At 37.6% G+C, this 72,089-nt stretch overlaps 2 protein-coding genes across 2 annotated transcripts; one reads left to right on the top strand and one right to left on the bottom strand.

Annotated features, from left to right (window-relative positions):
• Positions 1-24,677: 24,677 nt before the first annotated feature.
• LOC139712548 (phosphatidylinositol-3,5-bisphosphate 3-phosphatase MTMR8-like) lies at positions 24,678-53,359 on the bottom strand. The gene is given in 16 exon segments (XM_071624362.1): positions 24,678-24,938; positions 25,387-25,602; positions 27,526-27,681; positions 28,173-28,177; positions 29,710-29,819; positions 30,485-30,619; positions 31,427-31,677; positions 34,154-34,279; positions 34,852-34,961; positions 35,867-35,999; positions 37,453-37,587; positions 38,033-38,161; positions 40,980-41,137; positions 41,898-42,060; positions 43,022-43,138; positions 52,894-53,359. Coding segments are annotated over 16 exon segments (2,265 nt in total). The 5' UTR covers positions 52,954-53,359.
• Positions 53,360-59,719: 6,360 nt separating this feature from the next.
• LOC139712531 (cyclin-dependent kinase-like 5) lies at positions 59,720-71,665 on the top strand (the record flags this gene model as incomplete). The annotated part of the gene is made up of 10 exons (XM_071624345.1): positions 59,720-59,991; positions 61,435-61,469; positions 62,578-62,623; positions 63,619-63,700; positions 65,739-65,793; positions 66,589-66,644; positions 68,513-68,577; positions 69,050-69,109; positions 70,612-70,702; positions 71,476-71,665. Coding segments are annotated over exons 1-10 (717 nt in total), but the record flags the coding sequence as incomplete, so codon positions are not given.
• Positions 71,666-72,089: the final 424 nt, after the last annotated feature.

The following is a 72,089-nucleotide window of genomic DNA, read 5'->3' as shown; positions in this document are numbered from 1 at the left end:
AGGCATGGGAAACAATGTTGGAAGAAGACAGCCTAAAGTAACAAACAGGGCTCAAACAACCAATGTAAATTCGCCGACTGCAAATGAGACAGATGTGAATACTGCGAACATTGAATATACCACACCCGTACAATTTCGCTATCGCAGTACCCTTCATGAGGTTGCACCACTCTCAACTGACGAGGCAGACGGTAATGCTGCAAAATATGATGTTACACATTTACAAAGAGCATGTACACATGGAAATGGAGAAGATGTACTTTATCTTATTAAACAAGGAGCTGACGTAAATGCAGTTGATGAAAAGGGGTACAGCCCCCTCACAGTTGCATGTATGAAAGGACATCAATCCGTTGTTTCTAGCCTGATAGACCATGGAGCTGATGTGAATGCTGTAACTACTGATGGTTTTAGTTCTTTGCATATGGCATGTGAAAACGGACATCTCTCAATTGCCAAAATCCTCGTCGACAAGGGAGTAGACGTGAATGCTACCAACAAAGATGGTGTAACACCTTTACAAAGAGCAAGTGAGAATGGACAAAAAGACGTTGCGCGTTATCTTGTTGAACATGGAGCTGACGTTAATGTACCTAACAAAAAGGGTTTCAGTCCCCTGATCCTTGCATCTATGAAAGGACACCAAGGTGTTCTTTCTGCACTAATTGACCACGGAGCTGATGTGAATGCAGAAACTATCGACGGTTTTAGTTTGTTGCACATTGCATGTGAAAACGGACATCTCAAAACTGCTAAAGTCCTTGTTGACAAGGGAGCAGACGTAAATTTTGCTACGAAAGAGGGGGTAACACCTTTACAAAGAGCATTCGTTAATGGAAAGCTTGAAGTTGCGAATTATCTTGTTGAAAAGGGAGCTGACGTTAATGCAGCTATTGAAAACAGTTTCGACCCTCTTATCTTTGCATCTATGAAAGGACACCAAAGTATTGTTTCTAACTTAATAGACCATGGAGCTGATGTAAATGCTGTATCAACTGGTGGTTTCACTTCTTTGCATATTGCATGTGAAAATGGACATCTCTCAATTGTCAAAATCCTTGTGGGCAAGAGAGTAGACGTGAATGCATCCAATAAAGATGGTGTTACACCTTTACAAAGAGCAAGTGAGAATGGACATGGACAAGTTGCGCGCTATCTTGTTGAACATGGAGCTGACGTTAATGTACCTAATAAAAAAGGATTCGGACCCCTGATCCTTGCCTCTATGAAAGGACACCAAAGTATTGTTTCTGACCTTGTAGGCCACGGAGCTGATGTGAATGCTGAAACTACTGATGGTTTCAGTTCTTTGCATATGGCATGTGAAAACGGACATCTCTCAGTTGTCAAAATCCTTGCCGACAAGGGAGTAGACGTGAATACATCCAATGAAGATGGTGTTACACCTTTACAAAGAGCAAGTGAAAATGGACGTGTAGAAGTTACAGATTATCTAACTGAACATGGAGCTGGCGTTAATGTACCTAATAAAAAGGGTTTCAGTCCCCTGATCCTTGCATCTTTGAAAGGACACTTAAGTGTTGCTTCTTGCCTTTTAAACAATGGAGCCGATATGAATGCAGTAAATATTGATGGGTTCAGTCCTGTGCATTTTGCGTGTTTAAACGGACATCTTTCAGTTGTCAAACTCCTTGTTGAGAAGGGAGCAGACGTGAATACTTCCAATAAAAGTGCTGGTACACCTTTAAAAGGAGCTTGCGAGAATGGAGATGAAGAAGTCGCTCGGTATCTTCTCGAACATGGAGCTGACGTTAATGCAACTTGTGTACACGGTCACAATTCTCTGATCTCTGCATCTATGAAAGGACACGAGCTTGTTGTTTCTTACCTTTTAGACCACGGAGCTGATGTGAATACTGTAACTATTGAAGGTTTCAGTTCGTTGCATATTGCGTGTTTAAACGGACATCTCTCAGTTGCAAAACTCCTTGTCGACAAGGGAGCAGACGTAAATAATGCCGGAAAAGGGGGATTTACACCTTTACAAAGAGCAAGTGAGAATGGACATCTACAAGTTGCACGTTATCTTGTCGAACATGGAGCAAACGTTAATCTTGCTAATGAACAAGGTTTAAATCCCCTTATCATTGCATCTATAAAAGGGCATGAAAGTGTTGTTTCCTACCTTTTAGACCACGGAGCTGCTGTAAACGCAGTCGGCATTAACGGTTACAGTTCATTGCTTTATGCATGTGGAGACGGACACCTCTCAGTTGTCAAAATCCTTGTTGACAAGGGAGCAGACGTAGATACTACCAATAAAAATGATGTTACACCTTTAGAAGCAGCAAGCGAGAGCGGACATATAGAGGTTGTACGATTCCTTCTCGAACATGGAGCCGACGTTAATGCAGCTTGTGTTCATGGTCACACTTCCGTGATTTCTGCTTCTATGAAAGGATATCAAAATATTGTTTCACTCCTAGTAGAATATGGAGCCGACTTGAACGCAGTAACTAATGACGGTATAAGTTCTTTGCATATTGCATGTTTAAATGGACATCTCTCAGTTGTCAAAATCCTTGTTGACAAGGGAGCAGACGTGAACATCACCAATGAAAAGGGTGTTACACCTTTACAAAGAGCAAGTGAGAATGGACATGTACAAGCTGCCCACTACCTGGTTGAACACGGAGCTGGCGTTAATGTAGCTGATGAAGAAGGTTTCACTCCACTCATCCTTGCATCTGGCAAAGGACACCAAAGAATTGTTACTTACCTTTTAGACCATGGAGCTGATGTGAATGCAGTAACTATTGACGGTTTCAGTTCTTTGCAAATTGCATATATAACTGGGCATCCTTTACTCTTCCAAATCCTTATCGCCAAGGGGGCAGACGTGAACACTAAAAATAAAGATGGTATCACTCCTTTACAAATAGCAGCTAGACTTGGACATCTTGAAATTGCACGCTATTTTCTTGGCCATGGAGCCGAAGTAAATACAGTTGACAGAAATGGTTACAGCCCCCTCATCTTTGCGTCCATGAAAGGTCATGAAAGTGTGGTTTCTCAGCTGATAGAACATGGAGCTAATGTGAATGCAGTAACTACTGATGGTTTCAGTTCTTTACATATTGCATGCAAAAACGGGCATCTCTCAGTTGTCAAAATCCTTGTTGACAAGAGGGTAGACGTGAATGCTATCAACACAGATGGTGTTACACCTTTACAAAAAGCAAGTGAGAATGGGCATGTAGAAGTTGCACGTTATCTCGTTGATCATGGAGCTGACGTTAATAGAGCAAATGTAAAAGGTTTCAATCCCATCATCCTTGCATCTGTGGAAGGACACCGAAAAGTTGTTTCCCTACTACTAGACTATGGAGCCAAAATACATGCTGATGAAAAAGGTCGCACAGCTCTTTTCTGGGCCTTCTCAAACAACCATCATGAAGTTGTTTCTTATCTTGTTGATGAAATAGCGGAAGTGAAAGTCAAAGGTAATCGTGGCCTGACACCTGTACATATTGCAGTCCAGACAGGAGATTTCGAGTTCCTTAAATCGATCACTGACAATGGCGCTGATGTCAATGCTGCTTCAAACGATGGCAGTACACCTTTACACATTGCCGCGGCAACAGGAAGCCGGGACATTTTCTCCTTTCTAGTGAGTAAAGTTTCGGATGTAAACGTAACCAATGAAAAAGGTCAAAGCCCTTTACATGTCGCAATCCAAGGAGGAAACCTTTCAGTCGTTGAATATCTTATGGAGGAAGGTGTTAACGTTGGCATTTTGAATGACACAGCACTTTGCATCGCAGCTGCAGAAGGTCAACTAAGCATTGTGAAATATCTCATCAACCAAGGTGAAGATATAAATGGCTCAACAGGAGATGGTCTTACAGCTTTGCATTGGGCAGCTAAACATGGGCATCTAGATATTGTAAAATATCTGGTTTCTACTGCTGCCAGGAGAAAGACCACAGAAAGTGAGGATTTCACAGCTCAGCATGTTGCGGCGAAAGAAAGACACGTCGACATCGTTGAACCGACCCGCAACTCGGAACTTAACGCTGCTGATGAAATGGCAGAGGTAACAGTAACTGTTGGTTTCCATTTCCGAAACGCATTAGCGTCAGTTGTACTTTCAGTTATCAGCTCACCTATATAAGCACATATAAGGCTCAAGTGAGCTTTTGCAATCACTCAACATCGTTCGGCGTCTGTCGTCCGTCGTGCATAAACTTTTTCCATTTTCATTTTCTTCTTGGAAACCCCACGACGGATTTTCACAAAATTTGGCAGGTAGCATCCCTATTATGGAGATAGGATCTGAATTTGTTCAAATGGGAACTATGCCCCCATGGGCTCCAAGGGGCCTACCCAGAGGGCCAAACCCCTCCCTTCTGCTCTAGAACCAGAAGTGATAGCGCTCAGTTAATACAATGAGTTAGTACATTGATAAGTGTTTCAATTTTATTCATGGCGGATCCGGGGGGTGCCCCCCTTGGAGCATGTGGACGGGGGGGGGGGGGGGTTGGAGGTAGGTGGAGGCTGTCCAGATGGAGGCCTAAATTGTACATTTTAATCTTATCAGTGAAAAACCCATGATCGATTTTCACCAACCTTGGCTGGTACAATCCCTAGAGAAATATAACCTCATTTTGTTCTAATGGACACCATACTACCCCTCTCCCATTAAGGAATCTCCAAAATCTTTTTCTGTAGATCAAAAGTGATAGAGTTAATTAACTATTAAATGAGTAAGTACATTGATGACTGTAGTTCAAGGTTTGTTCTTGGCGGATCCAGAGGTGCCCCCTTGGAGCCGGGGTCCAAATTTGGTCCTAAATTGCACATTTTCTTCTTTTCAGAACACATGATCAAATTTTCACCAAACTCGGCATGTATTACTGATTGCATGGAAGAATTATCTTAAGAATTTGAGGTTTCTAATTGTCTCGCAGCCCTACGAAATCTACAAAAATCTTTCGTGGTTCTTACGTTGTTCTTACGACGTTTGTACGGTCGCCTTTACGAAAAGGGGGTTTCATACAACGTTGAAAACAAAGATTTTGGATAAGACCATCGACCAGGCTGCGAACTTACGGACTTCTTGAGAAGATCTTACGAAATGGTCTATAAATGGTTCTTACAGCGTTCGTATAGCAGTTCGTAAAGGCATTTGTGACCGAACCTTAAGTTAGAGCTATGAGTGAGTAGATTTGTGACTGTTGTTTTTACTTTGTTTATGGCAGATCCAGGGGTGGGATGGGGTTGGGAATATCTTTAAAGTAGGGGCGGGGGCAACACATTTTCTTCTTCTTCTTGATAACAAATGGTCAATTTTCCACCAAATCAAGTGCATCATAACAAGGGTGACAATTATATTTTTATACTTAATACAAGGACCCCCAAACCCCCCATTTCAAAAAAGAAAAAAAAAGAGAAATATTGTTTAAAACTGGATATACTCTCAGTAAATATATTAGTGAGTGTATACTACCAAGGTTATATATGTGCAGTAGATCCAGGGGTTGGACTGGGATCGACTGGGGGCAATTTTTACATTTAAGTTGTTTGTTTGTTTGTTTGTTTGTTTTTTCAAACTACATAGTCATATTTACTATATACAGTGACTTGCCAGGTATTTCTAATATTTCTAACAGTGTGATGGAATATGCATATGGACACCATGGCAAGATAGAAGCTCTCAAAGCTGTCCTCTGCCCCTCAAGTTTACACTATTCTTAGGTAGTAGTCTACAAGAATGCGTGGAAGGTGAACTTCCGATTCTCAGGTCGGGTGGCCGCGAGACCCCGGGTCTCTTGTTACTTCCATGCTTCAACTCTCCAGCTGCATTTTGGAATTAAGTCCCAATTAGGCTATTCGAAGATTTTGCAGACCGTGATGGAATACAAGAGTACTGTTGCTATTATGATTATAGTAACGTTGTATATATATACATATATATATGTACGAACAGATAAGATACTTACTGATATCCTTTAACACCAATATCATTGTTGTAGCTGGAATAATCTTCTGATTTTTTTTTTCATTAATTCATATGTTTTTAGCTAAAGGATGCTGGATTGATAAACAGCATTGATCGTACAGACTTCACTCCGTTGCACCATGCTGTATGGCATGGTCATTCATCTGTGATAGAAGCCCTTGTGGAATACGATGCCGACATGAACATTCAATCTCGCAATGGTCAAACGTGTCTTCACACGGCCGTCAGACTCTGCGACGATACCAAGAGATGTCTTGATTGTTCATTCGCCCTCAGGAAAGTATGTTGTTGATATTGTTGTTTCCATTTCGTTTCATTTCATTTCAATTCAATTTTTGTCGATAGAATGGAAAATATTCATGAATCAAGTGGGACACATATAGCTACACAAACAAAGAACGCACTTTTCAAATTGAGACACCCGAGGTAATTAAAACAACAAACATTAAATAATTTCATTATATTTCGTTATAAAAGCATTATATATGTATATATATATATATATATATATATGATATATATATATTGATATGTATGTATATATATATAATATATATATTACATATATATATACATAATATAGCAATAGCTTAGAAATCATCACACCCAATAACAAAAAAAAAATACATCCACGACATTAAACATTTCACCTGTTTCTTCTAAAACACACATATAACATAAATGTGTGTCCAATTATTGTATGTTTGCATGATATGCCTGTATGCTTGTATAAATATGTGTGTGTTTGTGTTTGTGAAGGTCTGTAAAAAATACATTATATGAATATATACGCGTATAAAATACCAATATCTTATGCCACCATGGGGCAATAAGTTCCAAAACAAAGTTAGATTAACAAATTATACATATAATATTTATTTTTTTTCTTTTTTTTCTTTTTTTTTGGGTGGGGGGGGGGAGGGAGCAAGTCTATAAGTTAACCCCTTCCTGCAATTCTCCGAGAACATTCAATGCCCCCAAGATTCTCTATGCCCATCTACAAGGAATGGACAGGGTAATCCGCCTATGCAAAAGCAGCCAAATAGTCGAGTACACGTTTCCCTTTCTGCGGGTAAACTGCTTGTGCCATCGAACAACGCAAATTATCGATCAGACGTAAAGGCTCGGACGGGTCAGAAATGCCTTTACGAACTGCTACGAACGCCATAAGAACGATTTTAGACCACCTCCTAGAATTCCGTGCGAAACGATCCCTCGTAGACCAATTTGTTAAACCGTTCGTGAGTTCGCCACCTGGTCGATGATCTTGTCCAAGATTTCTTTTCACTTCCCCTTTCCGTAAGTCGGCAGTACGAACGTCGTAAGAACAACCTGAAAACCACGCAAGACTTTTTGTAGATTTCGCAGGGTCGCGAGACAATTCTAGAAGCCTAAATTTCTTTAGATGATCGTAAGAGTGCCCTAAGTTTTTTTTTACAGAAATCTCTTACGACGTTCGTAAGAAGGCCTTACGGACGAAGATTCGTACGGTATTCATACGAACGACTTCTGGCCTTCACAAGAAAGCTGCTCGTAAGGAGTATGTGCACAATTTGTGCAATAGTAGGGTATTAGCAGGGAGGTGTGAACGCGCGAAGTTCTAGTCCTCATTCTGTTCATGGTGTTCAACGTGGAAGCATCTCCTGTCAAAGAAATACGAGACTTTCAACATACATACAGTTGCCGACAGTACACACCAGTGTTTTTGTTTTGTTTTGTGTTTTTTCTTTTTGGTTTATTTTGCAACCGGATAAAATATACAAAAATTCGTACATCTTCTTACGAATGACTTGAGAATGCTGTGACTATTATTACGACTATTTTGCGACATCAAAATCGTAGGATGGCCGCAAGTATAACGTAACGATATCTCAAGGCATTTTTGCGAAAAACGTACGATTCTAAGGCCATTGTATAACCGGAAATCACTTCGTTTCTCAAGAAGGTCTTAAGTTGTTTCCTGCGAATTAAACGGCGTTCATACGAATTTCTACGAACCTCTATATACGAACTCCTGAATTTGTACGAACAGGGAGATTCGTGCGAACGCATCGTTCTTACGAACATTTGTGACCGTAGCTTCAAATATGAATAGAGCATGCGCTGAGTTTTTTGTTACACACTAAAAGGGCATCCGAATGGGGTCAGCAAAGGTAAAAATTCAGTGAGCTCAGCCTGGATTGCTACGTGCATCTTCAGAACGAATCTTATACGTGTAGCAAAACAAGCGCACTAATACTACGTTGGGATAGGTAAATTACACAGAGAAAAATAATCGCAGTTTTTATACAGGCAAAGAACGCATATTGATATGAGAAATTGCAATCTTCGATCAAAGTTTTTTTTTTTTTCTGGTTAGCATAACATAAATAAACATGAATTTAGGCCACAAATGTACATACTCTTGGCTACATTTTTAGAACCTGTATACAATCGCTTGACGCTATAATCTAGTGGCGGGAACCTGGTATACCTTGTTTCCGACCAGGTTGCAGTAAGAAACGGGTTGAAATAAAAAGCAATTATTTGATTTGGAGAAGGCAAAATGCAAGCAAAGAAAAATAAAGTAATATGATTTCAGGTCTTAATTCACTTTGGCATTTATTTCACCAGGCACTCACGTTCAATGTGACGTACAGGTATGTAAATAATTATGCATTAGATGATCAACAATCAGTATAAGTTACTTGCTCACTTCTGTTTTTGTCATGCGAGTTAGTATTAGGTTCCATGAATTTCAAGACATGTTATCTTTGATAGCCTCCAAACTGTGATGAATTAAACTCAAACTTTGAAAAATGATGTATGGTTGCTATGTGTCATCAATGCAATTCGATTCAGTTTATTTGACATCTCTTAAAAATTCACATAAATAGACATATTTATACAGAACATAGCACGGAAAAATACACAAAACAATGTCGAAACATAAATAGTACAAGGACTGTTACCGTGAAATAGTAAAACAGTAAAAGCAGTATAAAAAATGCAGCGGATGTGAGGGAACAACAAAGGCCCTTGACCTACTAGACGGTAAACCCTAATTTACCCTTGTGGACTGCATCTTACGAATTTACATCATAAAGATTGGCATCATCAACAAAATGGTGTATCGAAATTCATTCATAATCATAATTCTGCTTTTGTATTGCATCTCTCCGTTAGTACAGGGAGTTGAATAACAAAGTTCGCAAAATGTCACAATTTATTACAGCACAGCTGTGGTACGTGTCAGATGATTGAAATTAAACTGCTAGAGAACATCAAAAATTAACACATTAAATATTTCCCATGCTTCTTTACTATGGATTTAATCACATCTTTCGTGAAACACATTGGTCACTGAAATTCGTATACAACATATTGTTGTTAATCACAGATCATGAAGGAGTATTCCAGAGACCATCTGCAACCTACGCAAGCCCTTGTCCTCTACCTCCTTCAGCATGGGGCAAATGTCAACATTACTGACAAGACAGGGAATGTCCCTTTGCACTACGCGCGAGATGAAGTTGTGCAAGACATGATTGCAAGGTAACGTTTACCATATTTAGGGATCAGGATATTTGAATGATGTCGACATGAAAGGATCCGGACGATATCATGTTGTATTCAACCAGTGAGAAGACGTTGTGAGCATTTCATCCATTTGCTGATACAATCCGAAGACAGATTCCCATTAGAACTTCCTTGGAATCTGTTCCTTTTCGTAGTCATGTATGCGAGCGCAATTCTCTCACTACTGTCTTTTTTTTTTAAAGCACGTATACGATTAGACCTGTGTCTTCTCGTTGCGTGACCCTCACCTACAATACCGTTTCGCGCGGTCTGTCACTAGCGTCTATTTCCAAGATATGGAGAGTTTTTTTATGATATCTTCCCGATCTAATGTACAATTTAGCCCGCAGTAAGGCTTTTCTTAGAGTCCCGTCGGCTTTTTTCCCCCTCTCTCATTACTAGACAGACGTAAGCTCAACGGAGTTATTGTGATGTTTACAGTGCAATGTGAGCTGAAAGTGGTTGCGATATTGGGCTATCTTTGGTCTGTTTTTAGCGTTGGAACTTATTTATATTGACACTCCGTCTGAAATTGGTGTTAATTTTTTGATCTCGCTTCTTTTTACCTCCAGAATTTCTAGCTGTCAACGCTCTACCGCCTTCATCAGCTCACTGACCTGTCTTCACCTTGATCACGTGACGGTCGATAAGCGGATCACAGACTTTCGGAGTTGTTCTTCCTTATGTTAATTCAAAGAATTTCCGATGCTATGCCTAAGAAGTTCAACACGTTTGGCATAAGGGTTAATTTCAAATCCAGTAGGACATTACGTCAATGCTTAGTAGCGCCAAATGACAAAACTGAGAAGAGGGACATCACTGGTCCTGTGTACAGGATTCCTCGCCAATGGAAGACATCTAAAGGAATCGTACATTGGTGAAACAGAACGCTCATTTAAGACGTGCCTGCTCCTCCTCCTCTGAAGTGCACAGTCGAATCTCCAGGCCACCACGTGGACCCAGATAAGGTGAAGGCTCTGGACCTGGAACCTTGATCGATACTTTGAAAATGAAGTGAAGGAAGCAATCCACATCAGGACCTGCCAACCATCTCTTAACAAAGACGGGAGGCGCTGTAAACTTCCGAAAGTCAGTGACACGCTTATCGACCGTGATCAAGGTGAAAACGGGTCAGTCCGTTGACAGATGAATCTTTTCAGGTAAATAGTTTGTATTGAGATTAACAGCTTAAGACCAATCTCACATTACTTAGATGTTTTGACTTGATTCACTTTCTAGTTCACATTTATATATCTTGCCACTTGATTACATATTTATGAAATTGGTTCTTTCCAGGGTTTGTAAAGTATCAGATGATCAGCTAACCTGGCTTTCATCAAGAGTCCCACCAGAGAAGTACCATGACTTTTGTGGCAAACTTTACATTCATTTCACAAGAGCTGATCAGATCCTACGTGGGCAAAGTAATGACTTCAAAATGGCTACTCGACAGTGCCTGAACACCTGGATGAATTCTACGGGTGGCAATTTAGGTGATCTTCTGAGGGCCCTACGTGACGCCGAGCTTGGAGGATTGTTTCCACTAAAAGATTAGAATGATACAGTTGAATAGAAAAATGATACCATAGACTGATAACTGTTAATATGTGGCATCTTTCTATCCCTTCATGTGTGTAAATCTTAATAATACTTTAGAACTCTGAAGCTGTCTGAAGAGAAAGGCGATCTAAACTTGCCTTTGTGTTCAGTATCTGTATACTGTGCCGTGTAATTAATGTGCACCAGTTGAACGTGCTTGCAGAATTCTTTATCTAGACTCAAAACAAAAACTGCGTCGTTCCATTCATTCAAATTTATAGCAGACACAAACCTAACCAGCAACACTCATAGCACCACACACATACACACACACACACACTTCACAGAGTGATAGAAAGTCGATATATCGTTTTAAAAACGAATTTGTAATTTTTATCAGGAACGCTATCATAGTAAGTAGAATCGATACTTGACGCGGTAGTCCTTGAATAAGTCCACTTTAAAACTTGAAAAACTCCGAATGGGTGCAGTCTCGTTCAAGATAATTGCTCATTGTTTATGAGTTTATGTCTTTTCCTTTGCATGTCTCCATGTTTTTCTACTTGTGACGTGGACGTGACATAGGAGGCAAAGCGATTTTGTTGATTGTTGCCATAACCCATTTAAAAGATAATCTCTCATTTTGTAGTGTCGACAAGACACTGACAAGTCGCGAATGTTGCACTTATCATGGAATCAATCCGAAATCTTGAAAGCTGGAGAATCCTCCACAGAATATCTAATCAAAATGTTACAAAAGAATTCAGAAATTTATTTATGTGTATAACAGATCAAGTCAATAAATTCTTCTCTAAATCACTTTCTTATTGCGACTCATAACCGTGAATCGTTAAAATATTTCCAGCATTTGAAAACTACTCTAAAAAGTGAAAGTTCTTCTGTGGAGCGAATATTTGCTAAATGTCAGTTCTATATGCGTTCAGTCAACCTGGTGTAGCTTTGATCAATAATGGAAGAAGAAAATGCCACTGCCCTTAGATAACTGTCTTGTGCGCATTGAGTCATTAATCAAATTGCTATAGAGAGACTGGACTCTAATATTGAAGTGGACATTTTTAGTTGAACTTTATTGTGCAAGTTTTATGAACCACGCAGTCTCTATGTCTCAGTGTTGATTCTTTGGACGTTTTAGTTATTTATATAGTTATTTATTTATTTCCAGTTTCATTTAATCAGAGTAGCCTCGTCAGTTACAACACTACTTTCAATGAGGGCTCTGCTGAATGGTCAAAACATACGAAGTACAATACATGATATTTAAAAGCAAAAGTTTACAGATAAGACTGCAACTCACAAAGCTAGGATTCAAAACATAATTACACATCAATAACAATAGATTTAGAATGTCTTTAAACGTGATAAATAATGCATCATTAAAATATACGTTGCACGGTATTATAACACTATTGTACATTAATTGCCAAAAGTTAAGTAAAATAGTATGCACGTTAAAAACACAATGCACAGTGAATAAACCGAAGAAGATGATGAAGAGAAGAAAAAGAAGAAAAAGAAGTATAGAAAAGGAGAAGAAGAAGAACAAGAAGGAAGAGTAAGAGAAAGAGGGAAGGAGAAGAACAAGGAAGGCGAGGAGAAAGAAGAATGAAGAGCAAAAGGCAGCAGAAGACGAGAATGAGATGAAGGAAGGAGGGGGAAGAAGGGAAGACACTCATAAAGCATGACAAAGTACATGTAAACGGCCCACAATCAAATGGAGACAAACAAATTCTGGTATAGAGTTAGGAAACGAAGCACATAGATCAGTGGAATACTTTACAAATCATAGGAATGGGCTGCGTGCGTCCTCTCATTGATGCTCGGAATGCAGCGAGTGAATTCAATTGTCTGTGCTCTCGATTGGTCTAAGGTTATTCCACTGTTTAATCCCCAGGTATACTGAAAAGTGCGTTTACCACTACATGTATTATTTAAAATTGGACAACCGCCTTCAGATAGAGATGTATTTGACTTTGATCTAGTACCAATTGTGTGTGAGGGCTTTGCAAAGCATTCTAATCTCACAGCACGTTATAATTTCATTTCATTTATTTCATTTTATTTATCTAATTTCATTTATTTATTGTCCATAAAATGGAAAATCTTCCTGAAAGGGAAGCAGTCCTGAGATTTTCACTGTACTGACAATTAAGAAGAGTAAAAAATATAACCTTTCACCAATTTATACGCGTGGACATCAAAATTGTCTCCGTACGCGATTTTAAAAAATAATTCCTGCAAGCGATCGTGTAAGAGCCTGCCAAAAGGTGCAACGTCATTGATGCCCTACTCTCAAGTTGACAGCCGTGCCTCAGAAAACCAATTTAAGTGTTCAAAATGATCATATCTGATTTTTTCATAAAATGTGACAATATGTGGTTTTATTATTTCAAACAAAATATTTCAAGCTTATTTATATATACAATCAATATAAAAATAAATAGTAAACATGTATTTATAAATAACTAGGGATGACGAGCAGAACACCGCTGGAAAGAGTTGTGCATCGATGACGTATGACTCTCCGCCAAGACTTGCTCATTTGCAGAGTCACACTTTTTTAACCGAAATGTACGAGCTTATTTGGTGATTTGAAAGTTTGTTTTTGATGAAAGTAGTTCATTGGAGGTACCAACAACAACATATTTTTTTTTAATTTCGTGAGGACTGCGTCCCTTGAAACAAGGGGCATACATGGTTAAACATACATAAAACACACATTTCAAAATGATATAAGAGGTAATCAAAATAAACGTCATTCAATAATTTCATTACAATCGTAACTCAGAAATCATTACACCTAATTTAAAAAAAACCATCCAAGACATGATCGCACCTGTTTCTTCTAACACACACATATGTAAATGAGTGTGAACCAAATGTATCCAACTGTATATTTCCCTTCATACATGCATGTATATTTGTATGAATGTGTATGTGTGTATTTGTGTTTTTAAAGGTATGTGAAAATACAGTTAAATTATCAATTATGAATCTCAACAACCCCTCCGCCATCCCACCTCAGACCCTATGGATTGCCCACCAATGAATAAGTAAGTAAATAAATAAATAAATAAATAAATAAATAAGCAAAATTCCCAATCAAGACTCCGCCGACACCACCTGCCTACCATCCCCACAGCACCATTACTGCAATAAGTTGTGTGTTTATATCTATGAATGCAGAATACTGTTAAGAAGTGGATTTTGTGTAGCTCTGACATGTTTACAGAGGGTCATTCATTTTTACTTTTTTTTTAATTGGGTATTCTGCCAGCTCCATAGTGCAGTCTTGTACCATGTCAAAGTATTGAATCCCGTAAGATATTCATGCAAAAATGGATATCTTTTTAAATCAATTTGGTCAATTTAGGGTGTTGAATCTACAACACTTTGGTTCCTTTCTTTTCTTTTCAGGCGCCATTTTGAACTTTAGACGCATTTGCAACATGCATTTTTACAAATATATTCTCATGTTGTAAATACTAGTATTAAGGAGGTTCAAATCTTTGGCAAAATGTTTGCTTACGTTGTCAGACATGCTGAAACATCTCATCTTGAAATGATGGCCTTTTTCCAACATTGCCGCCACATTAATTTTGACATATCGTGTTTTAAGCGTTGCAGAAAGTTCAAATTTGGGGGAAAACAAACATGCTTATAATGTCGATCATAATATATATCATGCAACTTTTTTTTTCTTAAATTGCGTATTACTTTATATGCTGTCATCTTAAAGTTCAGAATTGTCACCTTGGCTAAAGCATATGTTCCATTGCAAACAGAGCTATTTGCCATTTTAAAGACTTTATAGGTCCATTATCAGGTTATTAGCAAAATAAGATATTTCCTGTGATATATCACTTGGAACACATCGAGGGATATTCTCGAATATATGATTATCAAGTAATCTATTCTTATCAAGTTCGTCGATTTTACAATCAATGAATGCAAGTTTCCTTACTAAATAGCTTCACGGGTCATGCTTGAAACGTTGAACAGAAAAAAAAATGTCTTGTCTCCACGCCATGTTACATTTAGTAAAGGAAATAGTTTGGTAGTCAATGTTCTGTATTTGAAGTAATGTAAGTGCATATGTTAAAATGGTAAGCATCAATCTGGAGGTTATGCTTCCACAATGCCCACACAAATTGTATCACTCTTATTAGTAGAGCCCACCTTAAAATCATATTATTGGAATGCCTTACATTGTTCATTTGTTTATAGTACAGTAGCTTCTTTTTACCCGTTTTTACCTTCAGCATGAATCAAATGCAAAAAAACCCAAGTTTTTAAGTCAGACGAAAAGCTGGTATGCATGCTAAAGCAGCTATGAATTTTACCTGCTTTATGTCTTTGTTCAATAAGTCTTCATACCTGCATGTATTATGGAGCCGATGTCTGCTATTTCAGTTCTTCACAGAGTTTGTACATTTAACCTTGTGTAGGTTATCTCACGTAGATCACTGAAGAAAATGCGGCAGCTCATTCCAATCACTGGACAGTTGCACTTGTTTGCATACACATAGGTAACAGATAAGATTACTAGCGACATTGGACTTCATATTCTTACGAGTTTGATAAATCAGTGTCTTTGGATTCTCCTGACTTTCTTATATATCCTTTTATAATTATTATTACTGCAGGAAAGATTGTCTTCATGTCTCAGTATATAAGCTGTAAGCTACTGTTAAGCAGTATTAAGATTCTGTAGTGATTACTGTTGTATAGAATTGGTTCGTATCAACACGTATTATCATATTGCTGAGCCTGCAACCAACACGATTTCTTCCAATGATCAGACATGAAGGGATCGTATAGTTTTGGTTGAGACATAACCTCGGGTTTCTAACATTTTTGGGTGAGATGATGAGAAACTTCTTATGAAATATGAAAGAGCATGTAATTCCAAAGCAACTCAACGTTTATTTGATGAAAATTGGTTTTGAAATGGCTGAGATACCCAAAACAGAGCAATTCCAATAAAATTTGGAACCCACCTTTTATTACGATCGTTTTGTTTTACTTTATTTTTGGATGTGTTAGCCATTCCAAAACCAATTTTCATCAAATAATCTGTGAATTCCTCTTAGAAAGGTACGCTCTGTACTATTTTAAAAACGGTTCTTGATATCTCGCAAAAACTTAAAAGCCCAAATCACACCTCTACCAATTATACTGTACCATCCCTTTAATATTGCTAAATGTTTTACGTAATGTATATTGTGTATTATATTACATAATTTCAAATGTGAATATTGTTTTCGCTACATAAAGAACTTAAATGTTATAATGGCCAGGAGCGAATATTTATTGTTTGCAGAAGGAATATATTCAAATTTATATCTTTCGGCACAAGCCACAAAAGCATGACTCCAGTGAAAAGAAGTAGGAAAGCTGTTAATCAGGGGTTGCAGCTGCTAAAGTTCATGAAAACCATTAATTTTTTCAAGTGTGACAATTAACCCTGAAAACGGTTGCAAATTTCACTGTTGCCTCTTTTATTATATCAATTGTTGTGAACACCATAACCATCCTATGTAGTCATGTATCACAGATAGTTGTTTTTTGTTTGTATCCTTATACGATTTTTGGCTTACTTATAGCTTTCAAACAACTATGAAGCTTCAACTGCAAGAAATACAACTGCGCTTACATAATTTATACATAAAGTACAGTTATATACATGGATGAAGACATAAACTGCTTTTATTACTGTTTTTTTTCATGTTTTTCTTTAAATTCATCGATTACATCACGATTAGGTCACTGCTAGACTGTCATATCTCCCTGCATCCAAAACACTCACTGATGATTGGACATGTGTCCTGATATTTTTTTAAAGTCATTTTGTGTGTGTCTTCTCAAAGTGGCCGATAATCTTTGTCCGCTTACAATAGTGTGCCATTGCCCATTTGTCCGTTGCGTTTATGTCAATGAGTAACAGTACTCAGCTGTATTGTATGAATATTTTATCCTTAAATCTATTACTCTACTCATGATAGTCTTTTAAGATATTTTTTCATGTATGTACTTTGACAAACTATTGGTTTACATGTTCAAAACGTCAAACAGAAATTAAGCCATTTCATCCTTACTAAGTTCCAATTACAATTAGTGAAAAGAAAATAGTATATCGATCAGTATTCGGTGAGTGGTTTATGTCAGTTGATATGCCAAGCCTGAATCTATTAAGGTTTTTAATTCATAAACAAATATACTCCACACCTTGAAAAAAGTGATATGTTATACCCTGCACCTTTGTTTCCTATATATATCCTGATACTTGAGTATTTCATCAAACCTTCAGCTTGGACTCAAATACATCAAACTCAAATTCCGTGAGGAAAAACGATTAATTCTTGGCAACTACTCTTATGACGCGTTGAGAATATGTCATTAAGTAGTTTTATTCGTTATGTGTAATCAAAACTCTGCTAGAAAAACCTATGCTAGAAAAGTGAAATCATGTTGAATTTTCTTTACGTTTTCTTTATATTGTCCATAATAACTTCATGAAGTGAAGTAATCTCCTTATCTTGCGATGACGATATCGGCACTAAAATTTTAAAAATTCATAACTTTTGAATCGATTGTTAATTTTTTTTTAAACCTTCACTAATGTGTTCTACTAATACTGCTTTCATTCAATCCACATTTATATTTGGGCTTTGGTTTCCTTTATAGTGAACAAGAGAGATAAGCAAGTTGGAATTGCAGAGTTGACAGTTCCATTTGAGCCCAATATCACAGATGCAAATAAAAGAAAAGAAGAAAAATATGCGCCCCTTCAAGCAGACATTGAATCCCATGGTTACAAGTGTGATCTCATTTGCTTCGCAATTGGCTCCCGAGGACTAGTTACGAAAGAAAACAAAAAGAAAATCTGTTCCATACTAAGACTCGCAGATAAACAATCAAAAACGAAACCCTACATCCAGGCCCTTTCCAAAATATCTATTGTTTCCTCTTATGCCATCTATAATGCACGTAAAGAACCCACGTGGAATGTTAAAGCTTTACTTACACTGTGAGGATGAAAACAAGCATTTGGGGTTCGATTTACCATTAGATAGGATGTTTGTATATTAGCAAAGTTTTTTTTTTTTTTTTTGGTGTTAAGATTTTATGTTAAGGTTTATATAAGGAAAAAGAATTTGAGATTTAGTTCATTGTTATTATATGATATGTGAGATGTGATGTTATAGGATTTGGTATTGTTAATTGTTATTTTTACTAAGAAAGTTAAAGTGGACTTTTTTGGAGAAGAAGTTGAGAAGGTGTAACGTGAATTAATGGTAATGGAGTAAACGAAAGGTATAAGAAAGGCAGGAGGGGAAGGCAGAGAGAGAGAAGAGAGAGAGAGGGAGAGAGAGAGAGTGAGAGAAAGAAAGGTTTTACGAGAACGAGTTATATAAAACGTAAAGAAATGAAAATAGAATGAGATGAAGTTGTATTATTATGATAATAAGGTATATTTTGAAATCAAATATATGTATTGTATATTTTAATTTGTTTTATGTATAAATGTATCTTTGGTCAATTTGTTTGTGAGTACATAACTGTACTTGTTGAGTGTGTTTTATACAAGGTAAGATGTATTTACATGTTTTTCTGTATTGTCCATTGTCTTTGCCTTGTGCCTCCTGTTCAATCCAGGAGACAACCTAGGCCTTTCATGTTACATTGTTTATTGATATAATAAAGAATGCTGAACAACAAACACATCACACTTACACACACACACACAAACAGATATATCTGTAATCATAACCTCATGTGTAGGAATTACATCTTATTCAAAGTCTCATTCATTTGATTTTCTCTCATTTTATTTTAGTCCAACTGTCTAGTTGCATGCATGCAGACGCAATCAAATTTTGAGTTCTTCAAATCGGTGTAGCAAACACAGGTGCATATGCTAGGGCACTGGGTCTCTAGACGATATCTTAAATCAGCTTCACAAGTACTTTTGAAGAGCTTGTACATTACACAGTCTGAGGTTACAGTTTTAAGACAGAAAGATAAAAGATGAGAACGGGTCATACTCCTCCCAAAACACCACCTCCCCCCCCCAAAAAAAAAAAACAACAACAACAACAACAAACAAACAAGCAAACAAACAAACTAAAGAATATAAAGACAGACAAAAGATATGACAAAACATGACACAAACAAGAACTAAATAAGTATTTCTCTAAAAGTACCTGCAAGGCAAGAAGATTGCAAGATGGGGGAAAAGAGGAAAATGGTTGAACTCGACACCCCCTCCCTGATAATCATTATGTGGCCCCTGGTTAAGAAAGGATGAATATGCAGAGGAAATTTTTTGTGTTGCTCAAGGCCCCATTCACCGCCGATTACCTGCACAGTGAATATTCCAACACAAACTATTTCACTGTGAACAAAAAAAAAATAGTTTTGTTAACAGTCACATTGCAAGTCATAAAAAAAAAAAAAAAAAATCATTCATAGAGCATGCATTTTTTAGTATGAGCATGCAGTGCAATATATTATCTCTGTTTTCGTAATGTAGACTAAATATATCATTTAGAATCAATCTCGACATCAAAGCTACTTTTTCCTTTTTCTTTTTTCTTGTTTTTTTTTTTGGGGGGGGGGAGGGGGAGGGGTTCTATGCACACAATAATGATGTACTATGGCCAGGGCATGATCCCATTTTAGAAGTGCCAGTCTACCTTTGCCAATGCAACAACATAGACTTTCTGTCATGCCCACTGATAGAACTGTACCATAGTCTAAATGTAATTCCCAAAGGATGGCTTACTTATGTACATGTAGGGCAGTGTATGCACTTACACGTGCTGTCAATCAACCTAATCTTCATGACCAGATTGAGGGAATGAGAAATAGGAAGAAATGCACTGTAAGTCAGATACATTGTATATACTTTGCCTCATATACTTTCAAGCCAGATCTATTTTTTTATTACTAGTATTTGTTAAACAATATTACTGTTTTGAATGTTAAACATATACTTAATATTTCATATTCAAGTCGCCTTGACACTGTCCATGCATATGTAGTAGGTCTTTAGAAGTTCTTTGCATTTTTCTGAGCATTTAAGTCACTGAGCAGGTCTCAGCAATAGGCTATGTTGGCACTGTAATGTATGTCATCATTGTAAGCACAAAACATAAAAAAAGATATAGCAGAACACATTGTACATATATAGACACAGGGCACAGTAACACACAGCTTCACAGGAAAAGGAGGTAAATGAGATTAAGCTATGATGAGGAGGTAGGGAAAAAATGACACAAAATTAAAAACATGTCACAGACATGAAGTTCTAATTTAAAAAAAATAATGATAATAACAATGAGACAAGACAGGCTCTTCAAAGGCTTGCATCTTTGTTTCACTATTCCAACAAAGATATGAGACTTTTTTTTTCATTCTAAATTTCCAGCATAAGCTAAAACTGTGACATCAATCTTCCCAAGTGAAAGCACTGGCAAAGATAGCATATTCAGATAGAGAGCAACAATAATTCTTTTTAGCTGTTATGAGTTTTTAATTACTTGCATCAAGCTTCACTGAGACTGCACCACGATATATGCGTTGCATTTGCACGTTGACTGATTGTAACACAAAGCATCATGAAGTTTGTAAGATGTGACTAATTGCAAAAAGACAGGAACTTGATTGCACTGCCAGCAGATAAACCTTCTTATTTATATTATCATCCAAGGATGCCCTTGGGGATCCCACTATTTGAACACTATCTCTTCACACTTGCCTCTTCATCACCAAAAAATAAACCTTACTATGATACTCGACCTAAACATTACATATACAGATCTAAATCAAAAGTTGTATGCTCTGACATGTACACATTTGGCTCTGTATTTACAATATGGAAACATGATATAGAGGGCATGTTAGGGTAGAGTGAATACGTTAAAAGTTTTGAGTAACAATTATTTACAAATAAAGCAGAAAATCAATGATCTGAGCAAACATAAAACATGACTTTGATATATACATTAATATAGATTTCAAGACTCTGAATGCTAGGAAGGACTGTATTTGGTATCTCAGCATTCCACAGTGGTTCACATCGCAGTGGGAAGTAAACCAGCTTTAGCCAGGAACAAATTCTCCACTACCCACGTGTATGTATAACCATGGCCAAACACACACTGCTCAATCTCAGCTCTTGTGTATGGGTGATGGCTGAACTCTGTGTGCTTGATACACAGGTCATTGGTGTGCAGGGGCAAAGGTCACATACATTTACTCCTTTATATGACTCTCCTGCACAGTGGATTCTATGCTTGCTAACACACATTCATAAAAACATTGCCATGATTTCCACACAACCAACTGACACAATTCTGCTCTATGACATTTAACTATATTGACTATATTCTACAATGGTAAAAACATTCACGATCATGTTCGTAAGAATTCAATTTATAATCTACCAAATATGACGTGCTCTGAAATGCATCAGAATTCTCAAATCTATGTAGTCATTCCTTCCTCTGCTATACAACTATTATAGTTAAGTTCATCTGGAGGTGGTTGCAAATGTCAAAGAAATTCCTGACATGTAGTACACCTTGAAATTCAAATCTTACTCAATATACCAATCAGTTAAGCTAGACAATTTCAAAAGTTTACCACGCACACAAAACAGTCAATATCAATTACAAACCAGGTGCCAACAACCCTTCACAATGGAATGCGACAACATATATCAATAAAATCATGCATTGTGGTTATCTGTAATTGGCAAGTTGGCAAACTGGTAACATATGATGTGACAATTTACATAGTTTAATTTCATAGTTAATTGTGACACAAAAAGTCCAAATATCCTTGTAATCTCTATAGATTCCTAAAACATGGTTGATTTTTAAACTGCTGCACAATGTCAAAACTATTACATTAATCTCACTGCTACAAGTGTAGTAATTCCACACTTGTACTCCTGTGGAACTTATTTGACAGGCATGGTACTCTTTATAGTTTCTTTGGAATGACCCCACCCATCTCCCCCCCCCCCAAAAAAAAAAAAAAAATAAATAAAAATAAAAATAAAAATAAAAATAAAAATAAATAAATAAATAAATAAATAAATAAATAAACAAATAAATAAATGAATAATACCACTCAGTCTCTTTTCACTACATGACATTCTTGATGGCACACAACTGCTTGGACTTATAAATATAGTTGATTGACCAATTTGATTTTTCTTGTTACATAGCAGCATAATTCGCATTGTTGTTAGCAAAGTTCAAAAGTCATTGAGTCATGTTGTCACTGTTTCCTTTAAAGTTAGGTACCAAACTGCCTTGTCCACTTTTGAGTATTAGCCACATCTCTAAATTCTGGTCGGTTTGTTCAAAAAACGTTATAATGTTCATATCATTTTCATGATATCCAATGTTACATCTGAAGGTCTTGTTTTCATTATAGTCAAAATCTATTCCATGACAGTAGAGAGTTTGCTATTGTGCCAAATGTGGCCATAAGAGGGCATGCTGTGCAGTGCTCATGAGCTCTGCGAGAGCTGAGAAGTGACTTGCCATTCTAATCCTCTATAAGTGGGAGATATCATTCGATATCCTACTCAACATACTTCAGAAATATACCTTTTGCACTTCTGCTACCACAATACACTTTAGCCATGGTCGCACTTACCACTACCAGGTATTTTGCTTCACATAGTTTGGGCAGTGTGACCTCAAACTTCTCGAGAAACTTCCAGCATGCACTTGAGAAGTCTTTCGTTTCTTGCAAAACTACGCGTAGCTTTGTGTCGTGTAACCACACACAGCTGAAACTTAAAGAAGTTTGTCACATGATTAGATCCATTTCGTATTGTTTACGCACACTGTGCACTCTTTTGCACGCTGTTGCACAACTGCATTTTTTTTTACATTCAAGGAGGGTACACGGTTTTTGCCCATGCAGAGCATGCATGTTAGAGACGGAAATTTTCTAGAAGTGATCGGGAAGCAAACTACACGTAGTTTCATCTAGTATGACCACGGCTTACGAGGAAAATTTGTGGGCACATACTGTATACGCCAAATATTTTGCAGATTTTTTATTTTCAAGAATTTCGCGACACAAATTTAACAACACATGAAAATGCAAACTCTGATCCCCACAGGAATGCAGCATGCATGCACATATTTCTCCATCCATTGCTGTACTTCATGATCGTGAATTCAACCACTCACAAAATTGTCTGGAAGTCCCGATCTGCCACAAATTAAACTTGCTTAATATATGGCATACACAGTCTCTGGCTATCAACCACACCACCTACTTTGAGGGTTTTCTTGTCAGAGAAAAAAAAAGTGTGATTGACATACTGGTGAATACTATGTTTGCATTACCAGCCTTGTAAGAATGTTGGATTGACCTTACATAGCTAACCCTTCAGATGTCTTCAAAGATTTTATTTCTGGATTTTTTGAAAGGAATGTATTCTTGAAGATCTTTCCATCACATTTTATACCTCCGTGCTGTGATGTTATATTCCTTTGGCGGGAAGCCTCGATATCACACACATTTTCCTTATTCAACCTTAAACAGATCGAGCACCTAATACTGTAAAAGCTGTTATTTTTGTGAATTTTGCTAATCATGGTTGGGCCATAAATCTAACAATGTGCAAAAATATTGCAAAGGACAGGCATTAGTGCACTTACAATAGTCTCAGTGTCAAATTGCGAAAACAACATCTCGCAAAAATGTCTGTGACTTCCTCAATGGCAAATATATCTCTACACAAAAATAATAGCTTTTACGGATCTGGCTGATCAGGAGATTTTATTTCTTAAAATCTGAAAAAAAGGACCAAACAATCTATCACTTCCTCATAAGATATAATATTGTTACATATGAATCAAACTCTGTTTGAGATGAAAACCACTACTTATTAACAACAGATACATTGTATTAATAGGTGTGGATTAATATTTATGTAGTGAAAAACCGGCAGAATTTGGTCTACATGATTTTGTTTCAAACTTATTAAACACACACTAAGTAGGGTCTGTGAGGATGAAAATTGATACAAACTTCAAGTTTGAGTTTTGAGCACACAATAAAAAGATTAAGAAAATGCTTCCAGAGCAATAACATTGAAGTATTTGTTTCAGCTATCTAGTTTATAAGTTACCATGTGTGCACCACTACTTCTCTTTCCCTTTCAAATTATTGGGTTCTTTTCTGTAATTGTGCTGTTTAATTTAGGGGAATGTTGACTAATTATTTGCATTTTGACTCTGGGGGAAATGGTCACAAAGTACAAGTTTATGATACTCTTTTAGCAATAAATGTGTACCTCAAGAAGGAAAAAAAAAAAAGAGTGGCTACCGTGTGATTCCTAACATGATACATTGTGGAGGTGTAACACTATCTTTCTTTCTTTTTTCTGCTTATGCCCAACTGTTTCTGACATAAATAACTGTCCGTCTTGGTTAGTTTACATTAAAAAAAAACACCAGTCCACAATAAGTCTTCTTATAATATCATTTACTGTAGACTGTAATGAGTTGTGCATCTATCCACTGGTCACCACCAGACTTGTTCATTCTGGTATATGGATGGCAGATAGAGAGTTGGCCAGGGCAGACGTTGGCATTGGCAAGCTTCCCGGGACCATGTGGGTGGGGGACAGCCCAACGGAAGGTGACCGGGACGGCGTGCTGGGCTCGGAGCACCCAGCCTTCAACTCCTTGTAGCACGGCCTGCAGACTGGTACGGGCCGCTGGGATTCGTGGCCTGGGAGCTGGGTCTGCTTGTCAATGCAGCGTATGCAGAATACGTCTCCACACTTCCAACAGTGATACTGCAATCATAGAGTGTGTGTGAGAGAGAGGCAGAGAGAAAAAGACAGACAGAGAATGTAAAGAGGAACAGATAATGTGTAAAAACAAGGGCAACAGCAGGAACATATGACATTAACTAATTTAATTGAACAGGGAAGTGAAGCAAAATGGTATTAAAAAAAAATATATGATTTTTATTTACTTCAACACTACAAAGTCTACAAATATGCTAACACATGAGTGTTCATCTGCAAATCTTGCCATTTCCCTTCTTTCACTCATGTAACATATAACAATATCTTTATACTTGAAAGTATGGGTCTCATTTCACACAGTCCTCTAGATGTCTTTATCCCATAGCCAAATTTTGATAAATCTTGCTAAATTATATTTGCTATATACAAAATTAGGCTGCCAATGGTAACGACCGATTTAATAATTGGTACGACTTTCTGCCACATCGCTCACCTTCATGCTGAAGTGATCAAACGGAGAAGAACAGGAGCACTGCCGGATGTTTCTGAAGCTCTGCCATTCCGTGGCGACACTGTCTACGGCGTTGTTCATGAGGGAAGCCGAGAGGACTTCATTACTGTCCTCCCTCTTCAGCGAGGGACTGGTCTTCAGCGGTGGCGCCATGTCATTGTTCGGATGACCGCCATTGACCGCATTGGAATCATGCTTCTGAGTAAGGACAGTGGCAAGGATAGTGCATGAGCGAGCAGGGCTCCTTGGACCATATATTCAGATACATATTACCGGTACTAATCCACTTTCCCTCTAATAAGAGGGAGGTTTGTGACTTTATGTCCTGTATCACAAGAATTAACTTGACATGATGATGAACAATAAAAGACAAGGAAGTATACTAACAATGTGCTGTCTGACTCTATTTTTTTTTCTTGATCTTCTCAATCTATTATTCTTGTTTTATGAGGATGTTTGTTTGATGAGGGGTAGTCTGGGATTTATGATCTTGCTGGTCACTGCTCTAATCCTGAGACAAATTAAATGCAAAGTTGAGACACTTTTCAGCCTTGCATCATTTTTCTTCCTTTTGAATAGTCCATGCATTGCCTTCCCAAATTACCCTTTTTTCTATATACAATACCTCAGTACAATGTCTTGAAGGCTAGTAAATCATCATGAATGTCATGGATAAAAAATGAATGGTAAGACAGATCAAGGCACCATTTCATAAAACTTGTCAGTCACTGACAGATGTTTTAAGCTACTGAAATCCTTGCATCTGAATGGCTGAGAGCAAAATTTTCACAGAATATCGCTGAGCACTTGATGATATTTCCCCCTTGGAGTCATCTCTTATGCTAGCAATAAAGACATAATTACAAATGGCTCTCAGTTTGTTTAGAGTTTTGATGGTAGGCCATCGCAATTTTGTACAATACCACAGGGCCATGATGTCAATCCTTTGTGGAGGGCAAGGAAATGTCAGCATGAGCAAAAACACAACCAAGTACTGTAGTGTGGCATTTCCTATGTGTGTCTGCATGTGTGTGTGTGCTTTTGTGTATCTATGGTTTTAATAGGTGTTACAAAAATGGGCTTTAGAATCTCTGCAATCTGATTGGTCAATTGTCATGCATTGATTTTTACTGATCCACACTGAGCCATGCATCCGGTAAAATCCAAATGCATGGCCATGCAACCGGTAAAATCCGAATGCATGGCTCAAGTCCTGTATACAGTGTTGTAAGTGTACCAGACGCATGATGGGGAAAATGGTTGTATTTCATGAATTTACGGGCCCATTTTATAACACAAATGATGGACAGGCCTATTTCGTGGATCAGTGAGAATTGGATGCTCTCGTTTAACTTTGGAACACTCTAAAACCCCCTCGCTATGCTCGTGGGTTTAAACAGTTCCACAGTTAGACTCGCGCATCCAATTCTCACCGATCCACTCTGTCCTGTGCATCATTTGTATACTGTGACACAAGCAGGTACGGTCTCTGGACATGGAATATGCCCACTGAGGTTAACAAGTACAAGAGTGTGCAGTCTGAAATGGAGGTGGCCGTGCAAGGAAGCGGCCATTGCTGTCATGGGTGCTTGTCTTGCCTGGATACTTTTTAGTCACTGGAGTAGATGGCAGCACGCAGTTGCTGTAAACTCTCCATGTCACTGTAATTTGGGTGACATTTCAGATCCATTGTGCTATGTTAGAGTTACTTGAGTTGATAATCATCTAGTCTTCACTTAAGTTTATGCTTAAGTAATTATATTTTATTTTGCACATTAAAAAAAAAAACAAATCTATAGGTACTCTGCAACAGTTTGAATGATATATCATTGTAACAATAAACATTTGAACAATGAAATGTAATTATGTTTCTGAAATTAAACAAGGTTTTTGAAAAATTAGAAATGTCGCTATGGCAACTGGAACGCCTCCACCACATTGCATTATTCTCCCGAAAGCTCCATATTGCATCTTGACAATGTGAAATGGCGTGTTTGAAACTTTGATGGCACAACTCCAAATGCATGGGAAGCCCAATCCAGTCAACTGACCACATTAAAAGCAAATAATAATGATGAGTACACAGCTTATATTCAACTGAATGTTTTAAGTAGGACTGACCTCGTTGGAGAGGTCATCTTTGGGAGTTATTGTGCTGTCTTTGTCCAGCGATAGTGGACTCTCTGTGCCACCATTCTCCATGATGTGGGGCCTGTCCGGTTTCTCCTCCTGGTTCCCACTCTCACTGACCAAGAGCTTCTTCAGGGCTGCGAGTTGCTGTTGACACCATAAAAAAGAGAAACTCCATCAAGCTAGTGACCTCTAAGCATCACTTCATAGAGGGGTGGGCAGTCAATTTAAACTCATTCACAAGCCTGACTCAGTCTAAGGCTTGCCAACTTCACAAATTTTTAACCGTGCACAAACCGATCAATAAGTCACAATATGCCATAGTTGCATCACATACTCTTCCATTTCTCACACATACAGCTTGCAGTGCTTGGTGAGTGAATAGCAGTGTTTCACAGGGATTTTTTCAAGTAAATTCTGATTGTCTATCAAAGTTGTGTGTTCAAAATGTCATTCCTCTATTATAATCAAGAATACAATTCTGAAGTCTATTTGGTGTTTTTATTTTGTATACTGGTCATTTAAAACTTATTATCACAGCAAAGCTTGCAATTCTCTTTACAATTTTGCTGTACTGCAATTCTAACTAAAATACTTCAGTAATCTATAAAAAGCTACACTGCTTTGAAAAACAGAACATTTTCTGATAGCAATCATGTGTTGCGGTGTAAGAATTATGTGGCGCACAAATAGTTAAAGGCATAATTAACCATTTGCACATGAAACAAAAACCCAGCATTAGTGCTTCAAAATAGTTCTAAAATGTGATAGAAACTGGAAATAGATACAACCAATGTAAAAATTTGAAGCTGTAAAATCGATGTTAAGTATTGTTAAATACACAAAATGTGAACAATAATTATAATAAAAATGTTTTCAGACTAAACCGTCTACAATTACGGTTTATTGAGAAAAATAATGATATCTCCTTATATTTTTGGCTTTATTGCAAAAATTCCATATGGTAGGATGTTTTGTGATACAACTGACCTACACATATGCATCAAATGTGATATCTTGAACATTTTTTAAATCGCTGTTCCCAAAGGCAAACATAACCTTTAAGTTACAAAACTATGGGCCCATGACAACAATATAAGGGCTCATAACTCATTGCTTGTTGCTAAGTGGTTCTCATTGTAACTGCAGAATTGCGACTTTCAATAATAACACTCCTTTTTCAGAGAAACAGGCCTAATATCTTCATTCTACTGTTGATTACACGATAGTTTTATATCCAGCATACAGTAGAAGAGTCAACTTGACAATGTGAAAAAGAAATATAGTCTATGGACATAAAAAGTGTCACCATTTTTTACACAATGAACACTGTACTATTTTTACAGGTTCACTGAGGAAGAACCATGATGCATACTGAGGCATACTGCATACTTTAGCACAGTAAATTCTTCACGAGCCAATGTCAGTGAACTTCCCTTCTTTATAATATCAGACAACATTGCATCTGTACGTATTTTTAATATTGCCATAAAAGAAATTATATTACATCATCATTTTTACTCAGTGAGCACAAAATCTGCAACAAATGTCACATTACAAAATATATCACATCTATGATACTACTAATCCTCCAGTAATTGTGCAAAATGTATGCCCTGTTATACAACATTAGCTTCAGGCAAAGTTATCCCCGCTTAAAATTGACAAACCCCTTCAATTCTGCCTCTCCATTTGTCTATGAATGTTCATGATTTCCTCAGTGTCACAACAACAAAGAAAATATGCAGTAGGCAGCTTCTGATTGATATCTTATGTTGTGTCTAAGACTATCATACTAATTATGAGTTTGGAATTATTGCAAGAATAGTTATCAAACTGTATTAAAATCAAAAATAAAACACAAACATAATGTACAGCCCCTGCCTAAGAACAACAACATATCAGTGTATGAACATTCAATTTTTTTAAAGAAAATGAATACGACAGAAACATAATTGTCATCTTACAAACACATTCAATGGACATACATACATGCACACATATCAAAATGTACATGCACACATACACTGTATATACATACATACATACATTCATACATACATAAATACATACTGTACATACATACATACATAAATACACACATACATACATACAAACACACACACACAAACACATAAATACACCATGCATTGTAACCCACTGTCAATTACCCACTTAAAAATTGTTAGTGCTAAAAACAGAAAATACTTGACTTTCTCAGTGTACTGCACTGTAAGGACAGGTGGACCCCATTCTCATAGCGATTGTACATGCCGCGCCAAAACCTGTTCACAGAAACATTATTCAAAGTGTTAGGTACATTCTTACTAATGTTGGGCGTGACAATCATGATATAATTGTCTGGTATGTTTTTGGCAGGTATGCAAATAAAAGTTGATAATAATAATAGTATTCTTGATAATACACCATCTTCTCTGCATGTCCTGTATGGCCATGCAATGTTAAATCTCCCTATTCGAATCATAAAATGGGAAACTTACAACTACAGTCATTGGGAGGTACAGCAGTATACACTGATTTTCAAATATCATCTTTATTCTTTATTGCAGAACAAGGAGACAGTGTGCTTTACAGTTGTGAGAAAAATACCTTGACCGCTTTCTCAAATAACACTTTCCGACATTCAAACACTGAATATTAAGCACAATAAAATTTCAAGGAAATTCTTAGGATCTGCAATAGAAACCTAAATTTGTTGACCATGCCATCATGAAAATATTTGTGCAGAGAAAAACTTGCAGCAAAATACAAGTACAGTGACAGGGAATTGAAGGATAGAGAAAAATTCCACCTGGCATAAAATGTGCCATTACTGCAGTGTCTCAAGTGCGCACGCATTTCTTTGTGCGCCTATGGGACACCACAGTAATGGTGGAATTTTGCCGCCAGTTTCGATCGGATGATATGGTCAGAGAGTTTTTGTTCTTACTTCAGCATTTGTGGACTAAAGTCTGGCTTCAGCATTCCCCTGCAGGTGGGGAGATTGGGCTGGTAGAGAGGGTTGATGTAGTCCGACATGCGAGCCTGCATGTACTGCCACAGTGAGAACGTCTTCTGAGACAGCCTTTCGTTCATGGTACACAAATATGAGAGCAAACAAAAGTATTTACCTGACAAAAATGGACAAAGTACTGTCCCAGAAAAAAAAAACCACACAAAAGTCTAATGAGAATGCCTTCCACAATTGGTACACACAACAATGACAACAAACAAATTGTCATATCATGACAACATACAATTAACAATGAAAATTTCTGCCTTCTTCAAACACAGACAAATCAGAAACAAGGCATACCAATCCTCGGACAAGGTCACATTGAAAATGTAAACAAACAAATAAACAAACAAATTTTTGTCCAACGTGATTTGGAGATGGACTAAGTTTGAAACAAAAATTTAAAATGCCTGAACAACCATTCAACCATTTGGAACAAGAATCAATTATGCCGTTGATTGCCTCATATCATACTGTAAAATTGTTGAAGATCTTTGAACTGGTCAACAAACACAAATTAATTAATGCATAAGGCATACATTTCACAAGGTTTTTACTTTTGCAAATTTTGGTAGTCAGGTGCTATTGCAAATTTAACAACACTCAAAATGTTTTACTCTGATCCCGAAATGAATGTGATGTGCAGGCATACATTACTCACAAATTTAACCACTGTGCAAAATTGCTTCGAATTCCCAATTCGCAAAGAATTACACTCGCCAAATATATGGCGTATACAGTACTACATCAAATCTACTGAGCTGCCAGTAAACTAAAACTTTAATTGCTACATATGGTGGAAAAAAAGAAAAAAAAAACCTTGGCACAGATCTCATTTCCTGAACTGAATTTGCACTTTGATGTGACTGGGCTCACCTCTTGCCGAGTCGTTCCTTCTCACAGTTGCCAAGGAAGTTGCCAAACTGGCTGGAGAAGACATGGTCGTGCAGCTCCAGCAAGAACCTCTCGTTGAACTGGAATGCACACGGAAACTGACTGCACAGCTGCCAGGCTGCATCCACAAACTGGGTGAAGACGGGCGACACCTCCCGCGGGTCGTACGCCAGGAGCCCGCACCGGTGGAGGAATTTGTGGCCGAATGCGAGCCACTCTTTTTCAATCAGCACCTTTAGATTCAAACGAGACAACACAAACCTAAGTATGAATGTGGTCATTTGATATACAGGGATGCCAGTTAGACTGAAAGTGAGGTCCTGAAATACATCTACATGAAGCCTCTTTGTACATGAACAAGCCTGAATTTTGAAGCTGCCAGGGGCTGGATTCAGGTTTTTGCCTGAAAACTGGCATCCCTGGATACATCTCCATGTATAAGGACAAGTGAGAGACTGAAGCACATACATTATACTTGTGATGCGATAGTTCCTGAAACTGATTTATTGTGCGTAGTGCATGCACAGCTTATAGTTTCAGAGCAGATACATACTTCATCCTCATTACCCAAGCACAGCAAACCTTGTTATTCAATTTGCATGACACTTGAAAACTCAAGAACATGAAACTCAAGAATAGGTCGAGTTTGGAAATGAGACATATCACAGATGATGAGTGGTGTGGAAGGAAGCACACAGAATGATACTTCCAAAATGTGCAATGCTTTTTAAAATCTTAAAATCTCCCAGAAATAACATTTCAAACCCTAAGGTTAGATCAATCTGTGCATTCCCCTACAACAGAAACATCAGTGGTTACATAATGTGGGTACATCAAAACACTTTGAAAGTAACAGCATCGCCAGCAAGCCTTCAAGAAGCTATGCATGGCACTGTTCTAGCGATCTAGACCCTAACACAAACAATGCATACCAAAATGTTCATACTCTAGGTTTACTACGCACTGCTTCCCTAAATCATAAATTACCATATCATAACTTATTGGACACCCAGATTTAGGCATTGAATACAAAACAACAATTCATTGTTTCAACTGAAAAAAAAAATGTCATTGTGACATCAATTGGTATGTAATTTGTTATTATTTGTTTACACCAAATTATTTTCTCACTTCAGAGAATATCCCAACTGAGTGCCTGCCCATGGGAAAACAGTACAGAATGGTAGTGTGATTATGTTTTTTTCCACTTTGCAAGAGGTAAGTACGTGACCCATACAATACATAAGCATATGTTCTGGTATTTCCGAAGACAAGGACACATTTATGGCAATTTATCCTACAAAACATAACAACATTAGGGTCATCCATAATATAGAAAAAAAAAATCAACCCCAAAAATTCACCGAAATAAACAATTTGAAAGGCATCTGTTACATAATGCTTAAACTTTCTTTGACGTGATCGCATAAATTGCAGGCAAAATTTGAGGTTTAAGAGGGATGGCTTTCAAAAAAAAAAATGGCCTTCGAACAGAAACAACTTGATTCAAAGATTCCTGAAATTATACCTCTTGTGCTAGCAGCATGTCACTCATGCTTCATTCAATAACTTCAAACAATTCATCAACCACTGCATTACAAAGGGTGAACTCTTTAATGCTTTGTTTCTTCAAAGGTTAGTATGATCTGCAATATTGCATGAGACTTATGTTATGGCACATACTACATAAATTAAACATATATTAGACATTACTTGAGGTTTTGAGACCACCACTTAATGGGTCCTAAAGGAAGTTTCTACTCAAAATCATGTGAATCATGTATTCATGCATGGAGATGTTGAACACTGTGTATATGAAGAAGACGTAGTAGTCATTTGTTTGCCATGAATGACTGACTTCAGAGTTTCAATTGGGACTCTGGGAAATAGATAGGTCATAAGAAGAAGGAACAGGATACCATATACTGAAACCCATTAGGTTGAACAAGAAGTAATTTTCACAGGTATAGTATGGGACTGATCGTAATTATGGCATTGTCTCTAGGACAAATGAATCATAAACTATACAACGAACAAGACTGCACAGCCTATGCGAAAGAAGACTATCCAACAGCCATAAGAAAAACTAGACAATTTTTCTGCTGCATGCAGTCCCGTGGGATGTCTCCACTTCTCATGTAATAACAACATCTGCCATCATTAGATGGCCCTGCAGTTATATTTTAGTAAACTGTTCTTGAACACTGACCAAGGACTATTCTTTCACTCTCTGTTTGCATTGCGCAATTATCATTGCATTCCACACTTCATCCATGAATTAACATCTGCAGTAGTATCTGCAGATTAAAATTTATGATAAAGGTTGGCCAAATAATCATCTAATGCTTTAGAAATGGGAGTTTTTGAAAGTGCCCATATTTCAGCATTGCTTTAATAATATTCAAGTAGCTTTTTATCATTGGAAGAGTACATTATCAATAGAAAAATTGTTGCAACTTTTCACTTTTGATCTGTCCCCAAACTCAGCTGTTTTACACATTCATAAACACCAAATTATAACAAGCGAGGTGTCATTGTAAAGATAATTGATCAGGGTTTCTTATCGTATCAACAAATTCAACATGTTACAGGTAATCTCTACTACAAGTCTAAATAAGATCTCACTAATGCATGTTTGTAGTAAGCACGCCTTGGGATTGGAAGTCACTTCAAGTGTAGCTTATTACAAATAATGCAAGTGTGGCATACCTGAAAACCCTGTATGGTCCTGTAGTAGGGGTCCAGAATGATGCTTGCCAAGGAACATGTCTGAGCCGTCCTGTCCCAGCCATCTGAACAATGCACCAACACTGACAGCCCCTCTTCTCCTATTGCCTGTGGGGGCAAGTAGATCATATACTGTAAAACCACAAGTTTTCACACGCATGAAACTTTCACAAATTTTGCAAAGAGCCAAGATTCGCAAAAGTAAAATGTACAGGATAGTGTTTGTCTACACAATGCATTGTACGCCAGTGGCAATTTGCAAAAGGTACATGCCACGAAAAAAGCCATTGTCTTCCATTCTCGAAAGTTGCATGCCACAAAATGTTTCTGATTTTACAGAACCATAAAATCTCATGCACATGGCGCATTCTAATTTTTTATTTTTGAATAATATGATACATGTATATAAATATCTAAATTTATTGACCTATTGAATGCCATATATCTTATTGAATACACAATCTAAAAACAAACAAACAAACAAAAAGCAAGCTTTGCATTTTCATGTCATTGCTTTTATTCAAAGTTTAACAAACATTCCCCCTCAAAAAAAAAAAAAAAAAAAAAAAAAAGAGGAAGTGATCGACCAAATACTACTGTACAAACAATCTTCATAAATATTGACAACAAATACTGGTTCAAAATCCTCTTTCACTAATCAATTGAAATGAATTCACTACCTTTGCAATAAAATGTGATGTGTCTAGGATGGCTTTGATGTGCTTCAACCAACAGCTGGACTCCAGACCACTCAAGAAAGCGTCCATTGATGGATTCTTCAGTTCACACACTGTCAGGAATTAATAGCAAAGTCATCTTTAAGGGCCCTCCTATTACCACTGCATAAGTTATTACGTTTGTGACATGTGCAAGTCTGGGCAAAGTTATAAATTGAACAACACTTGAGAAACATAACTGTCTACTCTCGCTTATATCCACGGTACGTTTATCCATTATCCAAGACAGTCTCCAGTACACAGGAGATTAAGTTTTGCAACACTGTACAAACCAAGGCATCTCTCTGCCAATTGTCTTTCCATCTCACAAGGTCTGTTGTAAATTTAATGCAAAGGACTCACTGCCACTTTGGGAACTGCAAGCTGAACTAAAAAATCAAGTTAAAGGAAGAACTCATTTTCACTAAGTAAAAGAGACAAGTTGGAGGTCTTCATATTAGTGCAGCATATTGTCGCTGTTTTCTTGCAACTTTCACAAAGTTTCATGCCATTATTGACATAATTATCTGACCTTTGAGAAAGGAGTGAAATATATCACTGTGTGCACTAAGCATGTTTCACATGTGGTTGCATGATCTGATATGAAGGTCATGTGCATAAGGGTGTATCCCCCTCGCTCTTCTTCTCCTTCTCCACCTCCTCCTCCTTCTCCCCTTCCTTGTCATTCTTCTCTTGCTGTGAGATCCACAAATGATAAAGTTGACAAAGTGAGCCAAAAATTAGCAGATCACCTATTACAGGGCTCCACACTAACTTTTATTTTTGGTGGCCCAAAGGCAAAGATCCGACCTTTTTTGGTGGCCCGATCAGGTCACCAAATTCTTCATTTCTGAAATTTTGGTGGCCCGACGTGCATTTTTAGTGGCCCCGGGCCACCGTTAGTGTTGAGCCCTGCCTATTATGATACTCAACAATTCTACAAGAGGTAGAATCTGAATCTTTTCCTTCGCTGTCTCACCTTCAATTAGCTTCTGCAGACTACTCCGCATGACGTGTATATTCTCGATGCCGAGAAATTTGAACTTGATGTTCGTATAGACATCTGTACTCTCATACCCCTTCCCAGAAGCTTTATTGACCATTGCATTGATCTGTGTGATGAGAAAAAACAAAAAATAGACTCAAAGAATGTTGATCATTTTGCACACTCAGGAGACATGAGGTGCCTTCAAACACATTACAAAGGTGGTTTAAATCTAAACCATGGTCTAAGCAAATTTCTTCTGTGTAAATACGATTGACAGATTGCGTATGCCAACAGACATCCAGTAACAAATGCACATTGATATGTGCATGTCAAAGATAATTATGCTTTTTCATGCTTAATTTCAGATCACAGTCTAAGTTAAACCACCTTCATAAATTTGGTCCATTGCATCTACAATAGCCACACAATATATGACAGGGAAAAGTTTCAGAACAAGGGCATTCACACAGAAAAAGGTCATATGACCGTGTAGTATCGCGAAACAATGCTCTACACACCTAATCACTGTATTATGCATGGTCATAATTTGTTTCGATAGGCAACCATTAATGCACAACCCCCCCCCCCCCCCCCCCCCACAAAAAAAAAAAATGTTTTGCATGTCCTACAGGGAAACATGACTTACGTGAACAAATATATGGCACTGTGAAACAAGAACTCTGAAGGTCTGAAAGGGGGGGGGGGGTTGGCACAGGTCTGGTTTTGCTTTGACTTCTATAACCACTTATATACCTTCTCTGAGTGACTAACAGGCAATTACATAAAATGACATTGCAAGTCAAGTAAAAATTGTGTAAACATGTTTATGCTATTAAAAATGACAGCACTACAGTATGATATCTGAAATTAGGTCCATAAAATGCTCACATGATTCAAGTTTCTTCATGTACAAGACATAAAATAGTGTATTTTTTTTTACCACGTACAAAACAGTAAATGGTACCATATGTATGACAAATAAATGTACAGAACTTTATCATGTAAATTCGATGCATATATTTCAACTCTTTAACTCCTTGTCAGTTCTTTGCAGCGATAGGAATTTTCTGGCCATTTATTCTTGGAACAGTCACATTTCAATTTCTTTGAAAAACTTTCAGACAAACTGATATCAATAAATGGGGGGGGGGGAGGGGCTACATAATACATGTAAGGTTGTCTAAGGCACTCAGTATCAATGTTCTTACTCGACAATGACCCTGTGTTTGTGAGATGTAGCATCAGCAATTATTTTTCGTGAACTGAATTCATTGACAGTAAACTGGTGTAGGCAAATTTGACATTACTAGACCTCTCCATTTCAGTCCATTCATTGAGGTGCATCTGAACCTATACAGGTCTGCAATTTTCTCAGCTCCACATACCCACACATGGCACCATGAAGCTCTCGGTAAACCCTCAAAATATATGAGTCCTACAACTGCAAAACCACCACTCAGAGCCACAAACACAACAGAACTCCACCTTGCATTTGCTCTCAGACATTGCTGAGAAAAATCATACCTTTTGTCACATTTCTTGGAAGTTCTTATTACTACTAGTATTGAAAAACTCACCTTTGGCCTTGTATCTACAATGTACATGACATCTGACTTTGGGTTTGTCTTGAGGATGGCTTGTAGCATCTCCTCATCTTCCACACAGCGAGCACTAAACCCTGCCAGGGGCTGACTACATCGACACATAGCAGCCTACAAAGAAATAGAATTTGTTGAAGGTAGAACTTTGAAATATTAGTCATCATAACAATACTCTTGATGACAATGCTGTGATATACGGCAGGAGTGGTGATGATGATGATAACGATAGTAATCAAAACAATGATATCATCATTATCATCTCTGTTCATTACTATTATTATCATTATCATTATTATTATTATTATTATTATTATTATTATTATTATTATTATTATTATCATTATTATCATTATCATTATTATTATTATTATTATTATCATCATCATCATCGTCATAAGCCATCGTCGTCATCGTCATCGTCATGATCATAAGCCACTTTTCAAAGCATGATTATCCAAGCAATCATGAATTGATTACATATAACACAATCACACTTTAAATATCAATTGTTCATCACAACTAATTAAAAGCAAATGATATACAAGCACACACTAACCTTGTTTTCTTGATGGAGATAGGACAAGACTGGTAACCGACCTCTACTTCTGAACCTTGCACTGCCCACCAGGACTGGTGTACTGACAAATGTTGGAACATACACCGTCTTTGGATACGTATCACAGATCTGATGGAGAGATAATTTGTGGAGCAGATGTTTCACTATAGATACAATATCTCTGCATACATTTCAGCTGGTAGACTTTACAACAGAAGTACTTGCTCTATTCCTCACCTTTGTTGAGCATCATTACTCGATAAGCAGTATACTTGCCTTTTTCAACCTGGAAAAAAAATGTCTACCAGCAATCACTAAAAAAACAGACAAACAAACAATTAAAGAATAACAAGATAACATCAGCAAATGGCATAACACCCAAAATGCAACAACTGCAATATCATTCATTCAGCATATTACAAGATGTAAAAGACTTGCATACAGAGTGTTTTTCTTCTGATCAGAAGCATTACTAACATGTTATTCAGGCTTCACATTTATTTTCCGACCGCGGTTTGCATGGAAGTTATTATAGAATTTCACAACAATGTTTTGAAATTGTATTCAGTTTTACCACTCAACAAAAACAACAAAAAACTAGAAATGTCGGTACGATGGCGACTGGAATGCCTCCGCCGTATCACATTATTCTTCTACTAGCAGCACCCGTGGAAATCCACGGGTCTGAGGGGTTTTATTTTTTTTTCTCATAATATGATTTTGCACATTTTTATTGAAGAAATAAAAAGAAAAGTCTTCTCATTCTTTCGTTAATTGTGCTGTCTTCTAAATGACCACCCTTCCCAGAAATTTTATAATACATTTTTGTAGTATATGCCCGGCGATCCGGTCCATTGGTAGGGATCATTCCCGCCACTACTTGCTTTTATTATAGAACTCAGTTTCGAGGGGTTATTTGCACCCGTTGAAGTCCAACAGTTGTCTTGTTGCCCCTCACCCCTCCCCCCCCCCCCCCCCCCTCACGCACACACACATTTCCACCTCCGCAGGTCAAAAAACAAAAACATTCAGGGAAAAATTACCAAAAACGCAAATGAGATTCCCCGAAAGTTCTGCCCACAGGTTGTTCCCGTCAAAACGGGAAGATATTAACGCTATGACTTTGATTACCCCCTGCTCTTGCATCCACGCGGGCACCCGCGGGAATCCATGGCTGGTTTCAAGGCCTCGGTTTTTTTTTTTTTCATGTTTCTTTTCCCCACGTTATGAGAGAAAAATAAGATATTTTCGTCTTCATAATTTTGCTCCCTCCTTTTTGTTTTTAATCACCAAAACTTGGCTTGATATATAATATTACATCTGCTTCAGACTGTACATTATCATAATTAATATTAGGCCTACAATTATTGCTCCTATTATAGTTAATTATTATTATTATTATCCTTATTGTTATTATTATTATTATTGTTATTATTATTATTATTATTATTATTATTATTATTATTATTATTATCATTGTTATTATTTGGGGAGGGGGAGATCATAGTCATCAGGTTTAATAGGCACCCGTAGGAGTAGGGTCTCACGACCTCGTATTTTTTTTCTTTAATATTTTTCCCATGTTATGGAAGAAAGAAGAATATATACATCACTGCATTCGTCTTCATTTGCTCCCTCTTTTTTCTGTCACCAAAACTTGGTTTGATAGACCATAGAACCACACATTCTATTTCCACTTGCAATATATTTTAAAAATAGGCGGTCGGCAAAGCGAGATTTTCCTCTACGTCCGCTCATCTTATGAATATGTATGATTACAGCAGCTCTGCAGTAAACGAATGGACACAGCTGCGCGTGTAATCTGATATGGAAGGGTACGATCGGCAAATATATTTAGCCGCGTCCTAAACAGTCTGTGTACAAATAATGACATCGGACTTGAGAGCAAACGGCGAGCAAACGGCGAGCAAACTAAATGACGTACCTGAGCTGCATATAGTATTCTGCAGTTGTGCAAAATACAATTATATAACAACGTTCGTTGTTTTCCTTTGGGGACGCCAATAATGGCGAACTGTACGTAAATGCCCTTGTAGTCCATATCACGCACACACAGATTCGTGTAACCATCGTCAATACATTCAGTACACGTAACAGGCGGAGGCAAAGGTACATCACAGAACTATACACACAGTGTAGAGTGTGTAGAGTTCTGCGAGGTACATTGTGTGTGTGCGTGCGCGTCCGCCGGAAGATGTCAGAGATTTCGCTGCACCATCATCTTTAGTATCCCCCAGTGTCTCTGCAAGCTAAAAGATGGAAGATCGAGAAAGCAGGAGGCCAGCGCAGGTTCCGTGAATATTGAAACGCTCGGCTCTTTCGTCACGCACAAAAATGCATTATGCATGTTGCTAATTAATTTTTCTTTTTCGTCCTCGACGTCGACACGGAGGCGGAGAGGGGACGAAACCCGCGCCATTCGATGTAGGATACTCTCCTGCGGCCGACGGCACCGGTCGCAGCTGCCCGGAGCCGACGGCTCGGGAGGAGATAGACAAACCAGCAACGCCGAATTAAAACAGGAAATACATAAGGCCGCGACAACAACAACAACTTCGAGTATTATAGTATAGGATACGTGTGACGGACTGACAGACAGACAGCTAGACAGACAAACAAATGGATGGATGAACGGATGGATGGATGGATGGATGGACAACCTGAAAACACAGTGCCTCCAATCCCATTATGTGGATGAGGATTTTACGAAAAGGAGATGAATTTACAGCAATTAGTATGACTGACTACTTTAAAACAATTGAACATTGGCTATAAAGGTATCAACCCTAGCCTGTCATCACAGCATAATCATTGTTCTTTCCAAGTTTCAAAACTAGCTCTTAAGAGAGGGAGAGATACATAGCCTTGCTCGTATTACAACACTTAAGTTTCATATAAAGATTGATAATGACAATTAGAGTCATACCTCGTAATTTTTGTTGATTGTCGTGCTGCACCACTCCTCATTGGGGATACCCATCCGTGCATACTCAGCTTGCAGATCAAACTGGTCCCAGCCCGTCATCATGGTGGGAACTACAGTGGCAGACTTGTAGTGAAATGCATACAGGTCCTCCAGCTCAGCTGTAACAGAAAGGCCAAAGCTGTCAAATCCCCTAGCAAGGAAGATTGGGTGGAGGGGGTGGGGGGAATCTGTCTAAATAAAGACAGGGATTTGACTAAATTGACCACATCAGCCCAGCGTTGGAAGCCGCAGTGAGAGATTTTCAGGGAAATTTAGACTGTCCCACTGTGCCATAAAGAAAATATCATGGTTTTCACACAATTCTGGCAGTTAGCATGACTACTTGAAATGGATATGACCAACACAAATGCAGTGACACTATTCAATGACCCACATTTTGAGATAGCTTTTTTTTTTCCCCATGAGCATTGTACGGATTCAAAAAGAGCCTTTACTTCATGTTGACTCAGATGGCATAATGCAAAAGTAACCAAGATTAGAACATAATGAAAATATGCAAATTAGACAAGACAATGATGTCACACTGCCTCTCAGATCTTCAAAAGACTTATACACCAATTCCAACCACATTTTCCAATTTGTACAAAATTCAAGAAAAACAGTATCCTTCCCTCTCTTTTTCCTAGAGTTGCCCTGATTCAACAGCTATTGTAGATGACTTTTCTAGAGGGAGACAGCATTTACTTTGCAGAATTGCCAACCCATTGACAGAAACGGGTTATTTGTCATGATCCAAGATGTACAACATCAAAACTAATGAAGATGTTGTGAGGTTATTATCTCATTATGACATTATCTCACTACGCTGTCTACTGTATATGAATGTGTCCAACACCACTGCCTTTGGAGAGATTATACCTGGATTTGAAAGCTTTTGCAGTGACTTGTACAGCTCCTGGCAATCTTTTTCACGTGGAATCACAAAGGTTGCAGCTTGGAATGTCTTGCAGCGGATCTGTATGGGAGCCCCTCCTGTCGTCAGGGGAAGTTTCTCCACCGACGCAATGTGCATGTGCAAAATCTGAACAAGGGGATCACAGAGAGAGAGAGAGAGGATCTATCAAAACTGAAACTTTTACAAAGGCTATCAAGTTGGAGCAGGTTTTTAATTGAGCCATAACAGACAAAGATATTTGTTCTTGTAAACCATTTGGAAAGCTGTCAAGTGACTCTTACATTAGAATTGCTGCAAAATTTTTCAAAGATACGTCAAACGTGAGATACATGTACCTTGTACTGACTCATGTAAGCAAATCAATGAAAAACCCATTTATGATGGAGTTTGTTATCAAAATCATAGAAAATTTTAAATGGCTTGATCAGTGATCTTCATACCTTAATCTGAAGCTTTGATTATTGATCTAGATCTGGATTAATTCATGCAAATAACCTGTTCAATGTACATGTATAGTGTACAGTACCAAATGATACACTTGTATTCCTATTTTAGAAATGTACACATAACAATACACTGTATCAATTGATGCAAGTTACATGATGTAAATTTAGCTCTGATATTTTGAATTTCCCCAAATTTTGTCTAAGATTTGGTTATTTCTTTGCACCCCAGTGATTAATAAGCGAATGTACATGTAGAATAATCAAAACAAATTCCACATTAACTACAAGCACTTGTGGGAGAGATGTGTATTAACCCACTGAGGACGAGTCCCGAGTATACTCGGGCAGGTGTCTATGGGAATATGTGTTGTAGCAAAATCAGTCTGTCCTCAACAGGTTAAAGAGACAGGTGCACCATGCACAGATTAATATGAAAGCCTGCAAGGTGAATGTTGAGTTTCTTCTGTGGACTCTATAAAGTCTATGAATTGCAATGCAAGCAGCACGATACATATTTTGCTTTGACTGCCTTTTTTTCCCCCCTGTCCTTCTTGAACAATGCTGTTACTACATGTAGTTTCACCCCTCTCTTGTCTACAGCATAGACAGGTTAAAGATCAGGTTTGACAAAGTAGACATACCCATGTCTCCTTTTTGCCCGCAGGATCCACAAAGATCAGGTGGGTGGCTGTTAGGTAGAGCGTGCCTACAGCTGGTTTGCGAGCATTAAAGCGATCTCGCAGACGCACATTCTCGATCTGCAGGACAGGATGTGGACATACACAAAGTCATTATGACATTGCTAATGAAAATCACTTTAAACTGTAATATGCACATATCTTCCAAGACATGGCATATTTTTGCACCTGCCTACTCTGATACACCATCAAGCTCAAAGTAATAAAAACGTACGGCATTCAACATATGACATGTGTCAATGGGAATGTAGTGGGTCCTACGGAAAAAAACAAACAAACAGGAAAAGAAGTTGAAAACAAATATCAAAGGGATTCACAATAAGATGCATGGTTTGTTTTTTTCATGAAAATTTCACACTTTACACATAGATACATTGATGTGAAATTTGTTTGTCATTTCATATTTTCTGTTCTTGTCATTTTACTTTTTCCCCTGGGCATTTTATTACCACAAATCTGAATGTCACCTTGTGGGAGTATCAAGGGTGACCAGCTTGCATTGCATTTTGACAAAGATACCCTTATAAGCGGTTATTTTCACAAGGGTTAAATTTGGAATCATGAATTTTGCGAGTCACTGATGGACTGTGGATTTAACATCACATGAAAATATCTTGAACTGACATGCATTTATGACAGCCTCAGTGTCAAATGGCAAAAACAACATATCTACAGAACACAAAACTACAGTGTAACAGCTTATACAATACTGTGCATGGCAACTAAATTCTATCAGTGTGATATTCTCGTGCAGAATACCTGTAGCCAGAATCATCCCAGACAAGTTGTCTGGATAATTCTCCAAGCTGCCTACAATAGAAACAACCATCTTTACCTTCTGCCATTTATCAGAATTATACCAACATATTTCAACCCTGAAATTTCCTTCAAGTGAAACTCATTGGCCCGAAATCACAAAGGCGGTATAATTGAAACCATGGTTTAATTGTAACATACCATACAAATTGTCCATGGTTTACAGCATGGTGTCACTTTCAATTGTACCACCTTCGTGAATTTGGGCCAATGCTTTGGTGTTGTCGGAAAATTGACAGTCATATTTTTGTACATCTATACACATGTACTGTACAAGTACAATGTATACTGTACAAATTGAATGTATGCGCGTCAAGTATGTATTGATATTACTGTCACATCCAGGGTTTGTGACATCATCATGTAACATCTTATTTTAGTGCACAGATCTGTACATCATTCTGTTTCTACATACATTCCACATATTTTGAAGGACAAGCTAGGACTAGGACAACAAAATTGCCTCTGTTTCTTACTGAAATCATTTGATTACTTTCATCATAGTGTACATGTACATTAATGAACTACAGTGTACAGTGTACATGTATTGTACAATGTAATTGATAACTTTATCATGTTCCAAGTGTTCTTTGCTAATATCATACATCTCATGCATCATTAATGATTGCAGTATTTCTGGCAAAGCCTATTGGATTCACAGAGATACAACTGTATGTGATAGTGACTACATGTACACTTGTTGTAATCAGAACAAGAAGCTTTACTTCAGAACAAATCAATTTTAATTTATTATGTCCCCTGCTGTTAGAAGAAATCACCACTCCATATGGCACCCTGTTTTGTTATGATCTATTCAAGATTCATACCACCATGCTTGGCGATCACATTCAATGCTCTTGCCAATAAAGAAAGTCTCTTTTCATGAGAGCAAATGACCCTGTGGGTTCTTTGCCAAGTTAATGTCACAGTTACGAGATACAGTACTGTACATTGTAGGTCTACCAGTTTTCCACAATGAGTTGCATACACATGTACAAATTGTACAGTTGTAAAATGTAGTGTACAATGTAATATGCTTAGATCTCAAGTTTTCATTACATTTGATATCTACAAATGATGTACATTGTACAGTGCACATTGTATTTGTACACTGTAATAGTATGAAGGATCCTGTGAGGGTATCCACTGAGGGTACTGTAAAACGAGAAATGTTCGAATGCATTTTAATTTCGCGAATTTCGCGAGCGCCAAGATTCGCGAAATTTCTTATCTACACTATATGCATAGAACGCAAGAGGCAATTCGCGAAAATTTCTTGCCACGAAAAAGGCCGTCGGCTCCAATTCGCGAAAATTTCGTGCCGCGAAAATATAATGTTTTACAGTATCCACGGTGTAACAAGTTGGCTATGAATGAGTCCAACATTTGGAACATATAATATGAGTACCGGTATCTATACTTCCCTCCCAACTACTGTACATGTTCATATACATGTATGTACCTGCAGTGAAGGCATTTTCATTGCAGCAATGCCCACACTTAAAAGTGACTGAGTACAAATTTCTACATCAAATACGGTACTCATTTTTTTTTTTCGCCTTCTACTGACACTCCATACAGTAAGTTGATTTTTCTTGACCAGTAGTTTGCAATGATAAGGTTCAAACCATAAATTTTAACATCTAAATGTCATTAATATACAGATTACAAAGAAAAAGTTTAAACCACTACTAGGTTTGTGTCATAAATTTGTCAAAAGAAAGTACAATGTAATTCTATGAAAGTGATTACATTTAATGTAATCACTTTGTCATCTTTTCTACAATATTCACATCGCAGTTTGCTACAACACATATATGCAAATGATTATAATCCTGATTTGACAAGCACTATCATACAAAATACTCAATCCCTCAACATGTGAAACCTTGCGTCTGATAATGCAGAAATACCCTGCAAAATCACCTTCCTAGTGGGCTCGGTGGGTTGGTTTAAGAGTCTGGTCAGACATGTCAGCTGAGACGAGTAAATGGCAATCTCATCTTCATGCTGTATTACGAGATCACTGTGACTCCTTTTTGGCCTCACACTTTTCACATCATGTTACTCTATACCATGGTACCCTACCTATCAAACAGTCTGGGCTTTGCATCTACATGCACTGTACAGCCATGCTTTGTTTTTGTTTTTGTTTTTTGTTTTTTCAAGAGACATGGACTTGTGAGAAGGGGACTGAACCATCTGCTGTGGCTTTAATTGTTTTTACATGTGATGTTCATCTGCAAAATAAATATCTTTCTTCCCTTTTCTTAAAAGAACCCCAACAACATACAATGCATTATGATGACGAACTTTTCATCATCTCAGTCCAACAGATGAATAATGAATTTGGCTTTCCTACAATGCACCACAATGTGTAGTCCTCCCTGCCATGATGTACAAATCACTATACCGCGCGTAAGAAATCACTGCAGTTGCTGGGGCAACAAAGATACATGCGCGCTGTAAACATGAATATTGATTAGTTTCTCAGCAGGCTCGAACCCCTGGCACGTGTTTTGGCCAATAAGAGACATTCTAAAATAGGTTTCTTTGCATAAATTATTTTTCTGAGTCCCAGTAAGGATCTCTGTGATTGGCTAAAATTATTCTACAGCTCCTGGCCAAGCCTGAGGTCTTAGGACGCCCTCTTTTGGTCATAAATAATAAAAACCACGTTTTTTGTGGGAGGTGACGGGGATGGGTTAACCTGACCTATACACTTGTACATTGTACAAGTATACAACACAATTTTTCTTTTTCTTTTTCAGTATACCACTATACATTATGAAATCATTCAAATTTCAACAGGACATCAGGCCAAAGGCCAGTAAGCCCTTTTGACACCTGGGCCCTGTTTTATGAAGAGTTAAAATTGATTATAAAGTTGATTTCTATGATATAAGTCTATGGCAGACTGTGTGTTAAGGAAACTTAAAATCAATTTATCTTTTGATAAAACAGGGCCTTGGAGTTACTGGTCATCTGCCTTCTTGTCTTTCATCATTATATTTTTTTCTTTGAGACAATCTCACCGCAATATCATAATCATGTCAAAATGCCACCTTCACAAATTTTTGTTTTGGTTGTCTACTTGAAAGTTTACAAGTACCAATTACATACATGTACCCTGTAACATGCATAGCAATTAGGCTGCAATGCATAATGGGAATGCCTTGCATGATAGAGCAGCCCCCAATGCACAAACCCACTTACATGGTTTTTTGTAGCTACCATAACATCCACACATAGCAGACAATGAGACAATTTTCAAATCATGATCTATTTTCTGCTAAATTACCATGTATCAAGTTGGATGGGAATAAGTAAAAATATTCTCCAAGTACTCCAGTATACATCATGTACAGGTCTGGGGATGGTGTACATACAAAACTGAAAGTGGCTGCAATATCTCCTGGAATTTAATTGTTACATTTAATTGATTCCATGCTATGGGTCAGCCACTAATGGTTGATCTTACTAGATAAAAATTGGTATCAATGAAGACAAGTAGAGATATAAATGTCAGAATTGCATTAATTGCATCATGCACTTCTAGTATATGAATATGGCAAATCATATTACAGTATCACAAACCTCTCTTTCTCTCATATTACACTACCTTGCAATCTTGTAACCTTACATGTACTACTGTTGTGGATACTTTCTGGTTTGTTTAGTGAACTACTGTAGGTGTAAACACCTTACATCTAGCGAGTCTAAATTTTTGTGAATCGGGACTTCCCGACGATTTCGCGAGTGGTTAAATTCATGATCGTGGAGTACTGAACTGAACGGAGAAATGTGATACCAATACACTAGTACATCACATTTATATCAAGATCAGAGTTAATTTTTTTCGTGTGTCTTTCATTTCGCCAATGGCACAGACTGACTCGCAAAATTCGTGAAAATAAAAACCTTACAAAATATTTCGCGCATACAGTATTAACCACAGCATTCTACACACAAAAAAAAAAATGTATTCCTCTGGTTCATCTGTAAAACCTTGGTCTAAACATCATACAGTGTAATCTAATGTTCAGTACAGGATGGACTGTTGTACTTAAAAGTTGGGTGCATATCAAGAGGGATTCACATTATGCAAAGGGGTTGAAGCAGACAGTGACAGTTTCAGTATTGTTTTTCTGTAGTGCTGTCAGGTTTAATAGCATTTAAACATGTTTACACAATTATTACTTGACTTGCAATGTTCTTTAATGTAATGGCCTATTCGTCACTCAGAGAAGGTATATATTCAAGTGGTCATAGAAGCCATTTGAAGCAAAACCAGACCTGTGCCAACCATCCCCCCCCCCACAAAAAAAAGAACTTTCAGAGTTCTTGTTTCACAATGCTATATATAACAGTGCTTGTTCACAAAAGTTAGGCTTCCCTCTATGACATTTGTAAATTGATTTTTAGCTCCCAGTTACTCTAAAAGTACTGTGATGTGTCACATAATATCAGATCACTACATTGGAACTTCAGTTTCAGATTATGCAGGCAGAGTAGATCTACACTATGCCACGATCACAAAGGGTAAGTTTTTTGAGCTACGACACGAAAGTAGATATCGACAGCGACACTTTCCAATACTCAATTTCATTTTAAATTTATGAAAATATGTGAGGGGAAAATAAAGCTACCCTGATAATCAATATGAATGTTATTTTGGACTTTTGGTGCAATTTGGTCATGAGGAATTTGAGATATGGATACGAAAGTACATTAGGTACAAAATCGCTTCCACTTTAACTTCATATATATAGCACAACTCATAAAAGTACTCGGCTGCGGAGATATCAATAATTTTATTAGCTCATGTCAAGTGGTTTAGGAAATCAGTGTTTCAAGAAAACCGCCTTCAAATGTTCTCCTTCTGATGCTATCATGATCAATGGAGGCAAGACAGTTTCCACCTCAGCGTGCTCCTACAGTAGCAACCTCCACGATGTTCATTCAAGCTTAGCGCCAGCGGCCTACGCATGACCAATCAGTAACTAGGATGCCACGCAATGACCAATAGGATCACTCCCTCGTTGCTGCGGCGGAGTTTTGCTGCAGTGCTAAATCCGAATCTTCAGACAGGTTTCTGATCCATTGAAAGTCAGAAAATCATGGCCCAGAAAAAACGCTAATGTCTTGCCTTGTCTTTGATCATTTAGCTTCGAAATTTCGATGATAGACGATACGTTAGACTACAAAATTAAGGTAAAAACAGAAATCTGATTGTTTTGACCGAGTTTGATGATCTGACTTCACAGTTGATTTTCTCGGTTCAAACGTCAGGGACTTTGTGATCCCTTTGTTGTGGCGGGTCACATGATAGATCTTGACCTCTATTTAGAGGCTGTACAAAATGTACTCTGCAAATTATCGTGTAGACTCTAACCAAAAGTCAGTAAAATGTGTATGTGTAGACAGATTACGTGTAGATCTAACGCAATCCGCCCATAACTTGACCACAAAGCCGTCCAAAATTATCCAGCTACTACGTAGAAGCCTACATGTAGGTCTACCGGTATTGACCGATTCTGTGACGCGCTATGTGTATTTTTGGCATGGGCAGCGCCATTACGCGGTGTCTCAGCCGACCCCCCCTCCCCACTCCCCACCCCTCTCCCTACATTAGCACGCGCGCGAAATGAAAAACTGATGCATGGTTGCTTTTAATAGCCAATAAGCGTCTCGTACTGAGTGCGCGAATGCTTGCTTAGTGCGCAGTAAACATGTTGCCCCCCGTGGGGTGGGGGAGAGGAGGGGGGGTCGGCTGGGACACCGCAAAATAAACTAATGGCTGCGCCCAGTGCCACAAATTGTCTGCTGCCCTCAACGAACCCGAATCGGTCAATAATGCTTGTGCACATGGTTGAACCTTGGCACAGGAGGTTGAATCTTGGTGCAGGTGCCAATATATTCTACACGGCATAAGGTCTATAAACCATCCAGCTCAAGAGCTCAGTCTTGGCAGGGAGGTGGCACCTCCATTGTCTTGGCACCAAAGCCGAAGGCAGTTGTGGAAGAGATTACACGCATAGCCTACAATGTAGATCCACAAGGCTTCTTTTAAAATCACTCAATTTCATTTTTACCTGGCCTCTGCATACATGTACTCTCATAGAAGTGACTTTACAGCAATAGTCAACATAAGCATTTGCCTTGTTTTACCAACATTTGCATACATGATGAAGGATGAGCATACTCGTGTCACAAGTGATACATGTATACCAAATGTGTTTTGTGTTCTCTCAGTACCGAAGTTACAGGTAAACTCTGCCTAACAGATAAACTCAGCCCCTTGTAATGAGGGTGCCATGGGCCAAGTTTACCAGCAACGGCGCTAAGTCGAGTTTACCACCGTACATAGAACTAGAAGTAAAATGTACTACTTGAAGTGCATGACGTTATTATATAGTAAATATGAAGAGTTAAAGCCCAAACAAAGTTCTGGTACGCCTGCAAAAGTTGTCAAATTTCACTCCCAAATGTAAACGTATGCTTAGGAAATGTGCAGGATAACGATGTTATAACAAGATATTCGATGGGTAACGACAAAAATGCGAAATATTAACCAAAAAGGTTCAGTCTCAGTACCCGAACGGGGTCAGGCTAAACTCCGACTCGGGTATAACTCGGCCTCGCTTTAATGGCGGGCTGAGTTGTACTGGTTGTCCCTCTGGATTGTACAGTGTTGTACTATGGGAGCGGCCTTTATAAACTAGCGCTTCGCGTTCTGGCTACTTGCAGTAATGGTCCGAGTTGTTACAACACACTCATCAAAAAACCTCTTTGGTGCGCATGCAAAATCAGTGTGCGCCTATCAAGCACCTCTAAAAACAATCAAAGACGCTTGATAAACAACAACAAAAACTTCAAAGACAGCGTGTCTCAGCAACTGAGGTGATGTGCGTATAGGCTTGACGACCGCGCGCTGTCCATTTGTTTTGTACAGGATTAGCACGCACTTTCCTGTCTGTTCAGTTAGGCCTCATTTGGTATTATAGAGTAGAATATGGCAATCACGAACTGCCTGTAAATTGTCTGAAATAGGGTCGAGTTTTCCCTGAGACCGAGTTAGTCTGGATCCTTCTGGAATAAAAGTCGGTTTTCCGACTTTTATTATTTTTCTCAAAATACTCCAAAACGACTCATCATCCCGGCAAATCGCGTCAGCCATGTAAGTTTCTTTGATGTAGACTCTTTCGATATATTGCAAGCAAATATGAAATGGTGCTAGACGGGTTCTCACCTTACCAAAAACAAAACTATGTTTTCACTTTAACACAGGACCTAATTCGTGCATGGTTTGGAAAAGTTGCGCTAACTCTGCATTTTTGATGGTTAAATTCTGGATTTTAGATGGATTTTTGGAGTTGACTCAGGCACTTTCCTGTCGTGAACGACTGTGCAAGTAGTAGTATGGTAGGTGTGCAACACACTGACCGGGTCTATAACGACCGACCGCGTATTATAATGGCATTGCGCGTACAGAAAGAAAATGTACGCATGGGACTACACGCAACGGTGTTCGATTCTTCACTGGGCTACGCTACCGAGTAAAATGTGGCGAAAACAACTAGTATTCCCTCTAAATTACCGAAATTTAGCAAAATCGAATAAGGTTTTAACCGTGTAACTACATATAACTAGGCCTACCTTTGCTGACTCGTTGTTAGATGTAGAGTATCCTTCCGTAATAAATTTGACGATTTTGACCGCAAAATTGTCACCGCCGCTTGTACGATCGTGCACACACGTTACGCATACACGTACACATGACATAAACATTTTGTCGCCCGCTACGACCGTACGAGTTGATGCAGGAGAAACGAGAAATGAATGTGAAAAAACAAACCGACTCATCTAATTTATTTCAATTACGATGAAAAGTTTCCTAATGAAACTCAAGTCAAATTCATCAAACAGTCCTTCAAAAGTAATATTGAAGGATTCAAAATATATTCAAATATTATTGGGGAAAAAATGACGGCTAGAAAAAAACAGCGGCCTGTCGAAAAAACGCATTTAAGTGCCCTTTATACGTATTGTCAGGGTGGTCGGCTGAAATGAGCAGGGCAACTGAGTGCGGAAAAAATGACACCCCACGCGTTCGAAGCCGCCATCTAAAAACGCGTACCTCAGATCGCATTTTCAGTGTGCGCTTGTGAATCCGGAGTATTTTCTCCACACGTGAGTAAATTTTCAGGCAAATTGTGAGATTTTTCATGTTTCTATTGATAGAAAAACGTTAGGTGTCCGGTATAATGAACACCCAACCACGTAGGCCTACACAGGTTCTACAGTAGAACCTCAGTGCCACTGGACTACACATGACTCCTTATAAGGGGTGCCCCGGGGGTTACTTATAAAGGGGACGGGGTTACTTATAAGGGGGACAGGTTACTTATAAGGAGGGGCCCCCCTTGTGAGTGGGTTTCCCGAACTGACATTGCCCGTCGATGCCGATGGTATTTTGCAGAACTCCAAATAGGGATGTTCTAGATGTCTACTCTAAATCATCTGAATATCCCTCGTACAGTTCTATTCACCTTGGCCTGCAGACTCGGTGAAACAAAACAGCACTGGGGATAATTCATACAAATTACAATAAAATTTAATGGCCATTTCATTTGTCGTTCTACAATACAATCCAGATCACCTGCCAGTAGAAAAAGAGTGTGATTACATTTACAGTGATGATGAGCATGAGCATTATTACCCCATTGGTATAAAAATAGAAAACTAGAACTCTATTATCAATCAACAATGAATTAGAGTTCTAAACTAGCTAGCACATTATTAACTACTAGTCTAGTATGTTACAGCAGCAGGACAATTGATTGTGTCGCGAACCATTCAGGGGCTAGCATGTCTTGTAGGGCATCACACACAAGCTTCAGAATCAGAGAATCACACACAGGCCGGCACAGCCTATTCCTAGCTACACGTGACATGGTGACACCATAGGAAATCAGTCTCCACATTGCTAAGCATACCTTTGGAGTAGTAATGTATTCCATAACGGAATTAGTTCGATTGCTCCTCCTTCTCGGCATTAGCTCAACAACATGAGAAGTCGTATGCTTTCTTTCCTGTCCCGCCGCCGGTCATGTACAGACGATGGGGTAATGAATCACTCGCACACTCAGTCGTAGGTCGGACTCACAAGCTTGATGCTCTAGCTGCTGCCTGTCCTGCTGACGATCTCAGTCCGTGCACTGTGCAGCTGTACCGGTACCAGCGAGACGTTGTCAGCAAGATTCCCAGACGGATCCTGATCAGACCACTAATTGACATGAGTTGTCAAAAGAATCCGAAAAAACAAACAGTACAAAAAGCCGACCTCTTACTTTCTCGGAATCTGTGCATATCACCTGTCCCGAATAGTCCAATTATGCGAATATTTGGATCCTATCCACCATTATACAGCACACATATAAACTCGTATCCTCCGTCGCGCGACTCGCTCGACCTCTCCGCGATATACTGTATCGTGTATACTTGTACATTCACGCTGCTGTACTGTGTACGCGCATAGTGTACTGTACGCTCGCGCGCGAACCCATGATCGATCATCCCTCTTCTAATGTGCACGCGTTTCCACGTACGCCTCTCACCTGACGCGTACGCTTGTAGAAACAAAAACAGATGAAGAAAAGAACAAAACCCCCTCAAAACAGAGAGGGGGACCTCCCTGCCCAAAAGAAGGGCATTTCTCACCAGTACACGCCCACCAGTTCAGCAGTGCATCCAGAATTATCTTTCCCTTCCATAACCATTCCCCCAGATACATGTACCTTTATTCTGCACTATAGTGCCTGTATACCCCATCCAGGGCAGTTGTAACTAAATAGGCCTATAATGTCTCATTGCCAGTCAAAATTCCATTTCAAGCTCATTGTTTCTCACTTTACTGTCTGTTATAGGAAATAATATTACCATGACGAAATAACGTCATGATATCACCTTCTTCTTCTTTTGTTGACTTCCTCCAGTCCTGGAGAACTGCGTTATCTTCGCAGAAACACTGATTGTCATATAATAGGTCCTAATAATGTGGTCAGGGTTCAAGCCAGAGACAACAGACAAGAATCAACACAGTCGCCAAAACAAAGTGAGCAAAGAGCAGGATCAAGGGAGAGATGAGGAAGACAAAATCAAAGCAACAAATCAAGCAGCAGGTATGAAGAGTTTACAATGTCAGTGATATGAGCGAATCACATGCACATCAGCAAGGAAGCGAAAGGAGTTGATGTGGAGAAATGCAGATTCTTCCTGAGAAATATTGGGGTCACTTGTTCCGATGACTATTACTATAGGCTGGCATCATCACCCAGCAGTTCTAATCCTGGAAAGAGTTATACACAGACCATTGTATATATATTTCCTAAATATCATTCATTGATTTAAGCCTACTTGTCCCTAACCAATTTGGTTTTAGATAAAAACACTCTGCCTCGTTATTGAATAAGGTGACAGAATATGTTTTGAAACACAAAGAACATATGGCTGGAGATTTTATGGATTTATGAAAGGCATATATTTTTGATACAATCGATCATGACATTTTGATCAGAGTATACTGATGAGACATGGTGTCCGTGGTATAGCTTTATCTTGGGTTAATTATTTTATCCAACAGAAAACAAAGTGTAACATTTCACTCTTCAGAATCCTTTAAATCTAATATTTATATGTGGTATCCCTCAAGGATCCATATCGGGTCCCTTGCTTTATAAAAACAAAACTTTCTAACAGTTTAAATTCACCTTCTCGTCTTAGTCTTATACTCTTTGCAGACGGTACAAACGTTTTTGGTTTTTTTTTTTTAAATTCCCACAAAATATTTGTAACTCTTATCATCACACATAAGCATTGATAAGCTAGATTCTGAGATATATAAAGTGTGCTGGTATAGTGATAAGTTATCCTTAATATTTCAAAAACAAATTTTGTAAGATTTAAGTTGAATAACCTTCACATGTCGATTATATTGATTACAGTAACTACGGTGTTGACGAACAGGCAATTTTTGAAAAGAGATCTACTAAATTCTTAGGCTTTGCTATAATTGATTCGAATTTGTCTTGGAATGATCACAGAAACAATGCTCATGCTTTGTTTTCTAGTGGCATCGGAATTATACCACCTGCATGAGAAACTTGATTTCTCCGAAGTCTTTGTCTATTCTTTGTAGTTCCCTTTTCATGATATCACGTGCTGTAACATTGTGCTATTATAGGAAATTGTGCTTCAACTAAAAACTAACTCAATATATTTCTTTTGAAAAAAATGAGTATAGTGCGGTTGAGTATATACGATCTCCCGGGTGATGTTCGTTATTCAGAAGGTTCGTTATTCCGAAGGTTCGTTAATCTGAAACACAGAAATTCCCTATACCTGGAGGTTCGTTAATCCGAAAAAGAAAAAGGGTTCGTTTATCCGAAGATTTGTGGCGTTATTCCAAAGGTTCGTTATTCTGAAGGTTCGTTAATCCGAAAAATAGGGTTCGCTATTCCGAAGGCTCGTTTATTCGAAAATGAAAAAGGGTTCGTTATTCCGAAAGTTCGTTAATCCGAAAATGAAATAGGGTTCGCTATTCCCAAGGTTCGTTGATCCGAAGTAAAATAGGGTCCGTAACGAACCTTCGGAATAACGAGCTTTGCTTCATTTTCTGATTAACGAACCTTCGGAATAACGAACCTTATTTCGGATTAATGTGTATACCTTCGGAATAACAAACCTCATCACATTTTCGGATTAACGAATCTTCGGAATAACCAATCTTCGGAATAACGAACCTTCGGAATAACGAATCTTCGGAATAACGAACCTTCGGACTAAAGAACGAGCTGTAACCCGATCTCCCAATTTCCCTCTGACCCACAGTTTTCTCAAATAAATACATTTGAAACTACTAATATTCGCACTTTTCAAACTGCAATTTTTATGCATGAATACACGTTCGATCAACTTCCCTCGGTGTTCAATGACTCTTTTAATCCCTAATTCCAATACGCTCAACAAGCTAGCTTTTTAGTAGCTTCCTTCATAATTATTTCTGAAGCATTCATTCACAAATTCCAAACTTCATAGATCGACCACTGTTATATTTTATGTATTTGCAATACGTCTCCTAGTCGGATATCATGTATTCATTTAATTTTGTTATATTTGATGTATTTTTTTCATCGAGAAATATGAAAATAGATTGAAAAAATTGAAATTGAAATTGAAATATTCATTGTTATATATCCAACTCGCCGTTCATCTGATGATTATCATCTTGAAAACCCCAAGAATTGTCTTAGCGCAAAAATCTTTCAAACATCGTGGCCCCGATGTCTGGAATCTTTCACCCGACAGTAAAAAAAACAAAACAAAAAAACACTGTCGATTCATTTACTTATATCTAAAAACAACTTCGGGGCATGATATCAAAATCAATATTTAATATGTCTGATTATCAGAGCATGTTGTTAACGTATTATCTTTCATCTATTGCTTCTTATTCATTCACTTCTATGATTCAGTTATAATGGACAAAGGGTCACGAGCTGAATGTACACAATTCTATGTATGGACATTATAAACGACGCATTCATTATTATACACACACAACTCATCGTCACATAAACTTTCCACATTTTTGCACAATGCACCGTTGAACTTTTTTGTCTTCATATCCTCTTTATCCCCTCTCCACTCAGTGATGGTGACTCGAGTATCCCCCTAATTTGTCATATTGTTTATACCAGCAGACAACTATAATTTCTGAGGCCATTATCTCGTCAAGCGTTTGCTTATACATATCATAATGATCATCTTCTCTATTTCTGTTTATGTCTTTCTTTTGAACAGAAGGTCGTGTGATTCTTAGTTTTGCATATATGCATAAAAGAACACCTGCTTCGTTCTGTATTATCGATGTCGTTATATTATATAATCACTTCTCTCTTTCATTTTCATTTTATTTTCATTCCTATAGCACGGCACGTAGGCACTGCTTTGAACAGTCCGGCGACTGTTCTTCCGCTTGTCCGTGTGGATGATGTAGCAGAAATGAAAACATAGAATCTACAGCTATAGATTCAAACAGTATTGCGCTCAAAGCCACTTTGTTCAGGTGACTTTGCAGTTTATGTATGAAAAAAAAAGAAATGAAGCGATAAAATAAAAATCAACCAATCAATTAAACAATTAATTAAACAGTCCACCCACCCATCCATCCATCTATCCATCCATCCATCAATCAATCAATCAATCAATCAATCAATCAATCAATCAATCAATCAACCAATCAATTAATATATCAATCAATCAATCAATCAATCAATCAATCAATCAATCAATCAATCAATCAATCAATCAATCATTCAGTCAATAAGTCAATCAGTCAATCAATCAATCAACCAAAAAGAAAAATCATGTGGTTTCCAAGCAAGAAAGCGAGAGTAACATGATGGACGCAACGTGCACTATACTGCTATAAAGTGCACTGCTGTGGTGGAACATGACTAAGTATAGGCCCCTAAAGAACAGAGAAACGTGTCTTAAGAAATAGGGTAGGCACGTAAAAATAGATAACAAAAACACAGACAAACAAGACAGAGTTTAAGGGGGAGAGACTGAAAAAAAAGAAATACTGAATTAAACTGCATTTTGGTTAGTTCCATTTTCACTCGTATAAATGACAATCATGCTATAAAATTATAGTAATTACATTGAATATTTTTTTCAGTCTCCTTTCTCTTCCTCCCCTCCCCCTTCCTTCTCTGTCCATCCCTCTCCCGTAGTCCTCCCCCCCCCCCCACTCTCTCTTCTCTCTTTCTCTGCACAAACACAGTAAACACAGATGAGGAACAAGCAGCGCGCATAATCACAAAAATTATACATGAAAAAAAAAAAGTTTCAATATCCATCCACGAATTACCATAAAATCGTGCATATTAACAATACAATTTGGATCATCATAATCTAGACATATATATTAATGTATAGGGTATAACTACTTATACCTCGGCTGATGAATAGTTATGATGATGATTGACTGAATGTATTAATGACTGTTTTAAAAACACTGATTAATTCCTATCAGTGGGCCCACTACCAATTTTTCAGTGACTCTTATGTTTCACTTGCTGCACAGTTTTAATTTGTTTAGCAGTATTGCAGCTGGGCCCTGTTTTATGAAGAGTTAAGATTGATTATAAAGTTGATTTCAACTGTAAGTCTATGACAATTTGTGTGGATTTAAAAAAAAAAAATCGATTTTAAATTTCCTTACCACACTGGTTGCCATAGACTTACAGTTGAAATCAACTTTATAATCAATAAAACTCTTCATAAAACAGGGCAGCTGTATTACTAGTACATGTACCCAAACAAAGATTTTCCCCAATAGGCCTACGGAGGAGAAAAATTTTCTTTGTACCCAAAACCCGTCATTTTGCTCAGCTGCTGTTTCGGAGTGTTTTGCATTAGCGCCATCTTCCGGCAGCTTTGTATCGGAGAGTCGTGCGATACATGTACTAACATTGCAGCGCAGTGTATCAAAATTCGGTTGCGAATATCGTACTCGCGATAATTGGTTGGCAAGGGGAAATGTGTAAACTATTTCACACTTCGAGAGCGTTCTGCTGGAGTTGGATACGCTACCTTCTACACTAATTTGGTGACTTGGTCCAAGTGATTGAAGTGAAGAAGCAACACCCTTGTTTTGTTGACTTTGAGGGAATACTTATGTTATGGATCCGTGCCATTTTCGGAATTATAAGGGACTTCGGCGCTCACTATCCTGCGATCTTGAATGGGGTCTTGAGACTTGATTCTTGGCACTCGATTGTGCACTCGACTCTTCCGGCAGTCCAGTGCAGTGGCAGTGCAGTGGAGTGGGTGAATGAACAGCGCGAAATACACCATCGGAATACCGTGGAAATCAAGACATTAACCAGTCAAACAGTGGAAAGGAAGATCGAAGGAGCCTCAATTACACTACCCATACTGATTTCTTAAAAACGACAGAAACCTCTGTTTGAAAGTGCATCGGGTCTTTGGATGAATCCCTCAGTCCCGACCCTGTGGCTGTGCTGTGGAATCATGGAGATTGCTACAGTATACTACTGAGCCGATGAAGTAGGACCTAGAGATCTAAGTTAGTTAGGGTTGTCTAGACTCAGTGTTGTGTTTGAGATGTTTACTTGGGAGAATTTCTAATCTTACTTGTGATTGTCTAGAGTTTTAACCGTTTTTATAGACCCTAGTTCACCTTGAATTTAGAACATTCATGAGATCAGTGATAATGTTTTCATTTAGATTTATAGATTCTAACAATTATTGTCTAGGCCTAAATAAGTTCTATAACTTCTAACGTTACACAAAACATGTTCGAGGAGAGAGGTTGTACAAGGTTACTCAATATAAATAGTAACTGGCAAAACTGGTCACTCATAGAATCTTAACGTTACAATTATTGTTAATGTTAATTTTCTACTGTAGGCAGTAATAAGTATCAACAATTTAGCTTGCAGAGAAGATGGTAGACCCTACACTTCTGCATAGTATCTGATGTGACACAGCTGCGTACCCCTCTTCTAACGTTTAGAAGCCTGTTGTTGGCATTGGCCACAAACACTGACATTGACTCCAATTTAGATGCCTAGTGGAGGGAAGAAGAATGGCATGTTGAACAACTGAAAATTGTCAACGATGAATGAGAATTCAGCTGTGTGGAAAGAAAAAATGGTGATAACTAGCTCCAACTTCAAGTCAAACATCAGTAGTCTTCTGCACAATGGCAAAAGGAGGAACGCTATCACATTTTTAATCAACTAGCTAACTTTGATGAATTTAAGAGATCTATATGCACAGAGCTTGGCTAGGTCTAATCCCTTGAAAGACCCATAAAGTATCCCAAACTTCAGTGTTTGGGAACTGTTCAGCCAAACAATTTTCCAATGAAGGCAGAAGTGAAAAGGATGACAACTACCCGCGACAAAATGTCCAACTTAGGATTTTGTGCTGGAAACTTCGACTAGTTGCCATTCAGCAAAGCAAGATGAACAAGTATGAAGTTCTCGGGATAGTTGGTGAAGGTAATGTATTTTGACATTTTAAGTCAAATTGACTACGGGTACCTCTTGATGTATGGTAGATATAAAAGATAATTTTATGTTTGCTTTCTCTTGCTAACTGAGATACTTGGTAATGTTTCTTAAAGCTACAAGTGTAACAGCATTCATGAATGTCTTGCTGATATGTAATTTCATGATATGAGAATGATATCTGTATGAAATGAAACAAACTTCACGTTTGTGCTTTATTGCTTTATATACACGTGTACATATCATGTATATTGAATATCTATTTTCCATCAAACTTTGTATCTGATAATACATTTTTAAAATCTAAAATGTAAAGCAGTGAGGCCATACCCTCTTTACATTTACCAGGTTTCTCACACATCCTGTCATATTACGTAATCTATTCAGATGTCTGTGTGAACTTGCTTGGATCGAGCATGGTATTCTGTAGATTTAAATCGGATTTCAGATTTGTTTTTTCTCAAGTCTCCACACATTTTGCTTTTTTCATGTATTCAAATCAGCTGAAAATTTTGATTTCTGTTGTTTTTTTCAACTAACCTCATTATCATCCCTGTTGGATATTGTATACAGAGTGTATCATCTGTGTTTATTAATTTTGACATGATGCTCAAAGCAACTGAGTGAGAAAAGTTAAATCTGTGTTCATCAATGGCATTACAGTCAAGCGCCTTGTGGATGCAGAAGTTCTTATTAATACAAATATGTGTTTCCATTAGATGATCTCAGCACTGTGGTGGGGTTTCTTGGGCAAATGCTTTTAAAAAATTTGTTTAGTTCAGCTGTATTTTCTGTCCAACTTAATTCAGTCTGTTTCTGTAGTGATCTTATTGATTGCTCAATGTGAATATCTAAATCTTATTCATATTGGTGACATTGCACCCATGTAGGAATACTTTTTAAAACAATTTTTTAAACATAAAAAAAAATTGCATGCTGAGGCTTTTAAATACATAATTTCCCGAAAACCATGACTGGAACATGACATTACCAACATTTAATTTTGCAAACCCGAAGGTAGATCATCAACTTACTTGGAATGTGTGTACAGTAGTACTCCTTAACTGTATGTCCACACAATAATGTTGGGCAATTGAAGAGACTGGTCCAATAGAGAGCTGTACTTTCTGTAACACTTGCTGCAAATTCAGCAGAGTGGTTTACAAAGAGTATGATACCAAACATTCAAGTCAAGTGAAGAGATGCTCCAAATCATACATACATTCAATTTCATCGACATTTTAAATGGTAGCTTTGCTGCAAGGGAATGGAGATGCTGAGCCTAGCCTCAATGTTCAGAATATAGGCTTGGACAGTGAGTTGATAATGCTGCTGATTTGAGTGAAAAGTGTATCATGACTTTAATTAGTTCAGGACTGTTTGATACTTCTTACATAACGTTTATTGCTCGGTGACACACTTCTTACATTGCAGGTGCCTATGGGGTGGTGATGAAGTGCAGACATAAGGTAAGAATATTCCCTTAGAATTAAATGCTTTAATTCTATGCGATAGTTCCTCACATTTTTGTATACCTGTTTTCCTTGTGTCAGAAATACTGGTATGATTGCACTTTACAATGTGCTGACCCCATTGCTTTTACTAATGTTATGATGAGACACAACACTATCAAAAATATGTGATATCCATGAATAAAATTAAACAAACCACTATCATCTTTGGAATTACAGAGTTAATGTTGAATGTGGTTCTATTGATAGCAATTATGATCAGATTTAGTATGTCTTCAATAAATGGTCAATAAATGGAAATTTCTTCACTACCAAAAACTACTGGATTACAATGTTTGTTGGGTTCTAAGCTTTGATGATTTCATCCCTTTTCTGCCTCAAGTGGCAGAAATCGGCTGCCCCCAAAAGTCAGAAATTTTGTAGCAATGTATTTTTGTTTTGTTGTTATTATCTCTTGTAAACTTTAGTTTTAAATTTTGTGTGTTGCAAATCAGGATACATGGTGTCAAAATTCTGAAAAATGATTTGGAGAGTTTCAGGTACATGTAGTCTTGATGAAACATGTATTTTACAAAGCTCTGTATGACCTCATCCTCAAAAGGGCCATCACAAATATTAGGCTACACAACAAGTACAGTGTATGGCTATGAGTGAAATGTCAAGGGTTGTTTTTTTTTCCAAAAAAAAAAAAAAAATCAACTCGAAAGTTTCCAAAGGGACTTGGAAAAGTATGAGTACTTGATTCCCCCCCCCCCCCCAAAAAAAAAAAGAAAAAAAGGAAAAAAAAAAAAAAAATCAGCTAGGAAGTTGCCTAAGAAATTTGGAAATATATGAGTATTAGTACTTGATGAAATAACTGATATTTGATCATGGAATATCCATAATTCATTCAAACAATGTTTTACAATGTAGTGAGTCTTTTGAGAATGTCTCCCTTAGAACATTTTTTTTTTTTTTAATATGAACTTTGACATAATTTTATAAAAACTAGTACCATGTAACTAATACCATATACAGTAAGATTGGCGTGTCATGGGATACAGCTAATCAGATGTCAGTTGTCAAGTCCAAATCAACTCATTTCTGTGGCATTTTCTTTTTCCAGGAATCCAGAGATGTTGTTGCAATCAAGAAATTTAAGGACAGTGAAGGTATGTCATGTTTATTGTACAGGACTTTTCAATTAACTAGTTTCAGAGTGCTCAATTGATTTGTACTGTTTCTGACTAGAAGTCCTGAGGAAAAGCTTGTACCTTATTTCTAAGTAACTTTCATCTCTGCATTCACTTTGCATTACTGAAGTTTCATGCATGCTTCTGACTGAAGAAAATGACCATGATTGGTGCATTGTATTGTACAGTGCACTCCCATCATAATGAACACGTTTTTAACAAAATTCCGGTTACAAAGAAGTAAAGATTCAGGGAGATGTTTCATCAACGTTTGTCAGCGCTGACTGTCACCATAGTAACAGTCAGTGACCAGAGCATCTCATCCAATCAAAACCAAGGATTTTGTTGAAATTGTCAGCGCTTACAACTTGTCAGCGCTGACAAATGTTGATGAAACACCCCCCAGGCTGCAACATTACCCACTCTGTATTTTATTGTTTATTTTGTTCGGTTATAGCGAAAGAAAACTGCCGGTCCCAAGGACTTCTTTATAACTGGAGTCCACTGTAACACTGATGTGCAGGAGTGATGAATGCTTGCAAGCTTTTGATATCATTAAACTATTTTGGAAGAGCAAACTCACTTCATCAGTTTATTTCATGGTAGAATGATACAGCTCATTTCCGGAGTCCTACACTGTATATCAGTAGTATTGATGTAAAACAGCTGTACATGTAGCTATAGTAAGAGTAGGGTTGTAAGAACCTTTGCTAGATGTCAATTCTATTCAAGTGTTTTGTATAGTAAAAAATATTTTTAATTGAAAACAATCAGTTTTATTATAAACTTGTTATCCTGACTGTAAAGAAGGGTTTGAAATGATGTGAAATCAGTTGTGAGAAGATTAAGATGAGTGAACTGATGTGGAGCAATCAAATGCTGTTATTTATTGTTTTGTTAGAGCTGCATATTGTTTTCATCAAACAGGGGAGGTCACATGTTTCAATCATTGCTCTCTTATTGTATCTGTGCAGATAATGAAGATGTGAGGCGAACGATCCTACGAGAACTGAAGCTCCTTCGACAGCTCAAGCAAGAAAACATTGTTGAATTGAAGTACGTGTAAGCTTTACTGCATAGTCCCTTGTTCGTGTCCGGTGTAGTGCAGGTCAATCTCCATGTTTGAGTATCAGAAGTTGCATTGTCTTCGGGTTGTGGGGCATGAAAAATGTGTGTGAGGGGTTGTTTTTAGTCTGAATACCATGGCTATGAGAACTGAGTGTGTTATGTATTACAACTGGTATGGTTACCATATCTTTAATGGAGACAATGGATACAGTGTGATTAGTGAACAATTGGGGTATAAGGGCTACACAGCTACTGCTTGAAGATCTGTGCAGCTGTACTTCATTTTTATAATGAATATAGTCACTTGTGTTTTTGTGTTTTTTGATTCAGACATTGCTATAAATACATTTGTAGTTCTCCCATATAAAAAGATCATGTAACTTATTTCTCCTAAAAAAATGCCTTTAATTATATATTGTATGTGTGTCAGGAATCAATTTCACAATGCCCGAGTGTCACTTTTATAATTTGCCAGAATTACTAATGTGTAGCAAGGAAGACTGCTTTTCCTTTATAAAATGTGGTGTCCAATCATTCCAGCAAAGTTGTGTCAAGAATATGTCTAGATACCACAAATTTTAATGATTACTGGTATGAAGCAAAATTTACTTTATAAAGGGTGTGTACAGTTCTGGTTGAGGTGAGGATTTAGCTTTTAACGTGTTGCGAGATATTCAGAAACCACTCTGAGATGTCAAAGAGCATGCAATTCTAAGGGGTATCAAAAGTTTATTTGATGAAAATCGGTTTTGAAATGGCTGAGATATCCCAAAACAAGGTGAAACAAAGAGATCCTAATAAAAGGCGTGGCCTGTCGCCTTTTATCATTATCCCTTTTTTTTATATCTCAGCCATTTGAAAACCGATTTTCATCAAATAAACGTTGAATCCTTCTTAAAATTACATGCTCTTTCATATTTCATAAGAGGTTTCTCCTTATCTCACGTAGGAATGTTAATTTGTTTAAACCTGAATCCCCACCTCAACCAGTACTGTGTACCTTTATATCTCCAAAGTTTAATGTAACATTGTGTACCGTTCATTGGTACAAATTGAATTTGTGCTTATGACCTACGTTGCATAATTTACTATTTACAACAACAACAAAAAAGAAATTGTGCTTGTACTATTGCATTTTGAGTTTGTTTGATGCAATCAAAGATAAAAGGAAAAAGAAATAATTAAGCATTCAGAACAATTTAACTTCTTGCTTTCAATAGATTTTCTCATTTTGTACCCATAAATATACATTACTTTATTCAATAAATAAACATTTATCTTGTGTTCATTATAAAACTTTAAAAACTAGGAAAAGACAATACACTTTGTTCATAATCTTCCTGATATTGTCCATTTGTAAAGGCATGCTCAGTTTAGCCTATTGATAGTTAATATTATTATCATTTAGAGATTTTAGAGATTTTACTGACTCTTCCAACCCCATTCCCGGGTATGAGAGTACAACACATGTATGTAGTCATTACAATAACAAAGAATACATGTTTGTGATATATTACAATGATGTATATAAAATAGTCTATACCTACTAAACATATATACAGTGATATACAAATTGGCAAGCAAGGTTAACTAATCATAATGATGATGATTAACATTAGTTGACCTCAAGCATTAGCACTTTATTTTTCTGATTATGTATGAACACTGTATCTGTTATACATTAATGGACATACACCATGGTAGTGTACACTGTCAGAATTCAATGATACAAGAATTGTAGCTTCAGAAATCATTCAGATTAATGTTAATTGTCCAAAACAGAGACATACCAAGGTCTTGTAGTATGTGTGGTAACTCTTTGGACATAATGTATGTGTACATTCCTAAAAAAGCATGTTTGTGAACAACACTGTCCCTTCCTCTCTTTGGATGTTGCCTAGGCCCCAAGCAGCATGTGCTCTTTGTCTGTCTATCCCGTGTTTGCCTGGATACATGTATGTTTTCCTGCTGTTTTCTAATTCTCATCACTTTCACTATTAATCACATTTTATACCCACGCACACAGAGAGGCCTTCAGACGGCGAGGGAAGCTCTATCTAGTCTTTGAGTATGTTGAGAAGGTGAGCCAGAGCAATTTGATATTCTTCAAAACATCTGCTGCCTGCTTCCCCCGCAGCTTTATGAAAGGATCTTTTCCCCCCAAGATTTATGGTTTCGACACCAGGCCAGAACCGAGCCTTGGGGCTGTTTGGGTATCACATGTCAATATCCATCATGCTGTTGGGATCTGCTTGCGCGCTTTGTAGAGCACACCTCGTTAATAACCAGTTTGCTTCTACTGGGAGACTTTGCCATGAAACTTGCATGTTGTGGAAAAGCTTTCATTTAATAATTGAGATAGTTGTGCGACTCAGTTGTTGTGCTACTAAGCATAGCCTAATGTCCATTTCTTGTAGTATTGTAGGCGGGATTTTGGTTGTGTTGTACTGAGGAGCATGCTTTGTTACTGCACTTGATTTGATGATGTTCCATACAGTAGTGTGTGAGTGGCAGCATACGCATCTTCCACAAAGATCTGATTTTTTATTGCAGACATTTGATTATCAAGGAAATTGAGCAAACATAATCGATATCTATTTTTCTGTTTGTGTTTGTGTGTGTGTGTGTGTTTATTTCTCATTTACTAAGTACTTTAATAAAATTTGAAACACATTGATCCAGATGATTACATTAAGTTTGGGATCTCGAATATCGCAAGAGAATTCACGCATGACTATCGTCAGAAATCAGTTTTCATATTCCTAACCAGGTTTTATGCAACAAAATTCATGTTATCCACACCTTTTCCTTGATTTAGACACTATTTCTGTCACCTCTTTATCACTTGTGTGTACTTACGTTTGATTTTCTTCCAGAATATGTTGGAGCTGTTGGAGGAGATGCCTAAAGGTGTGCCTCCCGAGAAAGTTAGGTAAGAGATTTGCACAAATATCTCCTGAATATTTCTGGGTGTCTGGACAGCAACAGTGTGTGTGTGGGGACATACTATTACTGTAATGTCTCGATTTCAAAGAGTTGAACAGAACGATGATACAGTGCTCCCCCATTATAGCATACACAGTTACAACAAAATTTCTTTACAACAGAGTACAAATTCAGATCCCAAAATTATTGTCTATATACAATGTACCTTTATGTACTTGTTCAGCTATAGTAAAATTTCAATATAATGGTCAATATAATAGTCTTGTGCGAGGACTTTGTTATGATGGGATACGCCTGTAGTAGGCAATGCAGTTGTACATTGTACTTGTATCCGCATAAATGGGCACCAGTCAATGAGGTACATGTATGCTTGCTAATTGGTAGGATTTGCATACCACTTCTGATAAATGTGATCTTTTTTTTTTCCACCTCTTTTTGGTGCTGTGGTTATTTATATTTAAATCAATCTGCTCTCAAAGAGCCTATGCAATTATGCAGATGATACTGCATCTTGTAATAGAAGTACCGTAGTCACTCGTTTCCGATATTTTAACATTGGACCAGGAGTAGTGCATAGATTTCTAAGAAATCAGTGTAGAGTCTATACAACAACAACAAGAACAAAAAAAAAGAAGATTTGTGTAGCAGAGTGTTGTCTTGCATACCTGTGTAGGAAGTTGTGATGAAAAGTCTATCATGTATATTTTTGGAGGCCATATGTGTAGGAGATGCAAATCCTAAACACTTGAGTTTTCCCAGGAGGGATGATTTAAGTTTTTGTACTGGCAACAATGAAAAGAACAAGCTTGGAGTACATCGTGGTGGAGAATCAAATAGGCTGATCCACGTTGTATGGACTGAGATACTGCTTATTTTCTCACATAGTATTACATTGTAGGTTGTGAAGAATATAGAGTCCCTCCTGATTGTGGCAGTTTAGAAAGGCCTCAATGGTTATTTCTAATGATTGTTGTTATGTTATATCATAGAGACATTTTTAACCATTTTATGATATATGTAATTAAAGGACAAGTTTACCATCATAGACATGTGGGTTGAGTAAATGCAGCAATAATAGTAGAAGACATCAGTGAGAGTTTGAGGAAAATCGGACAATTCTTTCAAAAGTTATGAATTTTTGAAGTTTCTGCTAAGTCACGGCTTCATGAAAAGACTATAAATATAGCTTGTGATGTCACATGAGTACAAGACATAAAGAAAGAATAAAGAAAAATCAACATATTTCCATTTTTCTCGCATAACAAAAGAACACTCGACTTCTCTCTTTCAGAAGGCAGGGGGAATAATATAACCATTTAAAACATACATCAGTAATAAGTCAAAGAAATCTGCACTTTATTAAAAAAGTAAAGTTTTGTGAAATTCCCTTTATATTTTCCTTACGGTATATTGTTGTATGCATGTGACATCATACACTGTAGTAGTCTTCTCATCCAGCAGTGTCTGCACAGACACTTAAAAAATTCATAACTTTTGAACGGATTGTCCGATTTTCCTCAAACTTTCACTGATATGTTCTACTAATATTGCTGCATTATCTGAATCCTTGTGAATATGAAGGTGGACTTGTCCTTTAATGACAACAATCTTGAAGCTGATGCAGCTATTATTTTACCAGCACCTTTCCCAGATGTGAATGCACTGATTTGCCAATGTAGAATGTTTTTGTAATGGAAAGATTGTGACATAATGAGATGTAATAATTGCCATTTGTTTGAAAAAACAAATCCCATTCCACTGTTGGGTATGTTTCATGCATTTAACATAAATAAAAATGTACGAAATAACATTGATTTGTTTGATCTTCCTTTTTTTTTTGTTCTGACCTTGTAGGAGCTACATTTATCAGTTGATCAAGGCTATTCACTGGTGCCACAGGAACGATGTCATACACAGAGGTAATAACAGAAATAGGAAGCACTTTCAGCTTGATTGCTCTTCACTGCCAGCAGAGAAGGCAAAGCGTTAATGTTTTCATTTTAGATGTAAGCTACGTAGCGTAAAGAAAGCAAAATTAACTGGATCGTTCAAGATAGGATGTTAATGTTCATAAGATGTTGAGTACAATGCAAGAATCAGTTTCCCCAGTGTATATGTAGTTAACATTCAACAGTATATTTTGAGTAGGAAGAAAGTGAAGTGACACTTCATGACTGAAGTACAGTGTCGCGATTTAAGCGTACCAATACACTGTATGTGTCATAAGTAATGTACAAATTTGAGAGGCAGACATGATGAAATTGTAAATTAGTAGACAGAAGTCGGCTAGAACTTCCACACAGCATCATGTGGCCACACACTTGTGCATGAATATACTCCTCTTTCTCTTCCTTGGTCTTTCTCTCACTCTCTTGCTCTCTTTCCCCGCAGACATCAAACCTGAGAACCTCCTGATCAGTTCTAATGACACCCTCAAGCTGTGTGATTTTGGTAAGTGGTGAACCTTTTCCGTGTTTGTTACATGAAGTATAGGCAAACATGTGAGCTCAACTCCCTCTTGGGATTGTGTGTGGAGGTATAAGTAGTGTGATAGTGTCTCACTACCATATCAGCACCATGCTTCTTACAGTGGAAAGGTCTTGACACCACAAGGGCTGGATTTATTACTTACCATAATTGTGTGCAGCTCAGTCTAGTTCCATTGTATTTGCCAAATTAATGTGAATCTGAGTTTGGCATCTTCAAGGATGAGATGCAAAACTACATGTGAAGGAAAACCAACGTGCCAACAACACAAGAACACGAGCAACAAAATAGTGCCACTGATTCAGTTTGATTTTTTTGTGAGATGTGCTGAATCTTGACAGTGGCAACTGAAAATCTCCAGTGTGCTGATGATCAAAATGATGATGGTGATGATGATGATGATGATGATAATAAAGTAATAATGTTGATTTTGATTTTTTAAAATGATGTTAATGATAACTATCATCGATATCGTGTTCTTCATGATACTTCTACTACTACTACTACTACTACTACTACTACTACTACTACTACTACTACTACTACTACTAACAGTGATGATGATAATAACAACAATAACTTGAATGACAAAATAATATCGTCGCTGGGGTGACAAGACCTTGTATCTGCAATTTTGGTGAAAGTGACTTTTTTGGATTAATGGTCAAATAATCGATTAAGTGATGTCCTGTCCAAATCCTAAGTGTCTTAACCCAAAAATGAAGCCACCACGGCATTTCCAATGAAAGGCCATCCCATTCGCTGTGTACATGGTGCTTTGGCCGCCATGTTTTTTGGCTCCCCTGAACATTTGACATTTTGTAGATACGAGGTCTTGTTGCCCCAGCGACGATATGTTATAAAAAATCTCTACTTGAAATCCTGTATGAGCGAGCAGTCTGATGCAACAAATGAATCATCATGACGCATGAATTGAACTCTGTCTTTACCCGGCTTCTCTGCGATCACATGACCATATGTAAACCTCCAGATGATTTTTGTTTTATGGTAGTTATGCGCCAGCCCTTAAAACAAATATTGTCTGATAAAGTGATAAGTGATAAGCCACAAGGGGCAAAATACATTGTACAACTGACAAGGACGTTGATAATAGTAAATCAATATGTGCTTTCATAACATTATCAGCACTTTGATCAAGAATGAACCTGAAGAGTACCCACCGTGATATTGTGGCGTGCAAAAATTCAGAGAATTTGTAATTACTGCATATAATGTTTCACTACAAAGTCTGGACATTGAGAAACATACTTCTTAGTTGTAGTTTTACCCTTCCTTTCTTTTAAGATGGTTGCTATATTAAACTTTGAACCCCCCCCCAAAAAAAAAACAACAACAAACAAACAAACAAACCAGATGGCTGAATTGCCATGCCATTCATACTAGTGAAGTCTCTGATTCTATGTATCATGTTCACTGCTCATTCATACTATTACTTTCTTTTTCAGGATTTGCAAGAAATCTTGATGGAAACAGTTCAGCCAATTACACGGACTATGTTGCAACAAGATGGTACAGATCACCAGAGCTTCTATTGGGGTAAGCTAAAAGAGTTGTCTGTAAGCTAGAAGATAAGACCCTTTAGATGTACGTGTGCCACAAACAATATCTATTTGATTTATTATGATTTTTTTTTTTTGGTATGATTTTTTTTTTTTAATGTTGCAAAAGAGCATCCAATCTTTAGACCACTCAACCTGCACTCAAAATTTTCTTTTTCTTTTCTTTCTTTCTTTTTTGAGTAGTCATGTACTTCAATAGACAGGTATTTGTAATTTTCTGTAGGCAGTTCATAAATTTGTGTTTGTCTTTTCCTTGCTTCTTTTTTTTTTGTTCCTTGCTTCTTCTTTTTTTTTTTGGGGGGGGGGGGGGGGGGCAGAGAGGAGGATGAAAAATCGCATTTATGTTTCCAATAGAAATTTAGTTTCCAGGCAGAATAATTTTACACTGAAAGTCCATCCTGTTCTGAGTTTTTCATAGGAATTGCATTCATTTTCTTTCTCTCTGGTACGGCTTACACTTCTAACACAATCTAGTCCAATATAGTACAGTCTATTTCAAGACCATTTGTATCTTTTTTTAAAAAGATAAGTACAGTCTTTTGTAACAGTGATGAATCTGTATGCAGCAGTATATTTTTGATATTATTATCATAAACAATTTCCTTTCACCATGCTAGTAAGACTTGAAAGGGGGTCTTAAAATAAGGGGGAGGGGGGAATAAAATGTACAAGAGAAGAATGTGTGCTGAAAATTTTATCATGCTTTTGACTGTAAGTTCCATGTGTTATTTAACATTCCCGACATTCCAGGTGTGCATATGGCAAGGCAGTGGATGTATGGGCCATAGGTTGCATTCTTGGAGAGCTCAGTGATGGTAATGCTGTCTTTCCGGGAGAGAGTGAGATCGATCAGCTGTTCATGATCCAGAAGGTGCTAGGTCCTCTACCCCATTACCAAATGGCCGTCTTTGACAGCAGTCCCCGTTTTTCAGGACTGAAGGTGCGTTTCTAGAAATCTTCATTTTTTTTCCCTCTATATTTATATATTTTTCTGGCATCGCTAATTGCTGGAAGTTGTAAGACAAAGAGTAAAATGCCCAAATGATGTCATCACAGTGGTACGAATGTCTTCATCCAAGTGTTATTTTCTTGATATTATACAGAACTGAGTTTTCTTCCCATTGAGAGATACCATTTGTAAACAGTAAACATTTTTGTTTTCCTACTCTGATTTTGCCCTTTGCAAGATCAGGTGAACTGTCATCCAAGGTTATTTTAATAACTTCTACAGTTGTATGTTGTAAAGTACAATTATATGATATTCTGTACATTTATTTTGTAAGACTAGTATACATTATTGACTTGTACCTCTTTCAAATTGTTTAACAATATGAATTGACCAATATTTACTTTGTATCATGAAT

This window comes from Diadema antillarum, unplaced genomic scaffold, assembly GCF_040938485.1.
Source record: "Diadema antillarum isolate AM-2024a unplaced genomic scaffold, OU_Dant_1.0 seq00001817_RagTag, whole genome shotgun sequence".
Classification (NCBI taxonomy): Eukaryota; Metazoa; Echinodermata; class Echinoidea; order Diadematoida; family Diadematidae; genus Diadema; species Diadema antillarum.
This window is presented reverse-complemented; position numbering and strand designations above follow the sequence as displayed.